At 51.3% G+C, this 69,863-nt stretch overlaps 5 protein-coding genes across 5 annotated transcripts; 2 read left to right on the top strand and 3 right to left on the bottom strand.

The window, feature by feature from the left end:
- Positions 1 to 20,862: 20,862 nt before the first annotated feature.
- On the bottom strand, positions 20,863 to 21,792 carry LOC136787625 (olfactory receptor 14J1-like). Its single transcript, XM_066984937.1, has one exon. The coding sequence runs from the start codon at positions 21,790 to 21,792 to the stop codon at positions 20,863 to 20,865; it is 930 nt and encodes a 309-aa protein (XP_066841038.1).
- Positions 21,793 to 32,805: 11,013 nt separating this feature from the next.
- Positions 32,806 to 34,484, top strand: LOC136787624 (olfactory receptor 14A16-like). Its single transcript, XM_066984936.1, has 2 exons — positions 32,806 to 33,737; positions 34,301 to 34,484. The coding sequence occupies exons 1-2, from the start codon at positions 32,806 to 32,808 to the stop codon at positions 34,482 to 34,484; spliced, it is 1,116 nt and encodes a 371-aa protein (XP_066841037.1).
- Positions 34,485 to 41,759: 7,275 nt separating this feature from the next.
- Positions 41,760 to 42,695, bottom strand: LOC136787623 (olfactory receptor 14C36-like). The gene has a single exon (XM_066984935.1). It carries the CDS (start codon positions 42,693 to 42,695, stop codon positions 41,760 to 41,762), a length of 936 nt encoding a protein of 311 aa, XP_066841036.1.
- Positions 42,696 to 54,615: 11,920 nt separating this feature from the next.
- On the top strand, positions 54,616 to 55,158 carry LOC136787622 (olfactory receptor 14C36-like; the record flags this gene model as incomplete). The annotated part of the gene is made up of 1 exon (XM_066984934.1): positions 54,616 to 55,158. A coding segment is annotated over one exon (543 nt), but the record flags the coding sequence as incomplete, so codon positions are not given.
- A 6,522-nt stretch (positions 55,159 to 61,680) lies between these two features.
- On the bottom strand, positions 61,681 to 63,996 carry LOC136787621 (olfactory receptor 14C36-like; the record flags this gene model as incomplete). Its single annotated transcript, XM_066984933.1, has 3 exons — positions 61,681 to 61,784; positions 62,044 to 62,149; positions 63,478 to 63,996. Coding segments are annotated over 3 exons (729 nt in total), but the record flags the coding sequence as incomplete, so codon positions are not given.
- Between the last annotated feature and the right edge of the window lie 5,867 nt (positions 63,997 to 69,863).

Raw genomic sequence — 69,863 nt, 5'->3', positions numbered from 1 at the left:
TCCCTTCCTGGGTCATCTTTAGCAAACTCAGGCTGAAAAACACCAGTATAGCATGCTTCAATTGGCTGAGCCAGAACCCATCAGCTTGCCCCACTTTGGGGAATCATCCCCTTCCAACTAGGGATATGAAAGTGAAAAATGTGAAATGACCCGTCAGGTCAAAGCACAGAGTAAGGGAAAGTCACACAGATTGTGCTGGAGTGTCAGAAGGCAAAAAGCACTGCACTGTGCCTCAGAGTAATCAAGGAGACCTAATCCAGTTCATCTGTGAGATTAAGCAGAGTGAAGGACATTGAGTTGTGTCCTAACATGAAGAAGGATGTACATCACTGGTGAAGGAACTCTCTTTTTGTGCCATCACCAATGCAAATTACACAAGAACTACATCAAATAAAGGTCAGCTGTCCCACCCTGGCCCTGTCACACCATGGGGCAGCGGAGGGACCTTTTTCACTTTCAGCCTCTTCTTCAGAGAGGCTTTGCCCTCTCCCTGTGCACCACGGGGCAGAGCCTGGCCCTGGACGCTGCGTGAGCGCCGTGCAGGTCGTGGCAGGCTGCGGTGAGGGGACGAATGCCCTGGGCCCCCTTCCTGCTCTGCCCAGGCCAGCAAGGGCCCCGAGCGGCCTCGTGTCCCCTGCCCCTGCAGCTCGGGGCTCCCTTCCCCAGCCCTGGCTCTGCAGCACCAAGCCCTGCTGGGAGCCCTCCCCTGCATGCTGCCACCGCTCCCTGACGCTGCTGGTGCCCTCTGCCGGGCACTGCCCAGCCCAGCCCAGCCCCTGCCCACCTCTCCCCACCTCCCGGACCTCTCCCCAGCCCAGCAGCCCAGGCTGGGCTGGCCCCAGGGCAGTGCCCACCGCAGCCTGCTGCAGGGCTCTGGGCACGGCCAGCACAGCCCCAGCCCCTCGCAAGGCACCGCAGCTGCTGGCACAAAGGCGGCTCTGGGCCTCCCCAGCAGCCCCCGCGCTGGGGCCAGCCACGGCTCAGGAGATGGAGGGCCGTGAAGCTGCAGGAGCCCTGCTCTCCTGCCTGGGACATCCCCAGCACAGAGTGCCTGTGCCCCGCAGGGCCAGCCCCGCTCCCCAGGCCAGCACAAGAGGCCTGGCCCAGGCACAGAGCAGCTCCAGGTTCCTCTCCAGGATGCCATTTGCCATCAGACCCAGCACCACTGGGACGGTACCAGGCCAGTCAAGGCCAGTTACTGTTTTCTGGGGCATAGTCAAGGAAGAAGGCAGCTCCCGGTCCAGCCCTTGGTCCTTCACTGATCACTCTGGGGTTCTGATCCATTGTCAGGCCCAGAAAAGCAAGAGGTCTGTTCAGGAAGCAGCTCCTGGGGTGTATTCCTGAAACCAGGTTTGCAAGAGGCGTGCAGAGACATTGAAGAGATGCCAGTGTAGAGATCAGAGGACTGTCACCAACATACATGAGATCTCAGGGCTTATCCAAATACAAGAAGCACAATGTGGAAGCCAGAAGAGAGCAGCAGTGAAAAGGCCACGTCCTGCTGCTGGCCATGGCCATGGCTCCAGGGAAGCAGCAGCCCCGACCCGAAGGCAGCAGAGAGGCAGAGCCCAGCGGGCAGTGAGGGGCAGCCGCGAGGGCCAGCGGGGCTGCTCCTCCCTGTGGCAGCTGGGCTCTGGGCCCTGAGCCCCTCCTGCGTGCTGGGGCTGCTCCCCCAGCTCCAGGCAAGGGGAGAAACGGAAGCTGAGACCTATGAAGTTCGCAAGGTTTCCTCAGTAGGTGTAGGTACACAGGAAGCCGGCTTCTATAGGTAAATAACTGACAAGTAGGAGACTAAGAATAACATTATTTAATCAAAAGCATATTAATTATATAAAATAATAATACAGGCATTTAGTAACAGAAGAAATCTTGAAAATTTCTGAGAAAAGTTGAGATTTTTAATTGTAGGCATATTATTATAGGTGAATTTGCTGAAGATGTGTGCATTCAAGTAGTGTCCTCACTGAATCCCTTAGTTCCTGGTTCCTCAGGCTGTAGATGAGGGGGTTCACTGCTGGAGGTACCACCGAGTACAGGAAAGACACCAGCAGGTCCAGGGATGGGGAAGAGATGGAGGGGGGCTTCAGGTAGGCAGAAATGCCAGTGCTGACCATCAGGGAGACGATGGCCAGGTGAGGGAGGCACGTGGAAAAGGCTTTGTGCTGGCCCTGCTCAGAGGGCATCCTCAGCACCACCCTGAGGATCTGAATATAAGAAATAACAATGAAAATAGAACAACCAAATAATACAGAAATACTGATTACAAGTGCCCCAACTTCTCTGAGGTAGGCATCTGAGCATGAGAGCTTGAGGATCTGGGGGATTTCACAGAAGAACTGGTCCACAGCATTGCCTTGGCAGAGGGGCAGGGAAAAGGTAGTGGCCGTGTGCAGGACAGCATTGAGAAAGCCACTGCCCCAGGCAGCTGCTGCCATCTGGGCACAAGCTCTGCTGCCCACGAGGCTCCCGTAGTGCAGGGGCTTGCAGATGGCAACGTAGCGGTCGTAGGACATGACGGTGAGAAGGGAATACTCTGCTCCAAGCAAGAAGACAGAAAAGAAGACCTGTGCAGCACACCCTTGATAGGAGATGGCCCTGGTGTCCCAGAGGGCATTGGCCATGGCTTTGGGCAGAGTGGTGGAGATGCAGCCCAGGTCGAGGAGGGCGAGGTTGAAGAGGAAGAAGTACATGGGGGTGTGGAGGCGGTGGTCGCAGGCTACGGCGGTGAGGATGAGGCCGTTGCCCAGGAGGGCAGCCAGGTAGATGCCCAGGAAGAGTGCGAAGTGCAGGAGCTGCAGCTCCCGTGTGTCTGCGAATGCCAGCAGGAGGAACTCGCTCACAGAGCTGCTGTTGGACATCTGCTTTTTTGGGATGTGGTCCTGCACAAAGAGAAAGAATAGTAATAATGTACAACAGATTTACCTGAGGAAAATTTAATTTTCTCATTAAAAAACATCAAGAGGATTGTCCTATTGATGGCAGTTATTTTGAAGTTCCCTTTAATGACTTCCAACTGCTTCTGAGTTTCTCTGCAAGAAGAGTACTCTTCTGTGGGCAATGGAAGACTCAGTCATGCACTACAGCTCAAGGTAACAACATGGTAGGAGCATGGCGTAGTCTCAGATTCACTTCACTCCTGATATAGAAGAGATTTCCCCAGTTTTGCTCCTAGTTCATCACAGAGCAGAAATGTGGATATTTATTTATTTATTTGTTTCTTTGTTTGTTTGATTTGTCCTCTTTGTTGAGCTGCCCCACCACACCTGAGAAGTGTTTCTAAGGCATAAATCCTGGGCGTTCTGCTGCACTCCAAGTGAAACCCTGTAGGTCCTCAGAGTCACAGATACTGCCTTGTTAGAGCAGAGTGCCCTTCAGAGAGGAGAGCCAGTCATTCCACCAGTCCTGGTCTCAGCTGCCCTGTGTTGGCAGGTCTTTGAGCTCCAGGACAATTCTCCTCCTATGTTCCTAGAGTTGTAGAATCCTCTAGAAGCTGTAGAATATCCTGACTTGGAAGCGTTCCACAAGGATCATCAGATCCCACCCCTGAATCTGTACAAGAACACCCAAAAATCAGTCCATACACCTGAGGGTGTTGCCTAAATATTTGTTGAATTCTGTCAGCCTCAGCACTGTGAACACTTCCCTGGGGTAGCTGTTCCAGTGCCTACAGAACCTGGACACTGCTGGGAGCAGAGGAATCCAGGCTCCAAGTGCCCATCTCCAGACCCCTCACCCTGTCCCCGTACTCCCCTTCCCCCAAGCACCCCGAGGGCTCACTGCATGGGCAGGTGAAACCCCCATCCCCAGGCAGCCTGGGAACAAGAGCAGCAGCAGCACGGCCAGGTGGAGAAGCCAGAAGGAATGGCAGCATGCTGCTGCCAGGGGAGGCAAGGCCAGGGAGGGACAGACGGACACTCAGCACACCCTCCTGTGCTGCAGCTCTGCCTGCAGAGGAGGCAGCTCCTGCTCATTGCAAACGATCTGTGCTCACCTCAAGCCTGCAGGCACCTTCCAAAGGCGGGGGGGTATCAGGGCTTTTGTAGCTCCTAAAGATTAGCTAGGATAAAGCCTGAGAGGACCACAATGATGATGTTGGTGCAGTCTGTGGGCTGAGGTGTGGGAAGGGACTTTTTGAAGTTCATTGATGACATATTGGTCCCTCACTGCAATGCTCCACGGGTCTTAATCTCCAATACAATCCTGACCACTCATTACCATGAAACCTGCCTCCCCTCCACTGCAGGATTCTTCAAGCACAGGCTACAGACAAAGTCCTGCCTTTCTGGTAGCCCCTGACTTGGTCTTTCTTTTGAAAATTGCAATCATAAATGCCATTCTCTAAAGCATTTTCTACTCCTTGCTGGAGAAACAGAGAGACAACTATCCCGACAGATGCTGTCAGGCATCGGATGTGCCAGCTGTAGAAGACCCCTCTGGCAACCCCACCTGCATGGGCCTGCAGCCAGAGACTCACGGTGCCAAGAGCCTGCAGATCTGTCCTGCCACACGCTGCCCTCTGTTGCTGCGCTCCTCACTGCCTCCAAGCCCTCTCTCCTTCTCTCCTGTCCCCGTGCCAGCTGCGGTCAGAGCCCCCAGCCCTGCTGCGCTGTGCACAGGAGCTGCTCCTGGGCAGAGCTGTCTCTCTGCACCAGGGCCCTCTTACCACGAGCTCTCTCTGTCCCAGGAGCCCGGCCCAGCTCAGCAGCACAGCACCCGACCATGGCATCGCTTGCTCTGTGCCATTGGGCTCCCTCGAGGTGTCCCCAAGGCCTCAGGGCTGACAACTCCTGAAGGCAGCAGGGTCTCTGCTGGGCTGTGGTGTCTGAAGCAGACCAAAGTCATCGCCGACTGCTCCTCTTTGTAGATGTCAGAGACTGATTTTTACAAGTGTGATTTGTGCTGTTGGACTGTGGTTGTCAAACACATTGTGCTTTAACCCGTCAGGCACCTTAGCACCACACAGATGTTAGTTGACAACCACCTCCAAAAGATAATGGGTTGAAATAAAGGTAGTTTAAATGGACAGAAATTGAAGAGATAGTAATAACTTTAACAATACTACTAATAAATAATAATAATTTTTTTTTTTTATTATTATATGTATAAAGCAAGTGATGCACAATGCAATTGGTCATCACCCACTGACTGATGCCCAACCTTTCCCCAAGCAGGGGTCCCCCTGAACCTGACCAGCCTGCATTATGTTCTCCTCTGCAGGTCCCCTGACCTTACTTTGGTTTAGGGCAATACAAGCTTTCAGAAGGATTAGGACTATTTTCTTCCCTTTCTCAAATACTTCTTGAGCTGTGTTGCCCCATGTGATGACAACATCAATGTACTGGAGGTGTTCAGGAGCTTCCCTGTGTTCCAGGGCAGTCTGGATCAGCCCATGGCAAATGGTAGGGCTGTGTTTCTACCCCTGGCGCAGTCGATTCCAGGTGGACAGGACGCCCCTCCAACTGAAAGCAAAGTGTGGCCTTCACACTGCTGCCAAAGGGATGGAGAAAAATGCATTAGCAGTATTAATTGTGGCAGAGCGCTTGGCTGCCTTTGACTGCAGTTCGTACTGAATGAAGTTCTAGCATGCCCAGCACAGCAGCACTCAGCGGTGGTGTGACTTCAGTCAGGCACAGAAGCCCACCATTCTCTTCCACTCACCATTAGAATTTTGCACTGTCCATATGGGACTACTAAAGGGTGAGCAAGTGTTGCTGATCACCCCTTGGCTCTGCAGTCAATGAACCAGCTCATGCATGGGAAGCAGGGAGTCTCTGTGAGTGCAATACTGCCTCAGGTGCGCTGTTGTGGTAGCGATTGGCACCTGCTGCCCATTGGCCATCAGCACCTGCACAGCAGAAGGGTCCTGTGAGAGAGTGGGCAAGGTAGACAACTGTTTGATGTCCTCCATCTCCAAGGGAGTCATGCCCAAAGTCCATCCAGTAAACGTTTGGATCTTTGAAGGACCCTCTTGTGATTTAGTCTATGTCAAGGTTGCACAGAGCCTCCAGGCCAGTCCCAGTGGGGTGCTTTTGCCACTCCTTCCCAGTTAGGCTCACTTTAGCCTCCAGTACAGTTAACTCTTGGGTTTGATGTGCCAGGCCAATACTCCTCAGAGTCCAATACACGCGATTGTCCCCTTCCTCCTCCTGGATGGAGGCTGGGCCCCTCTAGTCCTGCTCATAGTATTCCTTACTATGTCATTGATTGTCATTGATTGTGGCTCTGTAAGCATAGGCCAAGAGCCAGCACACTGCAGTGGTATGTGTCTCTTTGGAAATGCCAGGGTGATAACACCACTTTTCCAAGCATTTAACCAGATTTTAGGATTCTATGTTTGCTCAGAGGTGAAGTTCCAAAGTACTGGAGGTGCCCTCTGCTCTAGGTGCCTGCCCAGATCCTCCCACACTCCCTGCCACGCCTCACTCTCCTGCCTCTGGACAGATCTCTGGATGGCATGCTTAAGTGGTTGTTTGACATTAAACAAAAGCTGAAACACATCCAGGAGATGTAACAATACGAACATGCTGGATTGACCATTCCAAGGATATTCAAAGCTTTGAAGAGCTATTGTAATTAGCCTGGAGGAGAAGGGGGAGGTGAAGGAGAAAGGGAGAGGGAACCAGTGGGGAAAAGTGTCCTCCCCTTGTCTCCCCCATGGCTTGGTTTCCTGAGGAGAAAAGGTCAAGAGTGTAATTCTTAATAGTTTCTGAGAGATGGCTCCCAAGGTGTGGAGGTAATGGCAATGCTGAGTACAAGTACCAGATTAGTTTCATGACCAGGAATTTTATCATATCATAAGCCAGTGTTACACGATACAAGAAAAGAATAAACTTGAAGGAGCCATCAGAAAAGATAAACAGCATGACAGGGGAGACATACAGGAAGTCATGTGCTATACAACACAGTTCTGAAATTGAGCACAACAGACCTGAGATTTAAAAAGTAATAAAAATAAAAAAATCGACTTTGTGATCAGCAACCATTAAAATCAACTCATGCTTATAATGGCTTTCTTTTAACATGCTGTGGTCAGATCTGTCATTGGCTGAAACTTTGTGCTCCATGTCGGGCACCAAAAAGAGCGTGGTTTAACCCGGCAGGCAGCTCAGCACCACACAGCCATTCCCTCACACACACACCCTGCTACACCCCCAGCGGATGCAGGACAGAATGAGCAGGGGGAAAAAAAAATAAATTAAAAAAAAAAAATCATGGGTTAAATTAAAAAAAAAATCATAGGACAGAAAGGGAAGACAAATAATACGAAGAATGATGATGATGATCATGATGGTGATTGCCTATCCAGCAGCAGTGGTACCCCCTACCCTGGCCAGCCACCCCATACTGATTGTTCAGCATGACGGCTGCGGTATGGAACATCCCTTTGGCCACTTGGGGTCAGCTGTCCTGCTTCTGTCCCCCCCAGCTCCTCAGGCACCCCCAGCCCTCCACTGCTGGGCAACAACTAAGCCATCAGTGTGTGATAATCATTCTTCTCATGCTAAATGCAAAACACAACATCATACCAGCTACTAGGAGGAAAATTAACTTGATTCTAGCCAACTCCAGGACACCCACAGACTAAGGGCATGATATCTCTGTGTGTATATCAAAAGAGAAAAGGTGGTGGTGATTAATTAATTAAGAAAGTACTGGAGCTGAGCACGATGCAGATGGTGTGGAATATGGGGTGGATATTGTCCTCGTTTTGGCTGGGATAGACTCAATTTTCTTCCTATTAGCTGGTATGGTGCAGTGTTTGTATATAGGACGCAGTTCCAGACAAAATAACAGCATGCATGAGAAGCAAGAAGAGAAAAAGTGGAATCGGGCAGCCTTTTATCCCGTACCCTTCTGTGATTCTGTGCTGTAATTCCATTAAACTGGTTACTGCGGTATTGTCCAAACTGTCCTGCAAATTCCTGCTGCTGTTACCTTGTGAGAGTCGGCATAATCAGGGTGAGCCATCTGCCTGCGGACATTAACAGCTGACAGAATGCAGCATCTGTCCAGGGGAACCTTGAGAAACTGCAGGATTTTGCCTACAGAAACCTCTTGACAGTTACAGGGAGAAGAGCCCAGTCCTGCACTGGAGGAGGGGGAACTCCACACATCAGGGCAGACTGGGACCCTTCTGAGTGAGCAGTGCCCAGGAGGAGGAGAGCCTGGGGCACCACGAGTAGTCTCATACGAGCTACTGAGCTAAGAACCCGTATGACAGCATACGGACAAGGGTCTACAGCCAGCAGCGAAAGAGGTGTAGGTCTTGGAGACGCTAGGATGCTCTGGTCATCAGAGGAGCAAGGAGATAGCCAAGGCTGAGAGTCCCAACAGGACCCAGGGCTTTGTGTCCATGGCTCTGGCTGTTGTCTCTGCCACTGAGGCCTAGGAGGAGACAGCTTATCGGTAAAGCACCAGGGCCTCATTGCCTCCTCGCCCCCACCCATGAACCAGGCAGGGCTCGTACCATTCTCCTGCACTTGGCCATGCACATCCCCATCTCCTCCTGCCCCAGGAAGAGCCCTGAGCAGTGTGTGAAGGGAAAGGATCTCCCTTCCCAGGGGCTGGGGGTCAAGGCCAGTTTTCCTACACATCCAGTTTTCCTACACATCAGTGCCACCTTCACACTGCCTTTGTCTCCTTGTCCTCACCGCCTCCAATGCTCTGCTCTAACGAGCTCCAAGGGAGGCTGTGTCAGTGCTGGCCCTCAGGGGGACACTGCAGGAAACTTGCCTCTGACTTGGACTTGTTGAGAGATGTCTTCAATTGTCTCTCAGTGCCTGAGGTTCGTGGGCTCCTCCCCAAAGCCCCCCGAGGGGGGATTCCAATGCCTTGGGCTGGGTGTCTGGTGCTGAGCTGGGCCGGGCTCGTGGGACAGAGAGAGCTCGTGGCAAGAGGGCCCTGGTGCAGAGAGACAGCTGTGCCCAGGAGCAGCTCCTGTGCACAGCGCAGCAGGGCTGGGGGCTCTGACCGCAGGCACCCAGGCAGAAAGGGATTCCAGGCAGCCTGCAGGGTGTGAGCAGAGGAGAGCTCAGTGCAGGAGAAACCTTCACAGCTCTGCCCATGGTAAGTCTCTGGCTGCAGAACAGTGCAGGGGAGGTTCCTGGAAGGGGCTCCTGGGTCCGGGACATCTCTGCCTTGCCAGGAGCTGCCAGGATGTCTCTCGTGGCTTGTGCGGTGTGGAGGAAAAGCGCTGCAGGGCAGCCCTGGGCAGAGGAAGGGGAGGGCAGGGGCTGCCTGCAAAGAGAAGGCACTTTCTGCAGTCTCTGCCTGCATTTTCCTGCTTTAATTCTTGGGCGGGCTCTGTGTTAACAGAGTTGTAGGGATTGCACAGATGATGGAAATTCCTATTGCATTGAACCGAGACAATTGAACTTACTCCCAAATTCCTACCATATGACAAGGAGCACATTCCAAACGCTTCTTGCACTCCAGAGCTCTTTTCCCTCTGCTGGCTGTGCCGGGCAGATGGCACAGGGGTGTGAGGACAGGCTCTACCTCACCGACACCGCAGCCTCGGCACCGCGTTGGGTCCGCCCTGCCTGCCCATGCCTGCTTCTCTGCCTTGCCCAGCGTGGCAGCTGCTGGTGCCTGATTCTGACAGGGAGTGCTGTGCACGGAGGGTGAGGCAGGAGGAGATGCTCCCTGCTCTCTCCGGCCAGGCACGCACGATCCACCTGCTGCTTTTGTCTCCTAGGTATTGAACAGGGAAGATGCACACGGAGTCACACAGCCAAACACCCCTCACTCAACCGAGGGAGCCCCTTCCCAGGAACCTTCCCTCTTGGGACCTCCAATGGAGCAGAGCAGGCTCATTGGGAGTTGCTGGGCAGAGGCAGCTGCAGTGTACAGGACACTCAGCAAGCACAGAGCAGGGCTCCACACACGGAGACAGACAGAGGTCCTCTTGGAAAAAGGGAACATGAGGCTTTAACTGGGAATTAACTGAACTTTTCTCAGAGACTTTACGCATAACACTCTCTCTATATATATTTTTTTTTCTTTCTCATTTGGCAGTGTCCATGACCAAAGCCAGTAAATGGCCAACAGCAGCTCTGTGAGCGAGTTCCTCCTGCTGGCATTCGCAGACACGCGGGAGCTGCAGCTCCTGCACTTCGGGCTCTTCCTGGGCATCTACCTGGCTGCCCTCCTGGGCAACGGCCTCATCCTCACCGCCGTAGCCTGCGACCACCGCCTCCACACCCCCATGTACTTCTTCCTCCTCAACCTCGCCCTCCTCGACTTGGGCTGCATCTCCACCACTCTGCCCAAAGCCATGGCCAATGCCCTCTGGGACACCAGGGCCATCTCCTATCAAGGATGTGTCGCACAGGTCTTCTTTTTTGTCTTCTTCATTGGAACAGAGTATTCCCTTCTCACCGTCATGGCCTACGACCGCTACGTTGCCATCTGCAAGCCCCTGCACTACGGGAGCCTCGTGGGCAGCAGAGCTTGTGCCCAGATGGCAGCAGCTGCCTGGGGCAGTGGCTTTCTCAATGCTGTCCTGCACACAGCCACTACATTTTCCCTGCCCCTCTGCCAAGGCAATGCTGTGGACCAGTTCTTCTGTGAAATCCTCCAGATCCTCAAGCTCTCCTGCTCAGACACCTACCTGAGGGAAGTTGGGGCACTTGTCTTTACTCTTTCTTTAGTATTTTTTTGTTTTCTTTTCATTGTGCTGTCCTATGTGCAGATCTTCAGGGCTGTGCTAAGGATCCCCTCTGAGCAGGGCCGGCACAAAGCCTTTTCCACGTGCCTCCCTCACCTGGCCGTGGTCTCTATGGCTGTTAGCACTGGATTGTTTGCCTACCTGAAGCCTCCCTCCATCACCTCCCAATCCCTGGACCTGGTGCTCTCTTTTCTGTACTCAGTGGTGCCACCAGCACTGAACCCCCTCATCTACAGCATGAGGAACCAGGAGATCAAAGATGCAGTGAGGAAAATATTTCTATACATGCTTCTTCATCATCAATAATGACTGCAGTATTGTAATTATTATCATACCATTTTTGTCATTATACTTATTATCAAAATGTAATATTAGAAATAATCCTAACAGGACTACCTGGTTATTTGGGAAACTGAGAGAATGATTTCCTTAAGTATTTTTATTAATATTTTAACAACATTTTATATTGATAGAAATAATGTTATTCTTATCCTTCTGCATAACAAGTTTTAAAAATATTTTTAACCAGTCATAGAGTCATGGAATCACAGAATGGCCTGGGCTGGAAAGGACCTCAAAGATCATCTAGTTCCAACTCCCCTACCAAAGGCAGTGACACCCCCCAGGAGATCATGGCTGCTCAGGACTTCATCTAACTTGCTCTTGAAGACCTGCAGGGATGGGGCATCCAATACCTCTGTGGAAAAACCTGTTCCAGTGCCTCACTATCCTCTGAGTGAAAAATTTCCTTCTAACCTCTAATAGCAATCTCCCTTCTTTTAATTTAAAACAACTTCCCCTTGTCCTGTAATTATCTACCTGAGTAAGGAGTCCTTCTCCGTCCCTTTTATAAGGCCCCTTTAAGTATTCAAAGTCTGCAATGACATCACCCCAGAGCCTTCTCTTCTCCAGACTGAACAGCCCCAACATTCTCAGCCTTTCTTCATAGGAGAGGTGCTCCAGCCCCTTGATCATCTTTGTGGCCTCCCTCTGGACCCACTCTAACAGCCCACATCCTTCTTGTGCTGGGGGCCCCAGACCTGGATGCAGGATTCCAAGTGGGGCCTCATAAGTGCAGAGCAGAGGGGGACAATCACCTGCCTCTAACTGCTGCCCACCCCTCTCTTGATGCAGCCCAGGATGCACTTGGCCTTCTGGGCTACAAGCGTTCACTGCTGGTTCATGTCAAGCGTCTCATGCAGCAGAACCCCCAAGTCCTTCTCTGCAGGGCTGCTCTCAATGAGTTCTTCTCCCAGCCTATCCCCATGTCTGGGATTTCCCCGGCCCAGGTGCAGCACCTTGCACTTGGACTTGTTGACCCTCCTTAAGTTAACATGGACTCAAATTTCAAGCTTGTCCAGGACCCTTTGGATGGCATCCCTTCCTCTGTTGCATCCACTACACCCCTCAGCTTCGTGTCATCTGCACACTTGCTGAGGGTGCACTCTACCCCACTGTCCCTGTCATTGATAAAGATATAAAACAGTACCGATCTCAGGATAGACCCTGAGGGACACCACTCACCACCAGCCTCCACTTGGACATAGAGCCGTTGACCATCGCTCTCTGGGTGTGACCTTCAAGCCAACTCCTTATCCACTCAATGGTCCACCCATCAAATGTGTATCTCTACAATTTGGTGACCAGATTATCATGGCGGACTGTGACAACACAATTCCAAGTAGATGACATCAGTCGGTCTTCCCTTGTTGTCTGATGTGGTCACTCCATTGTAGAAAGCCATCCAATTGGCCCAAAACAATTTACCCTTTGCTGAAGCCATGCTGGCTGTTTCGGATCACTTTTTTGTCTTCCATGTGCCTTGACATTGATTCCAGAGGATCTTTTCCATGATCTTGCCAGGCACAGAGGTGAGGCTCACCGTTCTGTAGTTCCCTGGGTCTTAATTTCTACCCTTCATCAAAAGTGGAGTGATGTTTCCCTTTTCCCAGTCACCAGGGACTTCACCTGACTACCAGGACTCTTCAAATATGATGGAGAGAGGCTTGGCGACTACATCAGCCAGTTCCCTCAGGACCTGCGGTGCAAGTCATCAGGCCCCATAGACCTGTGCATGTTGAGTTTCATCAGGTGGTCTCGAACCTGCTCTTCACTTCCAGCAGGTGGGACTTTGACCCCAGCCTCCTTCTCTGGGTTCAGGGAAATGAAAGACTTGGGAAGCCTGACTGGCAGGGAAGACTGAGGAGAAGACGTTGCTGAGTCCCTCAGCCTTCTCCATGGCTGTCATTACCAGTTCACCCTTCTCATCCACCAGAGGGGGTACACTCTCCTTGGCCTTCCTTTTCTGAGCAATGTATCTGTAGAATCTCTTCCTTTTATTCTTTGCTTCACTTGATAAGCTCAGTTCCATCCGTGCCTTGGCTTTCCTTACCCCTCCGTGCACATCCAAAACAAAACCATGTGTGAGGGCCTGGAAAAAGGAACCCTGGACCAGAGAAGCCATTCGAGAAACAAAACTTTTAGGTAGGAAGCGCAGTTTTGTGGAGGTGCAGAGCTGATGGGCACATTGTGAGGGATGCTCCTAAAGACCTTGTGCCCTTTTCCCTCCTGACTACAATGCCACTTCCTTCTCAAGACTAGAGTAGCCAGCAGAGGTGAGACAGATATTCTGGGATCATGAATGTCATCAGAAAGCTGATCCCAATAAGATATGGGGAGGTCAGGAGCAGCCTGGACAAGAGAGATGTGAGATTTTGGGGTGGGAAGAAGACCTTGGCCAGCAGGAATTAATGATTTCGTAGAGGTAAGAGTGGTCATGTAATGTTGATGCTGCAGTAACGTTGACTTAAAGCAGTCACGTATGGCCCTTACCTTACTTGAACCAGGAATTTTAATCCCTAAACCTAAATGCTACTCCAACACTCTGAAAGGAATCCATTTTCTCTCTTGTTCGCCCTGATCCCTTTTCTTAACACTAGCATTAAAATGCTCTACTTAAAACTAGACTTCTTGGCAGACCTAAAACACCCCTAAACCACAGAGCTTGTCCATACCTTAACCACAGACCTGACACCACAAGCAGAACACCAAACACTCCCACTAAAACTTTGCTTAATCTTTAACACAGAAAGTGAAAAACAGGTACTGAGGGGGCTAGAGAGAGGTCAGCTCAGCCTCAGGATCTCCTGCCCAAGAAGGAGGAATGTGACTGTGTCTTTGGATACATGCTTATCCAATGTTGATAAAGGGCCAATTACCTTAAGAGAACTCTCAAAAAATATTATGACAATCTTTTGTTTTTCTTCTGTATTATTACTTTCTTACAAGTATGAAAATATATTTATTTAAATATTTTATAGGTATCCCCTAATCTATTGATTATTACATTTACTTTGATCCAATACTATCACGTAGCTGTGTAACCGGGCATCATGGGTACTTAAATACAATAAAAGAATCCAAAAGAATTTCACTGTTTCCAAGTCCTATCTCTTTTCTTCTTCTGGAGGTGGGGGAGCAGCCCCAGCACGCAGGAGGGGCTCAGGGCCCAGAGCCCAGCTGCCACAGGGAGGAGCAGCCCCGCTGGCCCTCGCGGCTGCCCCTCGCTGCCCGCTGGGCTCTGCCTCTCTGCTGCCTTCGGGTCGGGGCTGCTGCTTCCCTGGAGCCATGGCCATGGCCAGCAGCAGGACGTGGCCTTTTCACTGCTGCTCTCTTTTTGGTTCCTCATTGTTTTCTTGTGCTCTTGTATCTGTGTTAGTGTTGAGGTCTCATGTACCTTGGTGACAGTCCTGTTGTCTCTGCAGTGACATCCCTGTGGCTGCAGGCAGCAGCAGGCACTGTGCAGCCCTGGCTCACAACTGGCCTCCCTGCTAGCACCACAGTAACAAGAGGGGCTGCTCAGGGCAAACCCAGAAGCCTGGGCACCTCTTCCAAATGTGCTATCAGGAATAGAGCCAAGGGGTTGCTCCCTGCTCTTCTGTTTTCTGGGCTTCTTCATGGAGGGAAGGACACAGGCTGAAAGTCCCAGGGCGGTCTGTGAGGGACCAAGGGCAGGACTAAGAGCTCCCTTTGTGGCAGTACTTGCTTAAGGAGATGACAACTGATCCTAAACTCATCTGCATGGGACTGTGCCCCCTCAGTGGGGCTGATGGCAGATTCCAGCCTGGAGAGGAATCTGGAGCTGGCAGGAGATGTCAGGGGATCTCTGGGGACAAGGAGCTCAGTGGGTACTGACTAGAACCTCATAAAATGACCGTGCAAGGTAGTGTCTGGTAACAAACAAGGTGAATCTGAGGAGTGCATGGGCTGCTCAGATTGGTCAGGCTGGGTCAGCTGTCACAGCAGGTTCCACTCCCGGCCTCTTGCCCACCTGCAGCCAACTCACTCCTGGGGCAGAGTGAGAAGCAGAGAAAGCCTTGATGCTGTGCAAGCAATGCTCAGGAACAGCGACCACAGCCATGGCTAACCAAAAATTCTCTGGTCACCTATAGAAAACACAGCACCACAGGGCTGCTCTGCAGAGAGTATCTCTGTCCCAGCCAGAGACAGTAGAGGGCCCCACACTGGACAAGAAGGCTCCTTCTGAGATCTGGAAGGAGCCAGGAAGTCCTCATAAACACCAGGACAACTGAGAAAGCCCAAAGGCCCTTCTGAAGGGTCACTGAGTGCCACCTGAGAGGCAGTGCTGTGCAATGGGGAGGGGAAGGAGAACAACTTGTGTGAAGGCTGTGAGAAACGAGGAAATTGAGGGCTTTAGCAGATCCTTAAAGTCCTGCCTGAGTCCCCAGATGGAAAGCAATGTATGTCTGTGGGTGGAGGAGGAGGAGGCGAGTCCCAGGACAGGGGCAGGGCTGAAGGGCCCTGCGCGAAGCTGGGCTGATGGAGAAGTGTCCACCTTGCGTGTGTGCCTCAGCCTGGGAGAAGGGGCCTGCCCGCAGTGCGGGATGGCTGGGCTGTGCTCAGCCAGGCCCCAGGAGCTGACCTTGCTCTCTTCCTCCCCGCCACTCCCCACACGGGGCAGGCCCTCAGGAAACACCCCTGAGCCTGGAGATGCACCAACCTGCTGCGGTGAGGTGCCACTACTACAGGGGAAGAGGGGAGGGTTGGAGAGACACGTGGGGCCTGTGGGAAGAGTGGTGTGGCCTGGGGAAGTGAGGGCCTGGGAAAAGTTACCCTGGATCCATAGGAGCCATTCTGGAAAGAAAACTTGTAGGCAGGAACAGCACATTTCTGGAGGTGCAGAGCTGCTGGGCACGTTGTACAGGGTGCTCTGATGGACTTTTGTGTCCTTTTCATTGGGTCTTAAGTGCCACTTTTCTCAGAAATAGAGTAGCCAGCAGAGGTGTGATGGATACTCTGAGATCATGAAAGCCATCATTAACATGCCCCTAAGAAGATGACTGATATGGGGAGGTCAGGAGAAACCCAGGGCAGGAGAGATGTGAGATTTGGAGGAGGGAACAGGGTCTTGGCCAGCAGAAATTAAGGATTTTGTAGAGGTAAGAAGGTTCAGGTTATGCTGATGCTGCTATAACTGTGACTTAAAATAGTCACACGAAGCCCTTCACCGGCTTCAACCAGTAAACTTAATGACTAAATTTAAATGCTACTCCACACCCTGACAGGAATCCACTACTCTTATGCCTGACCTCAAAGTATGCACTGAAGCCAAAACTCAGCCCATAGCCTCTTTCCCTTACCCTTACTCTCTTGCTTACCTTGATCCCTACCCTTAAAACAAGATTTAAATGCTCTATTTAAGCATAGACTTCTTGGAAGAACTAAACAAAATCCTAAATCACAAGGCTTGTCCATACCCTAACCACACACCTGACACACCAAGCACAACACCAAACCCTCCCACGAAAACTTTTTTAATCTCTAACCCAGAAATATGAGACCTAGTCCCTAATCCCATTCATGAAAATCTAACACATAAAGCCCCTGTCCCTGTGCATTAACCTCCTCACCTTCAGCCCCTCTCCTAACCCTTAACTTAAGGTGCTTGGCCCCTTGGGGCAAGGCAGGAACTGTGACAATTCTCTGCAGCCACATGGCATTCAGAGACGGATGTGAAGGGCCTTGGATCTGATCAGCTTGTGGGCCACAAGGAGGAGATGGGTGGGAATGCTCTGAGGAGCTCAGCTCTACCTCAGGATCTCCTGCCCCAGCAGGAGGAATGTGACTGGGGCAGTGACTGGGAGGTCACTTCTGTCTCTGCAGCTGATAGGGCAGCAGCAGGAACGTGTCACGCAAAGGGACTGTGAGGCCCCTTGTGTCTGGAGGTGGCAGGTCACCCTTGGCTTCTCCCTGGGGTCTGCACTTTGGGGCTGACATCTGCCAGTGGCCCTGCTAGGCCAGCAGAAGGCCCCTGCTTGGCATGCTGCCTGTGGGATCCCCTCTGCCTCCATGCCCAGGAGGACCCAGACAGAAAGAAGGCCCGCACAGGGCTTGTCCTGTCCCTTCTGCTTGAGTCCAGGACTGGACAGCAGGAGGCACAAGGCTTGGCTGTGTCTAGCCAAGAAGCTGCAAGGCCAGCAGCAGGCCCAGGCCTTGGGAGATGCTGGTGAGGTGACTTCTGTCTGCTTGGCTGACAGGCCGCAAGGAGCCTGGTGGGTTGGGATGCCTGCTTCAGGAGTGGTTTCCACCCTGATGGAGCTTTCCTTGGTAGGAGAAAAGAGCAGGAGACAAAAACTGCCACAAGGTGCACCTTGGAAGGGTGGCACTGGCCACAAGGAGGAAGAAATGTCCCTCATAGGGTCGTGGCGTGGTGACAGACGTCACCCAAAGAGAGTCTATGATCACACCAAGGCTTTGTGTTTCAAGGAACAGCTGGTGAGAGTTGAATAGACATTGGTGAAATGATGTAAAGTCCTGAATGAGAGCAAGGTGGTGGACAGAGATGGGTGTCTGCAGACTTCAGGGAAATAGGGAAAAGTGTGGGACAGCATAGGAAAGCCTGCAGAGGAGAAGGCAGAGGGTCCTGTCAAGAAGGGAAGGCCCCAACAGCCCTGACGTTTTTGTCCCTTTGGCTAGAGCTTCTGAGGAGACGAAATATAGTCATTGCAATGGGGCCTCTTTGCTTCCTTGATACCCTGTGCAGGGGTGGGGAGGTGTCCTAATGAAGTTCTTCTCGTGGCATCACACTGCCCACCACATCAGACAGACCCCAAGAAGAGCCCTGAGCCAGACGGGGGGGTGCAGGATCTCCCCTCCCAGGGGCTGGGGTGAGGCCTTGGCCCTTCTGCTTCACCAAAACCAACCAAGACTTTTCTCAGCACAGCGCTTTGCCTGGCTGGAATCATGGCCTCCAATGATCTGCCCTAACAAGTCCCTGGGGAGGCTTTGTTAGGAACAGCCCTCAGTGGGGCCCATTAATACTCCAAGTCACTTCAACTTTTCCTCCTGACTTTACCTTCTCAAGCAGTTGCATCATTCTCCTCTCAGTACCCAAGTTTCACTGACTCAGCACTAAAATACACCATGGAGCTCATTAAAATGCAGAATGTCCTAAGCAGCCATATCTCTCTCACAGTTCTCTTCACGTCTTCAAGACTTGTGTAGGTAATTGGAGAGCTTTCATGGTGTAGTTAAGGAGGAAGATTTCAAAGAGCATCTAATAGAAATCTTTCCTCTTTTTAGAGACTGAATTTTGTTGCATTTCAATTTGGAGCATCATTTTCCCATAGTTATTGGTCTAGGGTTACTCCTTTGAAGCCCTGCTTAGGTAGGAAGAGCAGGGTTTTTCCTATGTAAAACCAACAGGAAATCATGCTGCTATTTTCAAAAAAAAAAAAAGTTCAAGTTCCTCATTTTGTTTCCTCCAGTGATGTTATCCTTCCCATAAGAATGACTGTACATGATATTACACTGATTAATAGGAAATTTAAAATCATAGTGTTAATATTAATCCATACCATACTAATTCAATGAGAAAGAATGAGTTTCTTGCTAAGGAAACCAGACTGCTGAGAGATGGGTGAGCTGGAACTCACTGAAACTCAAAGCAGCAACTGGGTTGGTGAGAGCGGTCTGAATGATCCAAGAGTAAGGGGAGGGCAAGCCAGGAGAACCATGGGAAGTGCATAGGTCCAGACAGGCAGCTGGCAAGGGGACATTCGGCAGGGTCTGTGTAATCACGATGGGTTTCATGCCTGGAAGATGAGGGAGCACACCATGATAGACAAAGTGATGACAAAGCAAGTACAGGTGAACACCAGGATTTCTTCTCCTGTCCTGAATATACATCCTGAAAATTTCTTCATGATAGAAATTATCATTCATGTGAGACATTTAATGGAAGGGATTGAATCATTTGAGCTGATGAGTAATTGCTTTATTAATTGAGTACTAAAGAAATTATTGGGTATTCGGGCAGAATTTTGCTGTCCGACCACAAGCAACCAGGGAAAACCTCCTGTGGTCCCATTCTGTTTGAGGCACTTTCCTGGACCAGCAGATGTCAGAAAAGACCTTCAGGAGACCGGAGCCCTTTGGGAAAATCAGGTGGAGCCAGGTGGAGTTCCCAGGGCACCTCCACTGCCAGCAGTGGTCTTTGTCCCTGTAACTGCAGCCCAGCCCAGCACTGGAAGGGAAGCCCAGCACTAAAGGGAAACCCCTTCAAAGACAAACCCCTTCTTCTGTGGGTTCCTAGGATAGAGCTAGATTTGAAATGGCCGTTGGAAACCCATGATACACTTCCTTATTCCTACGAGACACTTGAACATCCGTTTCCCTTCCTGGGTCATCTCTAGCAAACTCAGGCTGAAAAACACCAGTATAGCACGCTTCAATTGGCTGAGGCAGAACCCATCAGCTTGCCCCACTTTGGGGAATCATCCCCTTCCAACTAGGGATATGAAAGTGAAAAATGTGAAATGACCCGTCAGGTCAAAGCACAGAGTAAGGGAAAGTCACACAGATTGTGCTGGAGTGTCAGAAGGCAAAAAGCACTGCACTGTGCCTCAGAGTAATCAAGGAGACCTAATCCAGTTCATCTGTGAGATAAAGCAGAGTGAAGGACGTTGAGTTGTGTCCTAACATGAAGAAGGATGTACATGACTGGTGAAGGAGCTGTCTTTTTGTGCCATCACCAATGCAAATTACACAGGAACTATATCAAATAAAGGTAAGCTGTCCCACCCTGGCCCTGTCACACCACGGGGCAGCGGAGGGACCTTTTTCAGTTTCAGCCTCTTCTTCAGAGAGGCTTTGCCCTCTCCCTGTGCACCACGGGGCACAGCCTGGCCCTGGACACTCCGTGAGCGCCGTGCAGGTCGTGGCAGGCTGCGGTGAGGGGACGAATGCCCTGGGCCCCCTTCCTGCTCTGCCCAGGCCAGCAAGGGCCCCGAGCGGCCTCCTGTCCCCTGCCCCTGCAGCTCTGGGCTCCCTTCCCCAGCCCTGGCTCTGCAGCACCAAGCCCTGCTGGGAGCCCTCCCCTGCATGCTGCCACCGCTCCCTGACGCTGCTGGTGCCCTCTGCCGGGCACTGCCCAGCCCAGCCCAGCCCCTGCCCACCTCTCCCCACCTCCCGGACCTTGCCTGCTCACCCAGTCTTGGTCCTTTCCTACAGTTCACTGAAGGCCTCTGAGTCCTTTGTGCTGTGACCTCGCTGTGTGTCCTGGCACTGCCGAGCTCCCATCAGCCCGTGCATCCTTTGGCTTAGCTCTACTGTGAAGACCCACTCGCTGCCCACCCAACAAAAGGCACACGGCATCCCAGGTGAACCCTTAGGATATCCTGGTGGCTCCCAGTACCTCCTTGATGCCACCAGCCCTGTCACGTTTCAATCCCAGGAAGCTGCTTCTTGACCAGTCAGGGCCTCCAGGGGCACTGGGCATCCGCCAGTGAGGACTCAGTCCAGCCCTGACTCCCTCACCCCCCACCCCGTGCCCTCCATCCCCTGTGTCCCGGTGGCACCCAAGCACAAGAGTGAGGCCTTGAGCCTGGCATTCCCTGAGCATCTTCTGCACTCCACTTTGGGAAGAAGAGCCCTGAGCACTCAGCAACTTCACTTTTATTGACAAGATGCCACAATGGAGGTCAGGTGTCATTTAGGAATAAACACATTCAGAGAAAGCCTCTGGGTCACACAGAGGGTTGGTCATCTGGAAAAGAAGAATGAAAGCAAATATTTATCTGCAAACAGAATTTTAAAGAATACGTACCTAAAGGTCAAGAATTGCCTGAGATTAACTTGAGTAAAACTAGAAAAGGGAGATAGCCAATTTATTGCTAAATAAATATTACCACTAGAACCAGTTTCTTCAGTGTGGCTTTCAGGTCCTGGTTCCTCATGCTGTAGATGAGGGGGTTCACTGCTGGAGGTACTACTACATATAAAACTGCCAGCAGCAGGTCCAATAATGGTGAGGAGATGGAGGGAGGCTTCAGGTAGGCAAAGGTGGCAGTGCTGACCATCAGGGAGACCACAGACAGGTGAGGGAGGCAAGTGGAAAAGGCTTTGTGCCGGCCCTGCTCAGAGGGCATCCTCAGCACTGCCCTGAAGATCTGCACATAGGACAACACAATGAAAACAAAACAACTAAAGACTAAAGAAACACTAAACACAAGTGCCCCATCTTCTCTGAGGTAGGCATCTGAGCAGGAGAGTTTGAGGATCTGGGGGATTTCACAGAAGAACTGGTCCACAGCATTGCCTTGGCAGAGGGGCAGGGAAAATGTAGTGGCCGTGTGCAGGACAGCATTGAGAAAGCCACTGCCCCAGGCAGCTGCTGCCATCTGGGCACAAGCTCTGCTGCCCACGAGGCTCCCGTAGTGCAGGGGCTTGCAGATGGCAACGTAGCGGTCGTAGGACATGACGGTGAGAACATAAAGTTCTGCTGATATAAAGAAGAGAAAGAAAAAGACCTGAGCAGCACACCCTTGATAGGAGATGGCCCTGGTGTCCCAGAGAACATTGGCCATGGCTTTGGGGAGAGTGGTGGAGATGCAGCCCAGGTCGAGGAGGGCGAGGTTGAGGAGGAAGAAGTACATGGGGGTGTGGAGGCGGTGGTCGCAGGCTACGGCGGTGAGGATGAGGCCGTTGCCCAGGAGGGCAGCCAGGTAGATGCCCAGGAAGAGCCCAAAGTGCAGGAGCTGCAGCTCCCGCGTGTCTGCGAATGTCTGCAGGAGGAACTCAGTGATGGAGCTGCTGTTGGACATCTGCTAATTCTGGTCATGAGGTCCTGTACAAGGAGGACAAAGGCAGTGATAATGTACCACAGGCATATCAGAGGAAAACTCTTTCAATTTTCTCACTTAAATTCACCAAAAATTGCCCTATTCCAGGCAGATATTTTGAAGGTCTCTTTCATTGATTTTGCCTGAGAGTGTCTCTGGGAACAGGGGACTCATCTGTGGGCAATGCAAGAATCAGTCCTGCACTGCAGCCAGAGGTAGTAGCATCGTAGTAACATGGTAGTAACATGTTAGGAACAGGGTAGGAACATGGGGTAGTCTCAGATTCACTTTACTGCTGATATCAAAGAGACTTCCCCAGTTTTGCTCCTAGTTCACCCAACTGCAGAGCAGAGGTGTGGAGATTTAGTTATTTAATTATTTGTTTTGTACTTTTGGTTTTAGCTGCCCCACCACACCTGAGGAGTGATTCTAAGGCAAAAATCCGGGGCGTTCTGCTGCACTCCAAGTAAAACCTTGTGGATCCTCAGAGGCAAAGAGACTGTCCCTTTAGTGCAGAGCGTCCCACACAAACACCCAGTCTGTCCATCAGTGCTGGTCTGAGCTGTGCTGGCATCAGCAGCATATTTGAGCATTTGAGCTGCAGGACAATTGCCTTCAGAGGTTGACCTGAGAAGAACCAGGACACTGCTGAGGGCAGAAGAAGCCAGGCTCAAAGTGCCCATCTCCAGACCCCTCACCCTGTCCCCATACTCCCCTTCCCCCAGGCACCCCGAGAGCTCACTCCATGGGCAGGTGAAACTCCCATCCCCAGGCAGCCTGGGAACAAGAGCAGCAGCAGCACGGCCAGGTGGAGAAGCCAGGAGGAATGTAAGCGTCTACTTCATACTGGAGAAACAGAGATATCCATCCTGTCAGATGCTATCCGCCATGAGATGTGTTGGCTTCAGAAAAACTCTTTGGAAATCCCATTTACATGTTCCTGCTGCCAGAGACTCACAGTGCCAACAGCCTGCAGATCTGTCCTGCCACACGCTGCCCTCTGTTGCTGTGCTCCTCACTGCCTTCAAGCCCTCTCTCCTTCTCTCCTGTCCCCGTGCCAGCTGCGGTCAGAGCCCCCAGCCCTGCTGCGCTGTGCAGAGGAACTGCTCCTGGGCAGAGCTGTCTCTCTGCAGCGCTGCCCGCTTCCACGAGCTCCCCTTGGGCCCAGGAGCCCGGCCCAGCTCAGCAGCACAGCACCCGACCATGACATCGCTTGCTCTGTGCCATTGGGCTCCCTCGAGGTGTCCCCAAGGCCTCAGGGCTGACAGCTCCCGAAGGCAGCAGGGTCTCTCCTGGGCTGTGGTGCTTGGAGCAGACTGACTTCATCACCAACTGCTCCACACTGAAAGTGGGAAAGACTGGTTTTAGAAGTGTGATTTGTACTATTAAAGCTATTTTCTTCCCTTTCTCAAATACTTCTTGAGATGTGTTGCCCCATATGAGGGCGACATCAATGTACTGGAGATGTTCAGAAGCTTCCGGCTCTTCCAGGGCAGTCTGGATCAGCCCATGGCAAACGGTAGGGCTGTGTTTCTACCCCTGGCGCAGTCGATTCCAGGTGGACAGGACGCCCCTCCAACTGAAAGCAAAGTGCGGCCTTCACACTGCTGCCAAAGGGATGGAGAAAAATGCATTAGCAGTATTAATTGTGGCATAGCGCTTGGCTGCCTTTGACTGCAGTTCGTACTGAATGAAGTTCTAGCATGCCCAGCACAGCAGCACTCAGCGGTGGTGTGACTTCAGTCAGGCACAGAAGCCCACCGTTCTCTTCCACTCACCATTAGAATTTTGCACTGTCCATATGGGACTACTGAAGGGTGAGCAAGTGTTGCTGATCACCCCTTGGCTCTGCAGTCAATGAACCAGCTCATGCATGGGAATCAGGGAGTCTCTGTGAGTGCAATACTGCCTCAGGTGCGCTGTTGTGGTAGCGATTGGCACCTGCTGCCCATTGGCCATCAGCACCTGCACAGCAGAAGGGTCCTGTGAGAGAGTGGGCAAGGTAGACAACTGTTTGATGTCCTCCGTCTCCAAGGGAGTCATGCCCAAAGTCCATCCAGTAAACGTTTGGATCTTTGAAGTACCCTCTCCTGATTTAGTCTATGCTAAGGTTGCACAGAGCCTCCAGGCCAGTCCCAATGGGTTGCTTTTGCCACTCCTTCCCAGTTAGGCTCACTTCAGCCTCCAGTACAGTTAACTCTTGGGTTTGATGTGCCAGGCCAATACTCCTCAGAGTCCAATACACGCGATTGTCCCCTTCCTCCTCCTGGATGGAGGCTGGGCCCCTCTAGTCCTGCTCATAGTATTCATTACTCTGTTTGGAGGACTGTCTGCTAGAAACTGGAGCAGTAATTTTCTCAGAAGAACCACTTTTTTGCGAATGCTTTTCCTTGCGCTTCATGTATCCTTGCCTCTAGGGTGGAGGTAGGGCGGATTTTTGCATCCTGTTTTCTCATGGCCTTTCCGGGGTCACACAGTTAAAACCACGGGGTGGCACATAGTACGCACCCACTATATCAACTTTCTTGAGCAGAGGGATGCTTACACCTGATAGCTGAGCTATTGGTTCGTGCAGGTGGGGAGGAAGATGTATCCTCTTGTAGTTCTAGCATCTCGTGAGAAAGTTTCTCTCTAGACGAGATGCAGGCCCATAGGGAAGAAGAGAGACTTTCTTTGTAATGCCAGAGTTGGCTAGTTGGCTAGCCGATTCATCCATGTGGGTTCCTCTTGGTCTTTCCAGGTCATAACTGCCAATGAGTTGGCATATGCTGATGGTGTGCTCTGTACAAACTTCTGCCACATGGCTCGTGTGCACTTGACTTCATCTGGATCTTTGGATAGATGTTCATTTTCTAGGTTTCTACAAATGGCATTCAGCATGGCTAATTCCCTCAGGTACCGGATACCCCTCTGCATGTTGGTCCACTTTCCTGGTTGACATACAAGATCTTCCTTCAAGGGATACCTTTCCTTGACGCCTGACAGGATTAAGTTTCTTGTGCCCTTTTGCAATGGCTTTGTCAATCACCCCTTTCTTACGTGGGGCACCCATCTGCTTGGCTTCCCCGACCTATAATTCCAGGCTATTGGCCCTGTTCTCCCAGCACTGGGGCAGCCAGGTGACAATGTGCTCACCAAGATGATGGCTGAAATCTTTTCCCTTATCTCATAGCTTACCCTGGGAAAGGGATCACGTGGTTTCTGATGTTTAGGTGATTTCTTCTTCTTTGTCCTCCTGCTTCCATGGTGGCCCTTCTTTGGTGAAACCTGCCTTATCTTCTTCTTCCTCCTTTCTTGTCTGGGTAGGAGTTTCTTCACTTTCTAAAGAAAAACTGACTTCCGCACCCATTGTTTTCTCTTTAATAAAGAGGCAACCAATAGTGGCACAGGCTGGTTCTCTGGCCCAGCCATGGGGCCCATTTCAGGGGCTGGAGTGGCTGCAGGGCCCATCACAGGAGTTGTTCTGGCTGCAGGGCCTTTCAGAGGAGTTGGAGTGGCTGCAGTGCATATTGCAGTTTTTGGAGTGGCTCTAGGGCCTGTCACAGGGGTTGGTTTAAATTTAGGCCCATCTCAGGGGGTGTGGTGCTTGAAGCAGACTGAAATCATCAGCGACTGCCCTTCTCTGTACACAGGAGAGATGAATTTTACAAGTGCGATTTGTGCTATTAGAGTGTGGTTGTCAAACATGTTGTCCTTTAACCTGGCAAGTAGCTCAGCACCACACAGCAGTTAGCTCACACCAACCCCCCAAATGCTTATGTGTTGAGATAAGGGCAGTTTAACGGACCGAAAGGGAAGAGAAATAATAATAATAGTAGCTTTTTGATGATGATGATGATGATGATGATGATGATGATGATGATGATATTTATTATTTTTATTATTGTTATGTACAAAGCAAGCTGTGCACAGTGCAATTGCTCATTACTTACTGATGTCCAGCCTGTCCCCAACTGGTAGAACATTGTGGTAACCACCTGCACCTGCTCTTCTTTGACCTTCAACGACTCCACAAACAGAAGGCTCCTCCCAGAGACTGGGCAAGGTAGACAACTCTTTAATATCCTCTGTCTCCAAGGCAGCTATCCCAAAACCCCACCTGTACCCTTTTGGATCTTTGAAGTACCCCCTCGTGGGGAAGTCTGTGTCAAGGTTTCATAGATCAACATTCTTCTTCCTCCTTTCTTTTCTGGGAAGTAGTTCTTTTCCATTCTAAGGAGCCTGATTTTCACACCCATTGTTTTCTCCTGCATATAGAGGCAACGGATACTGGCACAGGTTGGTGCTGTGGCCTAGCAGGACCAGACCTGGGGGGTCTGGTCTAGTCCCCAGACTAGACCTGGGGCCTGTCCCAGGGGCTGGAGCGGCTGCAGGACATGTCAGAGGTGTTGGAGTAGCTGCAGGGCCTGTCACAGGGGTTGCAGTGGCACTGACTGAGGCTCAGTAAGCACAGACCAAGTCCCAGCACATTCCAGTGATTTGTGTCCCTTTGGAATTGCCAAGGTGATAACACCTCCTTTTCAAGCACTTCTACAGTTTTTAAGGATTCTGCAGGTGCTCAGGGAGAAGTTCCAAAGCCCTGGAGGTGCCCACTGCTCTAGGTGCCTGCCCTTATCCTCCCACTCTCCCTGCCTCTCCTAACTCTCCTGCCCTGGGGCAGGTCTCTGGAGGGCATTCTTAAATAGTTGTTTATCCTTAAACAGAAGTTGAAACGCATTCAGGAGACATCACAATAGGAGCATCCCAAGGATATTCTAAGCTTTGTAGAGCTAGTGTAATTAGCCTGGAGGAGAAGGGGGAGGTGAAGGAGAAAGGGGGACTGAATAAGTGGGGAAGTGTCCCTCCCTTTTCTCCCCCTAGATTGGCTCCCTAAAGCAAAAAGGTCAAGAGTGTAATTCTTAATTTTCTGAGTTATGGTTCCTGAGGTATGGAGGTGGTGGCAATGCTCAGTAAAATAACACATTTGTCACATGACCAGACATTTTATAGAATCATAAGCCAGTGTTACACGACATAGCAAAATAACTTTAAACCAGCCCCAGAAATGATAAACAGCACAACGGGAACACATGCAGTAAGTAATGTGCTATACAACACATTTCTGAAAGCAAGCACAACAGACCTGAGCTCCAAAACGTCGACATTGTGATCAGCAACTACTAAACTGGTCTAATGCTTATAAAAATTTAATTTTAGCACTCTCTGGTAAGATCTGTCATTATCTCAACCCTTCGTGCCCCACTCTGGGTGCCAAAAAGACTGCTGTGGCTTAACGCGGCAGTTCGAGTACATGGAATTATTTGAACAGGTCCAGAGGAGGGCCACAGAGATGGTCAAGAGGCTGGAGCATGTCTGCTGTGAAGGCACGCTGAGCGAGCTGGTACTGCTCATCCTGGAGAAGACAAAGCACTGGAGAAACCTTAGAACAACCTTGCAGTACTTAAAGAAGACCTGCAGGAAAGCTTGGGAGACAGTCTTTGTCAGGGAGTGTAGTGATAGGACAAGGAGTAATGACCTTAAACTAAAAGAGGGTAGGTTTAAATGAGATATATGGAAGGGATTCTTTAGAATTCTTCAGAAGGATCTGGATAGGCTGGATTGCTGGGCTGAGATGAATGGGATGAAGTTCAAGAAGGCCAAGTGCAGGGTCCTGCAATTTGGCCGCAATAACTCCATGCAACGCTATAGGCTTGGGGCAGAGTGACTAGAAGACTGTGAAAAGGAAAGGGACCTGGGAATGTTGATTGATGCTCGGCTGAACATGAGCCAGCCGTGTGCCCAGGTGGCCAAGAAGGCCAACGGCAACCTGGCTTGTATAAGAAACAGCGTGGCCAGCAGGAGCAGGGAGGTGATCGTCCCCCTGTACTATGCTCTGGTGAGGCCGCACCTCGAGTACTGTGTTCGGTTTTGGGCCCCTCACTACAAGAAGGACATCGAGGCCCTGGAGTGTGTCCAGAGAAGGGCAACCAAACTGGTGAGGGGTCTGGAGCACAAGTCTTATGAAGAGTGGCTGGGATTGTTTAGTGTGGAGAAGAAGAGGCTCAGGGGAGACTTTATTGCACTCTACAACTACCTGAAGAGATGTTGTGGTGAGGCGAGGGTCAGCCTCTTGTCTCAGATAACTAACGATAGGACTCGAGGAAATGGCCACAGGTTGCGCATGGGGAGATTTAGATTAGATGTCACGAAAGACTTTTTCTTTCAAAGAGTAGTCAGGCACTGGAATGGTCTGCCCAGGGAGGTGGTGGAGTCACCGCCCCTCGCAGTGTTCAAGAAGCACCAGGACAAGGTGCTACGGTATCTGATTTAGTAGCTTAGTGGGTAGTAGTAGTGATAGGATGGTTGGACTAAATGATTCTTTCCAACTTTGTGTTTCTATGATTTCTATGATTCTATGATAGGACAAGGGGAATGGTTTTAAACTTGAAGAGGGTAGATTTAGAGTAGATAGTCAGATGAAATTCTTGACTTGGAGGTGAGGCACTGGCACTGGTGCTGTGGGTCCAGAGGTCACCCAAAGGGAGTTTGGATCAGCCCATGCCCTTGTGTTTGAAGGAACAGCTGGCGAGAGTGGAGAGGCATCAGTGAAATCCTGGCAATACCAGAGTGAGAGCCAGGTGGGGAAGAGAAGTGGCTGTCTGCAGCCTTCAGAGAGGTGTGGGACAGCACAGGAAAGCCTGCAGAGGAGAAGGCAGAGGGCTCTGACAAGAATGGAAGGCCGCAGCAGCACTGACATCTTTGTCTCCGCAGCCATGGCTTATGAGGAGACGTGTTATTCTCATGGCACTGGGACCATGTATTTTCCTTTCAACCATGTGCAAACACTGGGAGGTGTCATACCATTGTCCTTCACATGATCTTATGGGCATCGTCCCCTACCCCACAGACCCCAGGAAGAGCCCTGAGTGAGACATGGGGGTGCAGGATCTGTCCTCCAGTGGCTAGGGTCAGGTCTTGGCCCTTCTGCTTCACCAAAACCAACCAAGACTTTTCTCAGCACAGCGCTTTGCCTGTCTGTAATCACGGCCTCCAGTTAGCTGCCCTAACAATTCCCTGGGGATGCTTTGTTAGTAACAGACTAGAATAGCCATCAGACTGTATAGTGTACTCTATTACTACAGGATAGAGTAACCAACAGAGGTGAGACAGGTACTCTGAGATCATGAAAGGCATCAGAAAGCTGATCCCAGTTAGATGACTGATATGGGGGGGTCAGGAGTAGCCTGGCAAGGAGATATGTGAGATTTGGGGGTGGGAAGAGGAAGGGAAGAGGAGCTCAGAAGCTTCCTTTCTAGAGGTTAGAGGGTTCATGTAATGTTGATGCTGTAACACTGACTTCAAACAGTCTTCTGTGTCCCTTACACTATTTTCAACAGTAACAAAAATCCCTCAACATAAACATTAGTATACCAACCTGACAGGAAACCACTACTCTAGTGCAGAAGTCAAAGTATCACTTAAAGGAAAACTCAGCCCATAGCCCCTTTCCCTTACCTTTCCTTTCTTGCTCACCCTAATCACTGCCCTTAACACTAACATTGAAACGCTCTATTTAAACCCAGACTTTTTGAGAAACCTAAACAAAACCCTTAACCATAGTGCATGCCCATACCCTAACCAGAGACCTGACTCCACAAGCAGAAATCCAAAAACACCCACTAAAACTTTGCTTAATCTCTAACCGAGAAAGTGAAAAACAGGTACCGAGGGGGCTCTGTAGGTCAGCTGCGTCTCCCCTAGGTCAGCTCTGCCTCAGGATCTCCTGCCCCAGCAGGAGGAATGGGACTGGGGCAGTGACTGGGAGGTCACTTCTGTCTCTGCAGCTGATAGGGCAGCAGCAGGAACGTGTCACGCAAAGGGACTGTGAGGTCCCTTGTGTCTGCAGGTGGCAGGTCAGCCTTGGCATCTCCCTGGGATCTGCACTTTGGGGCTGCCATCTGCCAGTGGCCCTGCTAGGCCAGCAGAAGGCCCCTGCTTGGCATGCTGCCTGTGGGATCCCCTCTGCCTCCATCCCCAGGAGGACCCAGACAGAAAGAAGGCCCGCAGAGGGCTTGTCTTGTCCCTTCTGCTTGAGTCCAGGACTGGACAGCAGGAGGCACAAGGCTTGGCTGTGTCTAGCCAAGAAGCTGCAAGGCCAGCAGCAGGCCCAGGCCTTGGACGATGCTGGTGAGGTGACTTCTGTCTGGTGGGCTGACAGTCCGCAAGGAGCCTGATGGGTTGGGATGCCTGCTTCAGGAGTGGTTTCCACCCTGGTGGAGCTTTCTTTGGTAGTAGGAAAGAGCAGGAGAGGAAAAACTGCCACAAAGTGTACCGTGGAAGGTTGGCACTGGCCATGAGGAAGAAGAAAAGTCCAGGGGATCAACTGGCCTTGCTGCTACAGACTAGGGCAAAGAAGGCATTAAGTGTCTCAGCCTTTACCTCCTCTCTTGTCACCAGGTTTCCTCCCACATCCATTAAAGGATGATGAGTCTTCTTAATCCTCCTTTATTAAAGTGTTTATATTAACAATTTTTATTGTCTTTGACGGTAATAGATGGATTGAGCTCCAGCAGGGCTTTGGCCCTTCTGATTTTGACCTGCACAGCCCCATAACGTTCAGGGCACACCACCAGACAATGTGACAGCAAGCATGAGAAGGAAGCACAGAAGAGGTGGAACCTGGCAGCCCTCCATCCCCTGCCCTTCTGTGACTCTGCACTGCAATTCCATTCAGCTGGTTCCTCCTGTATTATCTAAACATCCCTGCAGCTCCTGATGCTGCTTGTCAGAGATAGCACAATCACACGAAGGTTGAACTCTTTGCCTGCAGATGTTAACAGCTGACAGAAAAGAGCATCAGTCCAGGGGAACCTAGAGAAATTTCAGGGTTTTGCCTACAGGAACCCCTTGATATTTACAAGGAGAAGAGCCCAGTCCCGCACAGGAGGAAGAGGAACCCCACACATCAGGGCAGACTGGGACCCTGCCGAGTGAGCAGTGCCCAGGAGGAGGAGGGCCTGGGCACCACGAGGGATGCCATACGAGCAGTGGTGCTGCTCACTACGAACCAGGCCAGCTTCCTACAGAGCTGCCTTATGAGGAGCATGGCCACCAAGAAGATCTGAGTTACCAGACTCAGCTCAGATCAGGTGTGACATCACACGGACAAGGGTTGAGAGCCAGCAGAAAAGGGGTACAGGTCTGGGAGTCCCTAGCACAGTCTGGTGTGGAGAGGAGCAAGGGCTGTGACAAGGCTGAGAGTCCCAACAGGACCCAGGTCTTTGTGTCCATGGCTCTGGCTGTTGTCTCTGCCACTGAGGCCTAGGAGGAGACAGCTTATCGGTAAAGCACCAGGGCCTCATTGCCTCCTCGCCCCCACCCATGAACCAGGCAGGGCTCGTACCATTCTCCTGCACTTGGCCATGCACATCCCCATCTCCTCCTGCCCAAGAAAGAGCCCTGAGCAAGGTGTGACAGGAACAGGTCTCTCTTCCAGGGTTCCAGGGGTCAAGGCCTGACCCTTGTGCTTGATGAAATTCATCCAGCTTGCAAAAGTGACATCAGGGTCACCTTCACACTGCCTTTGTCTCCTTGTCCTCCCTGCCTCCAATGCTCTGCTCTAACGAGCTCCAAGGGAGGCTGTGTCAGGGCTGGCCCTCAGGGGGACACTGCAGGAAACTTGCCTCTGACTCGGACTTGTTGAGAGATGTCTTCAATTGTTCGTGATTCTTCAATTGTTCAATTGTTCAAAGGTTCGTGGGCTCCTGAGCAGAGCCCCCCGAGGGGGGATTCCAATGCCTTGGGCTGGGCGTGTGGTGCTGAGCTGGGCCGGGCTCGTGGGACAGAGAGAGCTCGTGGCAAGAGGGCCCTGGTGCAGAGAGACAGCTCTGCCCATGAGCAGCTCCTGTGCACAGCGCAGCAGGGCTGGGGGCTCTGACCGCAGCTGGCACGGGGAGAGGAGAGAAGGAGAGAGGGCTTGGAGGCAGTTGGCAGTGGGAGGATGCTGAGAGCTGCCTGCAGGAGAAATCTGCACAGCCCTTGACAAGGTACGTCTCTGGCTGCAGGGCCATGCAGCTGCACGTCCTGGAAGGGTCTCCTGCCGGGTCTTGTTCCTGGGAGGGCAGTGGGCAATGCAGTAGGCTTTGGGGGTCCTGCTGGATGGCACTGCGAGGTGAGGAAGTCTGGCAGAAGCCCCTTGGAGTGTCATAACCCAGCTGCCCCTGGTCAGCCAAGATTGGAGTGGCCAATCCTCCTCCAGATACTGCAGGGGATGCAGATGGGATAGTGGAACAGCCCGGACTGCAGATATTCATGTCTGTCTGTGGGGTGTTCTTCTGGGCTGGAGGCTGCTCTCCAGCACGATGCAGCTCTCTCGTGGCATCCTTGTGTTATCCAGGTGCCCCAAGGAGAAGACACCTCCGTGCTAAGGCCATGTCCGTGCTGCTGGATGGCTGCCTGTGGGCAGCTGGAGTGAGGCCTCTGCAGCCCTGGCAAAGAGGGAAAAGCTGAGATCCTGCTCATGCAAGACCAGGTGAGGATCCTGTCCAGCTGCACTTGGTCTGGGGCTTCTCTGCTCTCAGCTTTCAGTAGTTTCTTCTCCTGGGAACACCGAATAGATGGTTCTTCCTAAACATTACAGGCGTAGCTACCAGAAAATGAAGCAAATAAATGTCCCTTCTTCTACACAATCGTTGGGTACTTTCCTTGAAGCAACACTGCAAATCTTCTGGTCTGACCAGTGGACTGAACTTGAGTTTCCCCCATGTTCCTGCTTCCCTCCTGCTGCACAGCAGGAAGGACTCCTCTGGAGCCCACAGCAGCCCCTGCTCCCAGTGCCACTCTCAGCCAGCACCAGCTGCAACTGAAGCAGGAGAGCTGCAAAAAGGTTCTTCTGCACAGAGAGAGGCTTGGGCTGGGGGTGCTCTAAGGCTTGCAGTAGGTTTTCCTCAGAGAAGTCTGTTTTAACTTTTTTCTGCCTTATCCTCTTCAACAGACAGCTGTGTTTAATGTTAGCAAATGCCCAACATCAGCTGTGTGAGCGAGTTCCTCCTGCTGGCATTCGCAGACACGCGGGAGCTGCAGCTCCTGCACTTCGCGCTCTTCCTGGGCATCTACCTGGCTGCCCTCCTGGGCAACGGCCTCATCCTCACCGCCGTAGCCTGCGACCACCACCTCCACACCCCCATGTACTTCTTCCTCCTCAACCTCGCCCTCCTCGACCTGGGCTGCATCTCCACCACTCTCCCCAAAGCCATGGCCAATGCCCTCTGGGACACCAGGGCCATCTCTTATCAAGGGTGTGCTGCACAGGTCTTTTTCTTTGCCTTTTTGATTGGAGCAGAATTTTATGTTCTCACAGTCATGTCCTACGACCGCTACGTTGCCATCTGCAAGCCCCTGCACTACGGGAGCCTCGTGGGCAGCAGAGCTTGTGCCCAGATGGCAGCAGCTGCCTGGGGCAGTGGCTTTCTCAATGCTGTCCTGCACACGGCCACTACATTTTCCCTGCCCCTCTGCCAAGGCAATGCTGTGGACCAGTTCTTCTGTGAAATCCCCCAGATCCTCAAGCTCTCCTGCTCAGGTTCAGACTACCTAAAGGAAGTTGTACTTCTGGTTGTTAGTGCATGTTTAGCATTCGGCTGTTTTGTTTTCATAGTGGTGTCCTATGTGCAGATTTTCAGGGCAGTGCTGAGGATGCCCTCTGAGCAGGGCCGGCACAAAGCCTTTTCCATGTGCCTCCCTCACCTGGCTGTGGTCTCCCTCTTTCTCAGCACTGCCCTGTTTGCCTACCTGAAGCCCCCCTCCATCTCCTCCCCATCCTTGGACCTGCTGGTGGCAGTTTTATATGTGGTAGTACCTCCAGCAGTGAACCCCCTCATCTACAGCATGAGGAACCAGGAGCTGAAAGCCACACTGAAGAAACTGATTCTAGTTGTATTATTTACTTAGTAAGGAACTGTCTATCTCTCCTTTCTAGTTTAACTCTAGTTAATCTCAGGCAAGTTGTGACCCTTAGGTGTAGCATTTGTCCTGGTTTCAGTTAGGACAGAGTTAATTTTCCTCCTAGTATCTGGTAGGGTGCTCTGTTTTGGATTAGGATTAGAAGAGCGCTGATAACATGCTGATGTTTTAATTGTTGCAGAGCAGTGCTTACACCAGGCCAAGGACTTTTCAGCTTTTCGCTCTGTCCTGCCAGCAGGCAGGCTCGGGGTGCAGCAGGCGCTGGGAGGGGACAGACCCAGGACAGCTGACCCCAACTGGCCAAAGGGGTATTCCATACCATCTGACGTCATGCTGAACAATTTATATGGGGGTACTGGCCACGATAGGGTGGCCGGCTGCTTGGGGATAGGCTGGGCATCGGTCAGCGGGTGGTGAGCAATTGCATTGTGCATCACTTGTTTGTACACATTATTTTTATTACTATTATTATTATTATTAATATGCATAGTCGGCACAAAGCCTTTTCCACGTGCCTCCCTCACCTGGCCGTGGTCTCCCTCTTTGTCAGCACTGCCATGTTTGCCTACCTAAAGCCCCCCTCCATCTCTTCCCCAACTCCGGACTTGGTGGTGGCAGTTCTGTACTCGGTGGTGCCTCCAGCACTGAACCCCCTCATCTACAGCATGAGGAACCAGGACCTCAAGGAGGCCATGAAGAAACTCTTTGGATACATGCTTTTTTTGAACCATTAATGTTCACTTGAGTTCCAGGTTTATTTCAGAAACTGGAAAATATTTTTTATTATTTGTCTTTATGAATATTTTCTCCAAGTTGTGGTTTTCATTTAAATAAAGTTATTCTTGACATTCTGCCTGTTATTTTTTCTAACTTACTTTGACCCAATAGTCTCATGTAAAACTGGGCTTCACATGTAGATAAATACAGTAAAGAAGCCAGGAGAAATTCATTGTTATCAGCTGCCGTCTCTTCCCATCTCCTGTGCAGCTGGGGGAGCAGCCCCAGCACGCAGGAGGGGCTCAGGGCCCAGAGCCCAGCTGCCACAGGGAGGAGCAGCCCCGCTGGCCCTCGCGGCTGCCCCTCACTGCCCGCTGGGCTCTGCCTCTCTGCTGCCTTCGGGTCGGGGCTGCTGCTTCCCTGGAGCCATGGCCATGGCCAGCAGCAGGACGTGGCTTTTTCACTGCTGCTCTCTTTTTGGTTCCTCATTGTTTTCTTGTGCTCTTGTATCTGTGTTAGTCTTGAGGTCTCATGTACCTTGGTGACAGTCCTGTTGTCTCTGCAGTGACATCCCTGTCCCTGCAGGCAGCAGCAGGCACTGTGCAGCCCTGGCTCACAGCTGGCCTCCCTGCTAGCACCACAGTAACACGAGAGGCTGCTCAGGGCAAACCCAGAAGCCTGGGCACCTCTTCCAAATGTGCTATCAGGAATAGAGCCAAGGGGTTGCTCCCTGCTCTTCTGTTTTCTGGGCTTCTTCATGGAGCGAAGGACACTGGCTGAAAGTCCCAGGGTGGTCTGTGAAGGGACAAAGTGATGGACCAAGAGCTCAATTTGTGGTGGCACTTCCCCAAGCAGACAACAACTGGTCTTGGACTTATCAGCACGGGACTGTGCCTCCCGCAGTGGGGCTGATGGCCGATGCCAGCCTGGAGAGGAATCTGGAGCTGCCAGGAGATGTCAGGGGATCCCCAGGGACAAGGAGCTCAGTGGGTTGTGAATAGAAAACTTCATAAAATGAGTGACCATCCAAAGAACAGTCTGGTAAAGGAAAAGTCAAATCTGAGGGGACCATGTGCTGAGGGGGATGCACAAACCTCCTCCGGTGAGATGCCACTACTGCAGGGGAAGAGGGGAAGGTTGGAGAGCCACGTGGGACCTGCGGGCAAGAGTAGTGCGTGCAAAGCATTTGGGGATATTTGCAGGGGCAGCGTGAGCATGGGAGACAGCAGTGAATGGAGCCCGCAGAGCGTGAGCCTGTCCCATGTGGACTGACCAGAGCTCAACTGCTCAATCTGCTGTGAGCAGGCAGAGGAGAGCTCTGCAGCCCCAGGGCACGCAGCAGCCCCACCAAAGGAGTCTGGCGAGCGATTCCTTGCAGCCCTGGGCCAACAGCAGTGACCCCATGAGCTGGGTCTGCCTCCCAGCCTGCCCAGCACGGCCCTGCAGAGTGCCCCCGTGCCCTGGGCACCACAGCCCCCTCGCTCTGCAGAGCAGCACCGCCAGCTGGGGCTGGGGCTGGAGCTGGGGCTGGGGCTGAGACTGGGACTGGGGCTGGGGCTGGGGCTGGGAGGGCGCTTCCCCTGAGTGTCTTCTAGGCCAGCTTCAGGCACATGGCTTCGGGATGTGAGTGTGTTCTTTGCTGTGTGCAAGGAGCTGAGAGACCGCCAACAGGCACGGGACTGGAACATTGCCTGCAAGGTCCCTCCTGCCCTAGCACCTCCCAGAACCGGCACGGAACTGGCTCCCATGCATCAGAAGGTCTGGGAGCCCAGCAGCAGTGCCACGGGCTTGAAGGGTCACAACCAGATCACTTCTACCTGGGCAGGTCCTGGGCCAAAAAGAGGGTGTTTTGTAGGTGTGGTATGAGGAGATCAGAGGTGCCTCAGAAATTCCTAATCTGTTCCAAAGTCAATGTCTCTAAAGCAGATTGTGAGTTGAGTTCTTTCTGAAGCAGCTGACAGGTCATCCCTTGAGTCCTGGCTGGGATCAGTGCCTTTAGGCTCACATCTTCCAGGGTCCATGATAGGCCAGCAGAAGGCACCTGCTTTGCACACAGTTTGTGAGATCCTCTCTTCCTAAGTATTAGTAGGCCCTGTAGTGGAAGAGGTCTTGGACAGGGGTCGTCAAGTCAGAGGTGTCAGCTTTTGCCTAAAGTCATCCTTCAGGACTGCTTTCAGGTCTCTACAAAGAAGTGGCCACTGCCTCCAAGATGCCAGGGGTGAACTGAAGCATGCATGAGGGCCTGGGAGAAGTTACCATGGATCCATAGGAGCCATTCTAGATCCAAAAGCTGGAGGCAGGAAGCAAATTTTAGGGTGGTGCAGAGCTGCTGGGCACATTGTGCAGGGTGCTCCTACAGCCTTTGTGTCCTTCTCCGTGCTGGCTTAGGACCTGCTTCTTTCTCAGGAGCAGAGTAGCCAACAGAGGTGAGACAGATACTCTGAGTTCATGAAAGCCATCAGAAAGCTGCCCCTGAGAATATGACTGATATCGGGAAGTGAGGAGAAGCCTGGACAGGAGAGATGTGAGATTTGGAGGAGGGAAGAGGAGCTTGGCCAGCAGAAGCTAATGATTTTGGAGAGGTAAGAATGCCCAGGTAATGTCGATCCCACCATAAAACTGACTTAAAGCAGTCATGTGAGACCCTTGCCTTATTTTAACCAGTAACATTAATACCTAAATCTAAATGCCACTCCACACCCTGTCAGGAATCCACTGCTCTAAATTTTGACCACAATATCCCTTGAGGACAAAATAAGTCCATAACACCTTTTCCCTTACCTTTACTCTCTTGCTCACCCTGATCCCTGCCTTTAACAAGAGCATTAAAATGCTCTATTTAACCCCAGTCTTCTTGCAGACCTGAACAAAATGCTAAAGCAAAGAGCTTGCGCATACCCTAACCACAGACCTGACACCCCAAGCACAACACCAAACCCTCCCACTCAATATTTGCTTAAGCTCTCACATAGAGATGTTCGTCGTAGTGCCTAATGCCATACATGAACAACTAACATCCAAACCTTGAACTCCTGTGTATTGTTTAATCTCTAACCCAGAAATATGAGACCTAGTCCCTAATTCCATTCAAGAAAATCTAACACATAAAGCCCCTGTACCTGTGCATTAACCTCCTCACCTTCAGCCCCTCTCCTAACCCTTAACTTAAGGTGCTTGGCCCCTTGGGGCAGGGCAGGAATTGTGAGACTCCTCTGCAGTCACATGGCATTCAGAGATGAGTGTAAGGGGCCATGGATCTGATCAGCCTGTGGGCCACAAGGAGGAGATGGGTGGGAATGCTCTGATGAGCTCAGCTCTGCCTCAGGATCTCCTGCCCCAGCAGGAGGAATGGGACTGGGGCAGTGACTGGGAGGTCACTTCTGTCTCTGCAGCTGATAGGGCAGCAGCAGGAACGTGTCACGCAAAGGGACTGTGAGGTCCCTTGTGTCTGGAGGTGGCAGGTCAGCCTTGGCTTCTCCCTGGGATGGGCACTTTGGGGCTGACATCTGCCAGTGGCCCTGCTAGGCCAGCAGAAGGCCCCTGCTTGGCATGCTGCCTGTGGGATCCCCTCTGCCTCCATCCCCAGGGGGACCCAGACAGAAAGAAGGCCCGCAGAGGGCTTGTCCTGTCCCTTCTGCTTGAGGCCAGGACTGGGCAGCAGGAGGCACAAGGCTTGGCTGTGTCTAGCCAAGAAGCTGCAAGGCCAGCAGCAGGCCCAGGCCTTGGGAGATGCTGGTGAGGTGACTTCTGTCTGCTTGGCTGACAGGCCGCAAGGAGCCTGGTGGGTTGGGATGCCTGCTTCAGGAGTGGTTTCCACCCTGATGGAGCTTCCTCTGGTAGTAGGAAAGAGCAGGAGAGAAAAAACTGCCAAAAAGTGTCCCTTGGAAGCTTTGCATCGGCTGTGACGAAGAAGAAATGTTCCTCAAATGGTAATGTTGTGGTGTGAGAGGTCACAGAAAGAGTGTCTTTGATCACACCATGGATTTGTGTTTCAAGGAACAGCTGATGAGAGTTGATGAGACATTGGTGAAATGATGGAAATGCTGGGATGAGAGCAAGGTGTTGGACAGAGATGGGTGTCTGCAGACTTCAAGGAAATAAGGCAAAGTGTGGGACAGCATAGGAAAGCCTGCAGAGGAGAAGGCAGAGGGTGCTGGTAAGAATGGAAGGCCCCAACAGCCCTGACGTTTTTGTCCCTTTGGCTAGAGCTTCTGAGGAGACGAGATTTAGTCATTGCAATGGGGCCTCACCTCTTCCTTGATACCTTCTGCAGGGGTGGGGAGGTGTCCTAATGAAGTTCTTCTAGTGGCATCACACTGCCCACCACATCATACAGACCCCAAGAAGAGCCCTGAGCCAAACGTGGGGGTGCAGGATCTGCCCTCACAGTGGCTGGGCTCAGGCCTTGGCCCTTCTGCTTCACCAAAACTAACCAAGACTTTTCTCAGCACAGCGCTTTGCCTGTCTGCAATCATGGCCTCCAATGATCTGCCCTAACAAGTCCCTGGGGAGGCTTTGTTAGTAAGAGCCCTCAGTGGGGCCCATTAATACTCCAAGTCACTTCAACTTTTCCTCCTGACTTTACTTTCACAAGCAATTGCATCATTCTCCTCTCAGTACGCAAGTTTCACTGACAGCACCAAAATACACCACGGAACTCATTAAAACAGAGAAAGTCCTAAGCAGCCATATCTCTGCCACAGTTTTCTTCATGTCTTCAAGACTTGTGCAGGTAATTGGAGAGCTTTCATGGTGTAGTTAAGGAGGAAGATTTCAAGAAGCACCTGAAAAAAATATTTTCTCATCTTAAAGGATGCCTTTAGCTGGATTTCAGTTTGGAGCATTATTCTGTAACTGATATTGATCCAGGGTGTCTCCTTTGGAGACCTGCATAGGGAGGAAAAGCAGACTCTTGAGGTCTGACACTGCATGGAGAACCTTGCTCCTCACCACCCCAGCCCTGACATTTCTCTCTTTGGCGCTTGCATCACTTCTCCTTCCACCAGACTTCGGCCCAGAAGTCTGCAGCTGGATGTTACAGCTCCTTTGCACCAGCTCCCTCCTGCTGTCCTTAGAGACCTGGATGCACACAGGCGCAGAAGGGTTTCTCCTTATTTCAAACCAAACAACAGGAACACATGCAGCAATCTTCCAAAAGCAAAGCAAGCTCCTCATCCTGTATGCCTCCTGTGAGGTTTGTGTTCCCAAAAGGATGACTGGACAAGAAGTCTTTTATACTGATAGACCGGAAATTATAAGTGTTAAGATTAGAATTAATCCATATGATATTAATTCAATGATAAATGATGATGAGCTTTCTAAGGACACAGTTAGACAGACTGCAGATAGATGGGCAAGCTTCAACTCCCTGAAGCTCAAAGCAGCAACTGGGTTGGTGAGGGCGGTCTGAGTGATCCAGGAGGAAGGGGTGGGCAAGTCAGGAGAACCATGGGAAGTGCATAGGTCCAGACAGGCAGCTGGAAAGGGGACATTCAACATGTACTGTTTAATCCAGATGGGTGGATGTACCTGGAAGATGAGGGAGCACACCACGATAGACAAAGCGATGACAATGCAAGTACAAGTGAACACCAGTATTTCTTTTTCTGTGATGAATATACATCCTGAAAATGCCTATTTCTTCATGAGAGAAACTACACTGTGTGACATTTTACAGAAGGGATTGAATCATTTGAGGTAATGAAGTCGTTGCTTTATGACTTAGGTACTGAAGAAAATACTGGGTACTGAGGCAGAGCTTTGCTGTCTGACCATAAGCAACCAGTGCCAAGGTCTTCAGAGTAGTTTACTCACATTTGAAATATTTCCTTGAAATCCCATTTCCTGGTTATGCTTCCAATGAAATCATTAGGCCTCCAGAGGCTCTGCTGCATTTAGAGTAATTCCCTGGAACAGAAGCTGTCTGAAAGGACCTGCAGGAGACCAGAGCCCATTGGTGGATACGGTGGAGACAGGTGATGTTTCCCGGGCACCTCCACTGCCAGCAGTGCTCTTTGTCCCTGTAACTGCAGCCCAGCCCAGCACAGGAAACCTCTTCAAGGCAAATTCCTTCTTCAGTCGTTTCTTGGGACAGACCTAAATTTGAAATGGCCATTGGGATCCCAAGACACTCTCCCTTCTTCCTAGGAGACACCTAAACATCCATTTACCAGTTTTCATCAATGCAAATTACACGAGAACTACGTCAAATAAAGGTAACCTGTCCCACCACGGGGCAGCGGAGGGACCTTTTTCAGTTTCAGCCTCAATTTCAGAGAGGCTTTGCCCTCTCCCTGCGCACCACGGCACAGAGCCTGGCCCTGGATGCTCCGTGAGCAGTCGTGGCAGGCTGCGGTGAGGGGACGAATGCCCTGGGCCCCCTTCCTGCTCTGCCCAGGCCAGCAAGGGCCCCGAGCGGCCTCGTGTCCCCTGCCCCTGCAGCTCTGGGCTCCCTTCCCCAGCCCTGGCTCTGCAGCACCAAGCCCTGCTGGGAGCCCTCCCCTGCATGCTGCCACCGCTCCCTGATGCTGCTGCTGCCCTCTGCCGGGCACTGCCCAGCCCAGCCCAGCCCCTGCCCACCTCTGCCCACCTCCTGGACCTTGCCTGGTCACCCAGTCTTGGCCTTTTCCTACGGTTCACTGAAGGCCTCTGAGACCTTTGTGCTGTGGCCTCGCTGTGTGTCCTGGCATTGCAGAGCTCCCATCAGCCCGTGCATCCTTTGGCTTGGCTTTACTGTGAAGACCCACTCGCTGCCCACCCAACACAAGGCACACGGCATCCCAGGAGAACCCTCAGGGTGTCCTGGTGGCTCCCGATACCTCCCTGATGCCGCCAGCCCTGTCACGTTTCAATCCCAGGAAGCTGCTTCTTGACCAGTCAGGGCCTCCAGGGGCACTGGGAATCCACCAGTGACGACTCAGTCCAGCCCTGACTCCCTCACCCCCCACCCCGTGCCCTCCTGCCCCTGTGTCCAGGTGGCACCCAAGCACAAGAATGAGGCCTTAAGCCTGGCATTTCCTTTAGCGTCTTCTGCTCTCCAGTTTGGGAAGAAGAGCCCTGAGCACCGAGCAACTTCACTTTTATTAACAAGATGCCACAATGGAGGCCAGGTGTAATTTAGGAATAAACATGTTTACAGAAAACCTCTCAGTCAAACAGAGGGTTGGTCATCTGGAAAAGACGAATGAAAGCAAACATTTAACTGAAAACAGAATTGGAAACAATACTACACATAAAGGTCAAAAGTTGCCTGAGATTAACTTGAATAAAAGTAGAAAAGTGAGATAGTCAATTCATTGCCAAGTAAATATTACCACTAGAATCAGTTTCTTCAGTGTGGCTTTCAGGTCCTGGTTCCTCATGCTGTAGATGAGGGGGTTCAGTGCTGGAGGTACTACCACATATAAAACTGCCACCACCAGGTCTAGGGATGGAGAGGAGATGGAGGGGGGCTTCAGGTAGGCAAACATGGCAGTGCTGACAAACAGGGATACAACGGCCATGTGAGGGAGGCACGTGGAAAAGGCTTTGTGCTGGCCCTGCTCAGAGGGCATCCTCAGCACGGCCCTGAAGATCTGCACATAGGACACCACTATGAAGACAAAACAGCCAAAGACTAAAGAAACACTAAGCACAAGTGCCCCAACTTCCCTGAGGTAGGCATCTGAGCAGGAGAGCTTGAGGATCTGAGGGATTTCACAGAAGAACTGGTCCACAGCATTGCCTTGGCAGAGGGGCAGGGAAAATGTGTTGGTCGTGTGCAGGACAGCATTGAGAAAGCCACTGCCCCAGGCAGCTGCTGCCATCTGGGCACAAGCTCTGCTGCCCACGAGGCTCCCATAGTGCAGGGGCTTGCAGATGGCAACGTAGCGGTCGTAGGCCATGATGGTGAGAAGGAAGTACTCTGCTCCAAGTAAGAAAACAAAAAAGAAGACCTGTGCAGCACACCCTTGGTAGGAGATGGCCCTGGTGTCCCAGAGGGCATTGGCCATGGCTTTGGGCAGAGTGGTGGAGATGCAGCCCAGGTCGAGGAGGGCGAGGTTGAGGAGGAAGAAGTACATGGGGGTGTGGAGGCGGTGGTTGCAGGCGACGGCGGTGAGGATGAGGCCGTTGCCCAGGAGGGCAGCCAGGTAGATGCCCAGGAAGAGCCCGAAGTGCAGGAGCTGCAGCTCCCGCGTGTCTGCGAATGCCAGCAGGAGGAACTCGCTCACAGAGCTGCTGTTGGGCATTTCCTCCTTCTGCGCTTGGGGTCCTGTCAAAGGAACAGAAATACAGCAAGAACATACGAGAGTTATCTGAGAAAATCATTCCCATTTCTCAATTAAGGGCCTCAAAGCTCTTGCCCAATTGCACGCAGACAGTTGGCAGATCCCTTTCCTGCATTGGTTTCAGCTGCTCTGTGCTGGCATCTCTTTGCAGGGCAATTGCATTAAGGAGGTTCTCCTGAGAAGAGCTTGAAGACTGCTGAGAGTAGAAGAATCCAGGCTCCAAGTGCCCATCTCCAGACCCCTCACCCTGTCCCCGTACTCCCCTTCCCCCAAGCACCCCGAGGGCTCACTCCATGGGCAGGTGAAACCCCCATCCCCAGGCAGCCTGGGAACAAGAGCAGCAGCAGCACGGCCAGGTGGAGAAGCCAGGAGGAATGGAAGCGTGCTGCTGCCAGGGGAGGCAAGGCCAGGGAGGGACAGACAGACACTCAGCACACCCTCCTGTGCTGCAGCTCTGCCTGCAGAGGAGGCAGCTCCTGCTCATTGCAAATGATCTGTGCTCACCTCAAGCCTGCAGATACCTCCCAAAGGCAGGGCACTGGGCATTGGAGGGTTTGCAGCTCCCAAAAATCAGCTAGGATAAAGCCTGAGAGGACCACAATGATGATGTTGGTGCAGTCTGTGGGCTGAGGTGCGGGAAGGGACTTTATGAAGTTCATTGATGGCATATTGGTCCCTCACTGCAATGCTCTAGGAGTCTCAGTCTCCTGTACAATCCTGACAATCCATTACCATGAAACCTGCCTCCCCTCCACTGCAGGATTCTTTAGGCACCGAGTGCAGAAAAAGGCTTGCCTTTCTGGTATCCCCTGCCTTGGTCTTTCTCTTGAAAAATCCAACCATAAATGCCGTTCTCTACAGCATATTCTACTCATCGCTGGAGAAACAGAGAGACCCATCCTGACAGATGCTATCAGGCATCGGATGTGCCAGCTGTAGAAGACCCCTCTGGCAACCCCACCTGCATGGCCCTGCTGCCAGAGACTCACAGTGCCAAGGGCCTGCAGATCTGTCCTGCCACACGCTGCCCTCTCTTGCTGCGCTCCTCAGTGCCTCCAAGCCCTCTCTCCTTCTCTCCTTTCCCCGTGCCAGCTGTGGTCAGAGCCTCCAGCCCTGCTGCGCTGTGCACAGGAGCTGCTCCTGGGCACAGCTGTCTCTCTGCACCACGGCCCTCTTGCCAGGAGCTCTCTCTGTCCCAGGAGCCCGGCCCAGCTCAGCAGCACAGCACCCGACCATGGCATCGCTTGCTCTGTGCCATTGGGCTCCCTCGAGGTGTCCCCAAGGCCTCAGGGCTTTGAGCTCCCGAAGGCAGCAGGGTCTCTGCTGGGCTGTGGTGTCTGAAGCAGACTGACATCATCGCCTACTGCTCCTCTTTGTAGATGTCAGAGACTGATTTTTACAAGTGTGATTTGTGCTGTTGTGCTGTGGTTGTCAAACACGTTGTGCTTTAACCCGTCAGGCACCTCAGCACCACACAGATGTTAGTTGACACCCACCCTCAAAAGATAATGGGTTGAAATAAAAATAGTTTAAATTACATGTATAAAGCAAGTGATGCACAATGCAATTGCTCATCAGCCACTGACCGATGCCCAACTTTTCCCCAAGCACGGGTCCCCATGAACCTGACCAGCCTGCATTAGGATCTCATGTGCAGGTCCCTTAACCTTACTTTGGTTTAGGGCAATACAAGCTTTCAGAAGGATTAGGACTATTTTCTTCCCTTTCTCAAATACTTCTTGAGCTGTGTTGCCCCATGTGATGACGACATCAATGTACTGGAGGTGTTCAGGAGCTTCCCTGTGTTCCAGGGCAGTCTGGATCAGCCCATGGCAAATGGTAGGGCTGTGTTTCTACCCCTGGCGCAGTCGATTCCAGGTGGACAGGACGCCCCTCCAACTGAAAGCAAAGTGTGGCCTTCACACTGCTGCCAAAGGGATGGAGAAAAATGCATTATCAGTATTAATTGTGGCATAATGCTTGGCTGCCTTTGACTGCGGTTCGTACGGAATGAAGTTCTAGCATGCCCAGCACAGCAGCACTCAGCGGTGGTGTGACTTCATTCAGGCACAGAAGTCCACCGTTCTCTTCCGCTCACCATTAGAATTTTGCACTGTCCATATGGGACTCCTAAAGGGTGAGCAAGTGTTGCTGATCACTCCTTGGCTCTGCAGTCACTGAACCAGCTCATGCATGGGAATCAGGGAGTCTCTGTGAGTGCAATACTGCCTCAGGTGCGCTGTTGTGGTAGCGATTGGCACCTGCTGCCCGTTGGCCATCAGCACCTGCACAGCAGAAGGGTCCTGTGAGAGAGTGGGCAAGGTAGACAACTGTTTGATGTCCTCCATCTCCAAGGGAGTCATGCCTAAAGTCCATCCAGTAAACGTTTGGATTTTTGAAGTACACTCTCCTGAAGTAGTCTATGCCAAGGTTGCACAGAGCCTCCAGGCCAGTCCCAATGGGTTGCTTTTGCCTCTCCTTCCCAGGTAGACTCACTTTAACCTCCAGTACAGTTAACTCTTGGGTTTGATGTGCCAGGCCAATACTCCTCAGAGTCCAATACACCCGATGGTCCCCTTCCTCCCCCTGGATGGAGGCTGGGCCCCTCTAGTCCTGCTCATAGTATTCATTACTCTGTTTGGAGGACTGTCTGCTAGAAACTGGAGCAGTAATTTTCTCAGAAGAACCACTTTTTGTGAATGCTTTTCCTTGCGCTTCATGTATCCCTGCCTCTAGGGTGGAGGTAGGACAGATTTTTGCATCCCGTTTTCCCATGGCCTTTCCATGGTCACACAGTTAAAACCACAGGGTGGCACATAGTATGCACGCACTATATCAACTTTCTTGAGCAGAGGGATACTTACACCTGATAGCTGAGCTATTGGTTCATGCAGGTGGGGAGGAAGATGTATCTCTTGTAGTTCTAGCATCTCGTGAGAAAGTTTCTCTCTAGACGAGATGCAGGCCCATAGGGAAGAAGAGAGACTTTCATTGTAATGCTGTAGTTGGCTACATCCAACTACATCCGACTCATCCATGTGGGTTCCTCTTGGTCTTTCCAGGTCATAACTGCCAATGAGTTGGCATATGGTGATGGTGTGCTCTGTACAAAATTCTGCCACATGGGTCATGGGCACTCGACTTCATCTGGAACTTTGGACAGCTGTTTGTTGTCTAGGTCACTATCAATCAGCTTCAGCACGGCTAATTCCCTCAGGTACTGGATACCCCTCTCCATGTTGGTCCACTTTCCTGGTTGACATACAAGATCTTTCTTGAAGGGAGACCTTTCCTTGACGCCTGACAGGATTAAGTTCCTTGTGTCCTTTTCCAATGGCTTTGTCAATCACTCCTTCTCTAGAGGGGGATCCCCGCTGCTTGGCTTCCCTGCCCTCTAATTCCAGGCTATTGGCCCTGTTCTCCCAGCACGGGGGCAGCCAGGTGACAATGTGCTCACCAAGATGATGGCTGAAATCTTTTCCCTTATCTCATAGCTTACCCTGGGAAAGGGATCACGTGGTTTCTGATGTTTAGGTGATTTCTTCTTCTTTGTCCTCCTGCTTCCATGGTGGCCCTTCTTTGGTGAAACCTGCCTTATCTTCTTCTTCCTCCTTTCTCGTCTGGGTAGGAGTTTCTTTCCTTTCTAAAGAAAAACTGACTTCCACACCCATTGTTTTCTCTTTCATAAAGAGGCAACCAATAGTGGCACAGGCTGGTTCTCTGGCCCAGCCATGGTGCCCATTTCAGGGGCTGGAGTGGCTGCAGGGCCCATCACAGGAGTTGTCCTGGCTGCAGGGCCTTTCAGAGCAGTTGGAGTGGCTGCAGGGCCTATCGCAGTTTTTGAGTGGCTCTAGGGCCTGTCACAGGGGTTGGTTTAAATTTAGGCCCATCTCAGGGGGTGTGGTGCTTGAAGCAGACTGAAATCATCACCGACTGCCCTTCTCTGTACACAGGAGAGATGAATTTTACAAGTGCAATTTGTGCTATTAGAGTGTGGTTGTCAAACATGTTGTCCTTTAACCTGGGAAGTAGCTCAGCACCACACAGCAGTTAGCTCACACCAACCCCCCAAATGCTTATGTGTTTAGATAAGGGCAATTTAATGGACCGAAAGGGAAGAGAAATAATAATAACAGTAGCTTTTATGATGATGATGATGATGATTATGACGATGATTATTATTACTGTTGTTGTTACTGTTGTTGTTATTGTTGTTATGTACAAAGCAAGCTATGCACAGCGTAATTGGTCATTACTTACTGATGTCCAGCCCATCCCCAAATGGTAGAACATTGTGGTAACCACCTGCACCTGCTCTTCTTTGACCTTCAACAGTTCCACAAACGGAAGGCTCCTCCCAGAGACTGGGCAAGGTAGACAACTCTTTAATATCCTCTGTCTCCAAGGCAGCTATCCCAAAACCCCACGTGTACCAGTTTGGAGTACCCTTTGAAGTACCCTCTCGTGGGGAAGTCTATGTCAAGGTTTCATAGATCAACATTCTTCTTCCTCCTTTCTTTTCTGGGTAGTAGTTCTTTTCCATTCTAAGGAGCCTGATTTTCACACCCATTGTTTTCTCCTGCATATAGAGGCAACGGATACTGGCACAGGTTGGTGCTGTGGCCTAGCAAGACCAGACCTGGGGGGTCTGGTCTAGTCCCCAGACTAGACCTGGGGCCTGTCCCAGGGGCTGGAGTGGCTGCAGGACATGTCAGAGGTGTTGGAGTAGCTGCAGGGCCTGTCACAGGGGTTGGAGTGGCACTGACTGAGGCTCAGTAAGCACAGACCAAGTCCCAGCACATTCCAGTGATTTGTGTCCCTTTGGAATTGCCAAGGTGATAACACCTCCTTTTCAAGCACTTCTACAGTTTTTAAGGATTCTGCAGGTGCTCAGGGAGAAGTTCCAAAGCCCTGGAGGTGCCCACTGCTCTAGGTGCCTGCCCTTATCCTCCCACTCTCCCTGCCTCTTCTAACTCTCCTGCCTTGGGGCGGGTCTCTGGATGGCATTCTTAAATATTTTTTTGTCATTAACCAAAAGTTGAAACGCATTCAGGAGACATCACAATAGGAGCATCCCAAGGATATTCTAAGCTTTGTAGAGCTAGTGTAATTAGCCTGGAGGAGAAGGGGGAGGTGAAGGAGAAAGGGGGACTGAATAAGTGGAGAAGTGTCCCTCCCTTTTCTCCCCCTAGGTTGGCTCCCTAAAGCAAAAAGGTCAAGAGTGTAATTCTTAAGTTTCTGAGTGATGGTTCCTGAGGTACGGAGGTGATGGCAATGCTCAGTACAAATAACACATCTGTCACATGACCAGACATTTTATAGGATCATAAGCCAGTGTTACACGACATAGCAAAATAACTTTAAACCAGCCCCAGAAATGATGAACAGCACAATGGGAACACATGTAGTAAGTAATGTGCTATACAACACATTTCTGAAAGCAAGCACAACAGACCTGAGATCCAAAACGTCGACATTGTGATCAGCAACTACTAAACTGGTCTAGTGCTTTTAACAATTTAATTTTAGCACTCTCTGGTAAGATCTGTCATTATCTCAACCCTTCACTCTGGGTGCCAAAAAGACTGCCGTGGCTTAACGCAGCAGTTCGAGTACATGGAATTATTTGAACGAGTCCAGAGGAGGGTTACAGAGATGGCCAAGGGGCTGGAGCACGTCTGCTGTGAAGGCACGCTGAGCGAGCTGGTACTGCTCATCCTGGAGAAGACAAAGCACTGGAGAAACCTTAGAACAACCTTGCAGTACTTAAAGAAGACCTGCAGGAAAGCTGGGGAGACAGTCTTTGTCAGGGAGTGTGGTGATAGGACAAGGAGTAATGACCTTAAACTAAAAGAGGGTAGGTTTAAATTAGATATATGGAAGAAATTCTTTACTCTGAGGATGGTGAGGCACTGGAACAGGTTGCCTGGAAAAGCTGTGAATGTCCCATCCCTGAAAGTGTTCAAGGACAGGTTGGAACGAGTTTTGAGCAACCAGGTCTAGGAGGAGGTGTCCCTGCCCATGACAGGGTGGTTGGAATACGACGATTTGTAAGGTCCCTTCCAACCCAAACCATTCTATGATTCTATGATCCCATGATTTTTTGATTATCTATGACACTGCCATGATTGTCCATGTGAAGCCCATAAAGGCTCTCCTCAGAGATTTTAACCAAGATTTTTGGCTAGTCCAGCTGGCATCCTGTTACAAGTGGTGTCCCCCAGGTGTCGGTACTGGGGCCTATCTTGTTTAATGTCTTTATTGAGGACCTAGATGAGGGGATTGAGTATACCCTCAGTAAGTTTGCAGACAACACCAAGTTGGGAGGTAGTGTCGATCTGCACAAGGATCTGTAGGTGGCCCTTCAGAGGGATCTGGATAGGCTAGATTGCTGGGCTGAGGTGAATGGGATGAAGTTCAACAAGGCCAAATGCAGGGTCTTGCAATTTGGCCGCAATAACTCCATGCAACGCTATAGGCTTGGGGCAGAGTGGCTAGAAGACTGTGAAAAGGAAAGGGACCTGGGAATGTTGATTGATGCTCGGCTGAACATGAGCCAGCCGTGTGCCCAGGTGGCCAAGAAGGCCAACGGCATCCTGGCCTGTAGTAGAAATAGTGCAGCCAGCAGGAGCAGGGAGGTGATCGTCCCCCTGTACTCTGCTCTGGTGAGGCCGCACCTCGAGTACCGTGTTCGGTTTTGGGCCCCTCACTACGAGAAGGACGTCGAGGCCCTGGAGTGTGTCCAGAGAAGGGCAACCAAACTGGTGAGGGGTCTGGAGCACAAGTCTTATGGAGAGTGGCTGGGATTGTTTAGTGTGGAGAAGAAGAGGCTCAGGGGAGACTTTATTGCACTCTACAACTTCCTGAAGAGATGTTGTGGTGAGGCGAGGGTCAGCCTCGTCTCTCAGATAACTAACGATAGGACTCGAGGAAATGGCCACAGGTTGCGCATGGGGAGATTTAGATTAGATATCACGAAAGACATTTTCTTTCAAAGAGTAGTCAGGCACTGGAATGGTCTGCCCAGGGAGGTGGTGGAGTCACCGCCCCTCGCAGTGTTCAAGAAGCACCAGGACAAGGTGCTACGATATCTGATTTAGTAGCTTAGTGGGTAGTAGTAGTGATAGGATGGTTGGACTAAATGATTCTTTCCAACTTTGTGTTTCTATGATTTCTATGATTCTATGATAGGACAAGGGGAATGGTTTTAAACTTGAAGAGGGTAGATTTAGAGTAGATAGTCAGATGAAATTCTTGACTTGGAGGTGAGGCACTGGCACTGGTGCTGTGGGTCCAGAGGTCACCCAGAGGGAGTTTGGATCAGCCCATGCCCTTGTGTTTGAAGGAACAGCTGGCGAGAGTGGAGAGGCATCAGTGAAATCCTGGCAATAGCAGAGTGAGAGCCAGGTGGGGAAGAGAAGTGGCTGTCTGCAGCCTTCAGAGAGGTGTGGGACAGCACAGGAAAGCCTGCAGAGGAGAAGGCAGAGGGCTCTGACAAGAATGGAAGGCCGCAGCAGCACTGACATCTTTGTCTCCGCAGCCATGGCTTATGAGGAGACATGTTATACTCATGGCACTGGGACCACATATTCTCCTTTCAACCATGTGCAAACACTGGGAGGTGTCATACCATTGTCCTTCACATGATATTATGGGCATCGTCCCCTACCCCACAGACCCCAGGAAGAGCCCTGAGTGAGACATGGGGGTGCTAGATTTGTCCTCCAGTGGCTAGGGTCAGGCCTTGGCCCTTCTGCTTCACCAAAACCAACCAAGACTTTTCTCAGCACAGCGCTTTGCCTGGCTGGAATCACGGCCTCCAGTTAGCTGCCCTAACAAGTCCCTGAGGAGGCTTTGTTAGTAACAGACTATAATAGCCAACAGAGTGTATAGTGTACTCTAATACTACAGGATAGAGTAACCAACAGAGGTGAGACAGGTACTCTGAGATCATGAAAGGCATCAGAAAGCTGATCCCAGTTAGATGACTGATATGGGGGGGTCAGGAGTAGCCTGGCCAGGAGAGATGTGAGGTTTGGGAGAGGGAAGAGGAAGGGAAGAGGAGCTCAGAAGCTTACTTTCTAGAGGTTAGAGGGTTCAAGTAATGTTGATGCTTCTGTAACACTGGCTTCAAACAGTCTTCTGTGTCCCTTAGACTATTTTTAAAGGTTAAAATAATCCCTCAACATAAACATTAATCCACCACCCTGACAGGAATCCACTACTGTAATGCAGAACCCAAAGTATCACTTTTAGGAAAACTCAGCCCATAGCCCTTTCCCTTACCTTTACTCTCTTGCTCACGCTAATCACTGCCCTTAACACTAACATTAAAATGTTCTATTTAACCCAGGACTTCCTGACAAACCTAAACAAAACCCTTAACCATAGTGCATGCCCATACCCTAACCAGAGACCTGACTCCACAAGCAGAACACCAAAAAATCCCACTAAATCTTTGCTTAATCTCGAAGCCAGAAAGGTAAAATTTAGTCCCCAGGGGACTAGAGAGAGGTCAGCTCTGCCTCAGGATCTCCTGCCCCAGTAGGAGGAATGGGACTGGGGCAGTGACTGGGAGGTCACTTCTGTCTCTGCAGCTGATAGGGCAGCAGCAGGAACGTGTCACGCAAAGGGACTGTGAGGTGCCTTGTGTCTGGAGGTGGCAGCTCACCCTTGGCTTCTCCCTGGGATGGGCACTTTGGGGCTGACATCTGCCAGTGGCCCTGCTAGGCCAGCAGAAGGCCCCTGCTTGGCATGCTGCCTGTGGGATCCCCTCTGCCTCCATCCCCAGGGGGACCCAGACAGAAAGAAGGCCCGCACAGGGGTTGTCCTGTCCCTTCTGCTTGAGTCCAGGACTGGGCAGCAGGAGGCACAAGGCTTGGCTGTGTCTAGCCAAGAAGCTGCAAGGCCAGCAGCAGGCCCAGGCCTTGGGAGATGCTGCTGAGGTGACTTCTGTCTGCTTGGCTGACAGGCCGCAAGGAGTCTGGTGGGTTGGGATGCCTCCTTCAGGAGGGGTTTCCACCCTGATGGAGCTTTCTTTGGTAGTAGTAAAGAGCAGGAGAGAAAAAACTGCCACAAAGTTCACCTTGGAAGGTTGGCACTGGCCATGAGGAAGAAGAAAAGTCCAGGGGATCAACTGGCTTTGCTGCTACAGAATAGGGCAAAGAACGCATTAAGTGTCTCAGCCTTTACCTCCTCTCTTGTCACCAGGTTTCCTCTCACATCCATTAAAGGATGATGAGTCTTCTTAATCCTCCTTTATTAAAGTGTTTATATAAACAGTGTTTATTTTCTTTGACGATAATAGATGGATTGAGCTCCAGCAGGGCTCTGGACCTTCTAATTTTGACCTGCACAGCCCCATAACGTTCAGGGCACACCACCAGACAATGTGACAGCATGCATGAGAAGGAAGCACAGAAGAGGTGGAACCTGGCAGCCCTCCATCCCCTGCCCTTCTGTGACTCTGCGCTGCAATTCCATTCAGCTGGTTCCTCCTGTATTATGCAAACATTCCTACAGCTCCTGATGCTGCTTGTCAGAGATAGCACAATCACAGGAAGTTTGAACTGTTTGCCTGCAGATGTTAACAGCTGACAGAAAAGAGCATCAGTCCAAGGGAACCTAGAGAAATTTCAGGGCTTTGCCTACAGGAACCCCTTGATATTTACAAGGAGAAGAGCCCAGTCCCACACAGGAGGAAGAGGAACCCCACACATCAGGGCAGACTGGGACCCTGCTGAGTGAGCAGTGCCCAGCAGGAGGAGGGCCTGGGCACCACGAGGGATGCCATACGAGCAGTGGTGCTGCTCACCAGGAACCAGGCCACCTTCCTACAGAGCTGCCTTACGAGGAGCATGGCCACCAAGAAGATCTGAGTTATCAGACTCAGCTCAGATCCAGTGTGACACCACATGGACAAGGGCTTGGAGCCAGCAAGGAAAGATGTGCAGGTGTAGGAGTCCCTAGGACACTCTGGTGTGGAGAGGAGCAAAGGCTGTGGCAAGGCTGAGAGTCCCAACAGGACCCAGGGCTTTGTGTCCATGGCTCTGGCTGTTGTCTCTGCCACTGAGGCCGAGGAGGAGACAGCTTCTCGGTAAAGCACCAGGGCCTCATTGCCTCCTGGCCCCCACCCATGAACCAGGCAGGGCTCGTACCATTCTCCAGCACTTGGCCATGCACATCCCCATCTCCTCCTGCCCCACGAAGAGCCCTGAGCAGTGTGTGAAGGGAAAGGATCTCCCTTCCCAGGGTCTCGGGGTCAAGGCCTGGCCCTTGTGCTTGGTGAAACACATCCAGTTTTCCTACACATCAGGGTCACCTTCACATTGCCTTTGTCTCCTTGTCCTCACTGCCTCCAATGCTCTGCTCTAACGAGCTCCAAGGGAGGCTGTGTCAGGGCTGGCCCTCAGGGGGACACTGCAGGAAACTTGCCTCTGACTTGGACTTGTTGAGAGATGTCTTCAATTGTCTCTCAGTGCCTGAGGTTCGTGGGCTCCTCACCAAAGCCCCCCGAGGGGGGATTCCAATGCCTTGGTCTGGGCGTGTGGTGCTGAGCTGGGCCGGGCTCGTGGGACAGAGAGAGCTCGTGGCAAGAGGGCCCTGGTGCAGAGAGACAGCTGTGCCCAGGAGCAGCTCCTGTGCACAGCGCAGCAGGGCTGGGGGCTCTGACTGCAGCTGGCACGGGGACAGGAGAGAAGGAGAGAGGGCTTGGAGGCAGTTGGCAGTGGGAGGATGCTGAGAGCTGCCTGCAGGAGAAATCTGCACAGCCCTTGACAAGGTACGTCTCTGGCTGCAGGGCCATGCAGCTGCACGTCCTGGAAGGGTCTCCTGCTGGGTCTTGTTGCTGGGAGGGCAGTGGGCAATGCAGTAGGCTTTGGGAGTCCTGCTGGATGGCACTGCGAGGTGAGGAAGTCTGGCCGAAGCCCCTCGGAGTGCCCTAAGCCAGGTGCCCCTGGTCAGCCCAGAACACCCTGCCCTGGCTGGCCAGGCCGGGCTCTCTGCCAGCTGCCCCTGAGCTCCTGCAGCCATGGAGGTGCCCCTTGGCAGGGCCCTGTTGATGGCAGAGTGCTGCAGGGACGCGCTGAGCACAGCCGCATGGGATGGGGTCTGTGAGCACGGGCAGGGGGAAAGAAGAGGTGGGCGCAGAGCAGCAGCTTGCGGCAGCTCTCAGAGAGGTGACACAGGGCAGCTGCGAACAGGCTGGTGGGCAGAGCTCCTCTGCTCAGTCTTCAGAGTTTCCCCCATGTTCCTGCTTCCCTCCTGCTGCACAGCAGGAAGGACTCCTCTGAAGCCCACAGCAGCCCCTGCTCCCAGGGCCACTCTCAGCCAGCACCAGCCACAGCTCAAGCAGGAGAGCTGCAGAAAGGTTCTCCTGCAAAGAGAGAGGCTCTTGCTAGGGGTGCTGTAAGATTGCAACAGGTTTTCCTCTGAAAAGTCTGTTCTAACTTTTTTCTGTCTTATCCTCTCCAACAGACAGCTGAGTCCAGAGTTAGCAAATGGCCAACAGCAGCTCTGTGAGTGAGTTCCTCCTGCTGACATTCGCAGACACGCGCGAGCTGCAGCTCCTGCACTTCGGGCTCTTCCTGGGCATCTACCTGGCTGCCCTCCTGGGCAACGGCCTCATCCTCACCGCCGTAGCCTGCGACCGCCGCCTCCACACCCCCATGTACTTCTTCCTCCTCAACCTCGCCCTCCTCGACTTGGGATCCATCTCCACCACTCTGCCCAAAGCCATGGCCAATGCCCTCTGGGACACCACGGCCATCTCCTATCAAGGGTGTGGTGCACAGGTCTTCTTTTGTTTGTCTTCTTGGTTGGAGCAGAATTTTATGTTCTCATCATCATGTCCTATGACCGCTACCTTGCCATCTGCAAGCCCCTGCACTACGGGAGCCTCGTGGGCAGCAGAGCTTGTGCCCAGATGGCAGCAGCTGCCTGGGGCAGTGGCTTTCTCAATGCTGTCCTGCACACGGCCACTACATTTTCCCTGCCCCTCTGCCAAGGCAATGTTGTGGACCAGTTCTTCTGTGAAATCCCCCAGATCCTCAAGCTCTCCTGCTCAGATGCCTACCTCAGGGAAGTTGGGGCACTTGTGTGTAGTGTTTCTTTATTTTTTGGTTGTTTCGTTTTCATAGCGGTGTCCTATGTGCAGATCTTCAGGGCTGTGCTGAGGATCCCCTCTGAGCAGGGCCGGCACAAAGCCTTTTCCACGTGCCTCCCTCACCTGGCCGTGGTCTCCCTGTCTATCAGCACTGCCGTGTTTGCCTACCTGAAGCCCCCCTGCATCTCCTCCCCATCCCTGGACCCGCTGGTGGCAGTTCTGTACTCAGTGGTGCCTCCAGCTGTGAACCCCCTCATCTACAGCATGAGGAACCAGGAGCTCAAGCATGCCCTGGTGAAACTGATGACTAGGTGTGTGTAATGATCAGTGCGTTGCCCCTCTCATGTTGCATGTAACACATTATGTCAATTATTACAGAAACAATAAATCTTCTGTAATTTTTTTTTTTGGTTGTTGTTGTTAATTAGTGTTACAGGATTTTCTTAGTTATAGTTTGGCTCATGTTGCCCAATAAAACGTCGTTATTTTTCCCTTTTCTATTTCTGTCTGTATGTGTCTTGTTGAGTATAGCTCAGAGATTCTGTATATGAGGAGCCCGGCTGTCTACGAATTTAAATAAAAGAAAGGAGCCTGCACTGCCTTCCTTGTGTGACGTCCTTCCTGTGAGAGCTGCTCTGGCTCTGCAGGGGCAGTGCCATGTGCAGGGCTGCAGAGGAAAAGAGTCCCATCCCAGCAGCACGGGCAGGGAGCACCAGCGCTTGGGGCATGCCGAGCTGCTCTCTTGCCACTGCCCCCCTCTGGTGCTGAGCCCTGCTGGTGGGGTCAGGCCCGGCTGCTCCTGTAGCTTGGTGCCAGTGCTGCTGTGGGGCTGTGCTGGGACTGCAGGCAGGGACAGGCAGTGGGCACGGCAGTGGCACAGCCGGCCTCCAGAGAAACATTTCAGTACTCAGAAAGAATCTCCTCAGGGCACTGCTTGAAGGCTGATGTCTTCTTAATAAACTGTGGTCAAGAACATTTCCAAGGAATAGACAACAAAGAGGATATTTGCCTTTCGTGTTCCTCCATTAGCTCAGTGTGCTGAAATCAGCGTCACAGCACAGTCTTGTAGGGACTGAAGGCTCGGCAAGGACTCATCTGCTGTTGGTTGCACCTGGCAGGCAGGGAAAAACCACAGAGCCGTTAGCTCACTGCCACCACGTGAATCGAAAACAGAAGAAGTACAAGAACTCATAAGTTGAGGTAAAGTCAGTCTCATAACAAAACAAACAAACAACATCAAAAAAGAATAAAATTTAAAAAAATAAAAAATAAAAATATGAAAATAATAAAAACAATAAAAACAATAAATAAAGATAAAGATAAAGATAAAGATAGATAAAGATAAAGATAAAGATAAATAAAAATAAAAATAAAAATAAAAATAAAAATAAAAATAAAAATAAAAATAAAAATAAAAATAAAAATAAAAATAAAAATAAAATAAAAATAAAAATAAAAATAAAAATAAATAAAAATAAAAATAAAAAGTGCTCCCTGTTTGTCACCACTGCCATGTTTTCCTACCTGAAGCCCCCCTCCATCTCTTCCCCGTCCCTGGACCTGGTGGTTTCATTTCTGTACTTGGCAGTACCTCGAGCAGTGAACCCTCTTATCTACAGCAGGAGGAACCAGGTCATGAAAGCCACACTGAAGAAAATGATTCTAGTGGTAATATTTACTTAGCAATGAATTGGCTATCTCCCTTTTCTAGTTTAACTCGAGTTAATCTCAGGCAATTTGTGACCTTTAGGTACGTATTCTTTAAAATTCTGTTTGCAGATAAATATTTGCTTTCATTTCTCTTTTCCAGATGACCAACCCTCTGTGTGACCCAGAGGCTTTCTCTGAATGTGTTTATTCCTAAATGACACCTGGCCTCTGTTGTGGCATCTTTTTAATAAAAGTGAAGTTGCTCAGTGCTCAGGGCTCTTCTTCCCAAACTGGAGTGCAGAAGACGCTCAGGGAATGCCAGGCTCAAGGCCTCACTCTTGTGCTTGGGTGCCACCGGGACACAGGGGCATGGGGGCACAGGGTGCTGGGTGAGGGAGTCAGGGCTGGACTGAGCCGTCACTGGTGGATGCCCAGTGCCCCTGGAGGCCCTGACCTGTCAAGAAGCAGCTTCCTGGGATTGAAACACGACGGGGCTGGCGGTATCAGGGAGGTATCTGGAGCCACCAGGATACCCTAAGGGTTTTCCTGGGATGACGTGTGCCTTGTGTTGGGTGGGCAGCGAGTGGGTCTTCACAGTAAAGCTAAGCCAAAGGATGCACGGGCTGATGGGAGCTCTGCAATGCCAGGACACACAGCGAGGCCACAGCACAAAGGTCTCAGAGGCCTTTCAGTGATCACTAGGAAAGGGCCGAAAGTGGGTGAACGGGCAAGGTCCGGGAGGTGGGGAGAGGTGGGCAGGGGCTGGGCTGGGCTGGGCAGTGCCCAGCAGAGGGCAGCAGCAGCGTCAGGGAGCGGTGGCAGCATGCAGGGGAGGGCTCCCAGCAGGGCTTGGTGCTGCAGAGCCAGGGCTGGGGAAGGGAGCCCCGAGCTGCAGGGGCAGGGGACACGAGGCTGCTCGGGGCCCTTGCTGGCCTGGGCAGAGCAGGAAGGGGGCCCAGGGCACTCGTCCCCTCACCGCAGCCTGCCACGACCTGCAAGGCGGTTGTGGAGCATCCAGGGCCAGGCTCTACGCCGTGGTGCTCAGGGAGAGGGCAAAGCCTCTCTGAAAAAGAGGCTGAAACTTGAAAAGGTCCCTCCGCTGCCCCGTGGTGTGACAGGGCCAGGGTGGGACAGGTTACCTTTATTTGATGTAGTTCTTGTGTAATTTGCATTGGGGATGGCACAAAAAGACAGCTCCTTCACCAGTGATGTACATCCTTCTTCATGTTAGGACACAACTCAACGTCCTTCACTCTGCTTTATCTCACAGATGAACTGGATTAGGTCTCCTTGATTACTCTGAGGCACAGTGCAATGCTTTTTGCCTTCTGACACTCCAGCACAATATGTGTGACTTTCCCTTACTCTGCGCATTGACCTGACGGGTCATGTCACATTTTTCATTTTCAAAATCCTAGTTGGACGGGGACCATTTCGAAAGTGGGACAAGCTGATGCGTTCTGGCTCAGCCATTTGAAGCGTGCTATACTTGAGTTTTTCATCTTGATTTTGTAAAGATGACCCAGAAAGGTAAATGCATGTTCAAGTGTCTCGTAGGAATAAGGGAAAGTATCTCAGGTTTCACATGGCCATTTCAAATCTAGGTCAATCCCAGGAACCCAGTGGAGAAGGGATTTGTCTTTGAAGGGGTTTCCTGTGCTGGGCTGGGCTGCAGTTACAGGGACAAAGACCACTGCTGGCAGTGGAGGTGCCCTGGGAACTCCACCTGGCTCCACTGGATTTTCCCGAAGGGCTCCGGTCTCCTGCAGGTCTTTTCTGACATCTGCCAGCTCAGGGAAGTGCCTCAAACGCAACGGGGCCACAGGAGGTTTTCCCTGGTTGCTTATGGTCAGACAGCAAAGTCCTGCCTGAATACCCAGTAATTTTTTTAGTACTTAACTAAAAAAGCAACTACTCATCAGCTCAAATGATTCAATCCCTTCCTTTAAATGTCTCACGTGAAGTGTAATTTCTATCATGAAGAAATGTGAATTTCCATTTTCTATATTAATCGCAGGAGAAGGAATACATGTGTTCACCTGTACTTGCATTGTCATCGCTTTGTCTATCATGGTGTGCTCCCTCATCTTCCAGGCAAAAAACCCATCTTGATTACACAGAACATGCTGCATATCCCCTTTCCAGCTGCCTGTCTTGCCCCATGCGCTTCCCATGGTTCTCCTGCTTTGCCCTCCCCTTACTCTTGGATCATTCAGACCGCTCTCACCAACCCAGTTGCTGCTTTGAGTCTCAGTGAGTTCTAGCTCGCCCATCTCTCAGCAGTCTGTCTAATGGTTTCCTTAGCAAAAAACTCATCGTTTCTCATTGAATTAGCATGATATGGATTAATATTAACACTATGATTTTTAATTTCCTATTAAACAGTGTAAAATATATCATGTACAGTCATTCTTATGGGAAGGATAACATCATTGGAGGCGACAAAATGAGGAACTTGAACTTTTCTTTTTTATTTTTTTGAAAATTGCAGCATGGTTTCCTGTTGTTTGTTTTTAAATTGGAAAAACCCTGCTCTTCCTACCTAAGCAGGGCTTCAAAGGAGTAACCCTAGACCAGTATCTATAGGAAACTGATGCTCTAAACTGAAATGCAACAAAATTCAGCCTTTAAAATGAGGAAAGATTTCTTTTAGATGCCCTTTGAAATCTTCCTCCTTAACTACACCATGAAAGCTCTCCAATTAGCTGCACAAGTCTCGAAGACTTGAAGAAAATCATGGGAGAGATATGTCTGCAAAGGACATTCTGCATTTTAATGAGTTCCATGGTGTATTTTGGTGCTCGGTCTATGAAGCTCAGGTACTGAGAGGAGAATGATGCAACTGCTTGAGAAGGTAAAGTCAGGAGGAAAAGTTGAAGTGACTTGGAGTATTAATGGGCCCCACTGAGGGCTGTCACTAACAAAGCCTCCCCAGGGACTTGTTAGGGCAGATAATTGGAGGCCATGATTGCAGACAGGCAAAGCGCTGTGCTGAGAAAAGTCTTGGTTGGTTTTGGTGAAGCAGAAGGGCCAAGGCCTGACCCCAGCCCCTGGGAGGGGAGATCCTGCACCCCCCCGTCTGGCTCAGGGCTCTTCTTGGGGTCTGTATGATGTGGTGGGCAGTGTGATGCCACGACAAGAACTTCATTAGGACACCTCCCCACCCCTGCACAGGGTATCAAGGAAGCAGTGAGGCCCCATTGCAATGACTCTATCTCATCTCCTCAGAAGCTCTAGCGAAATGGACAAAAACGTCAGGGCTGTTGGGGCCTTCCATTCCTGCCAGCACCCTCTGCCTTCTCCTCTGCAGGCTTTCCTATGTTGTCCCACTCTTTGTCCTATTTCCTTGAAGTCTGCAAACACCCATCTCTGTCCATCACCTTGCTCTCATTCAGGACTTTCCATCATCTCACCCATGTCTCGTCAACTCTCATCAGCTGTTCCTTGAAACACAAAGCCTGGGTCTGATCATAGACTCTCTTTCGGTGACCTCTGTCACCACTGCAAGACCCTTTGAGGGACACTTCTTCCTCTTCATGGCCAGTGCCAACCTTCCAAGGTGCACTTTGTGGCAGTTTTTTCTCTCCTGCTCTTTCCTACTACCAAGAAAAGCTCCATCAGAGTGGCAACCACTCCTGAAGCAGGCATCCCAACCCATCAGGCTCCTTGCGGCCTGTCAGCCAAGCAAACAGAAGTCACCTCCCCAGCATTTTCCAAGGCCTGGGCCTGCTGCTGGCCTTGCAGCTTCTTGGCTAGACACAGCCAAGCCTTGTGCCTCCTGCTGTCCAGTCCTGGCCTCAAGCAGAAGGGACAGGACAAGCCCTCTGCGGGCCTTCTTTCTGTCTGGGTCCTCCTGGGGATGGAGGCAGAGGGGATCCCACAGGCAGCATGCCAAGCAGGGGCCTTCTGCTGGCCTAGCAGGGCCACTGGCAGATGGCAGCCCCAAAGTGCACATCCCAGGGAGAAGCCAAGGGTGACCTGCCACCTCCAGACACAAGGGACCTCACAGTCCCTTTGCGTGACACGTTCCTGCTGCTGCCCTATCAGCTGCAGAGACAGAAGTGACCTCCCAGTCACTGCCCCAGTCACATTCCTCCTGCTGGGGCAGGAGATCTGAGCTCTCTCTAGACCCCTCGGTACCTGTTTTTTCTTTCTGGGGTAGACATTAAGCAAAGTTTTAGTGGGAGTGTTTGCTGATCTGCTTGTGGTGTCAGTTCTGTGTTTAAAGTATGGACAAGCTCTATGCTTTAGGTTTTTGTTTAGGTCTCCCAAAAAGTCTAGGTTTAAATAGAACATTTTAATGCTAGTGTTAAGGGAAGGCATTAGGATTAGCAAGAGAGAAAACTGATTCCTGTCAGAGTGTTGGAGTAGCATTTAGGTTTAGGGATTAAAATTCCTGGTTCAAGTAAAATAAGGGCCATACGTGACTGTTTTAAGCCAGTGTTACCGCAGCATCAACATTATATGACCCCTCTTACCTCTGCGAAATCATTAATTTCTGCTGGCCAAGCTCTTCTTCCCACCCCAAAATCTCACATCTCTCTTGTCCAGGCTGCTCCTGACCTCCCCATATCTTATTGGGGTCAGCTTTCTGATGACATTCTTGATCCCAGAGTATCTGTCTCACCTCTGTTGGCTACTCTAGTCTTGAGACAGAAGTGGGTGGCATTGTTGTCAGGAGGGAAAGGGCACAAAGGTCTTTAGGAACATCCTCCACAACGTGCCCATCGGCTCTGCACCTCCACAAAACTGCGCTTCCTACCTACAAGTTTTGTTTCCAGAATGGCTTCGATGGTCCAGGGTTCCTTTTTCCCAGGCCCTTAGGCATGGATTTGTTTTGGATGTGCAGGGATGGGATAAGAAAATCCAAGGCACGGATGGAACAGAGCTTATCAAGTGAAGAAAAGAATAACAGGAAGCGATTCTACAGATACATGGCTCAGAAAAGAAAGGCCAAGGAGAGTGTACCCCCTCTGATGGATGAGAAGGGTGAACTGGTAATGACAGACATGGAGAAGGCTGAGGGACTCAGCAATGTCTTTGCCTCAGTTTTCACTGTCAGTCAGGCTTCCCAAGCCTTTCATTTCCCTGAACCCAGAGATGGAGACTGGGGGTCAAAGTCCCACCCACTGTAAGTGAAGAGCAGGTTTGGGAACACCTTGTGAAACTAAACACGTACAAGTCTATGGGGCCTTATGACATGCACCCCAGGTCCTGAGGGAACTGGCTGATGTAGTTGCCAAGCCTCTCTCCATCATATCTGAAGAGTCCTGGCAGTCGGGTGAAGTCCCTGGTGACTGGAAAAAAGGGAAACATCACTCCCCTTTTGATGAACGGTAGAAAGGAGGACCCAGGGATCTACAGAATGGTGAACCTCACCTCTGTGTCTGGCAAGACCATGGAAAAGATCCTCCTGGAATCAGTGTCAGGCACATGCAAGACAAAGAAGTGATCCGAGACACCCAGCATGGCTTCACCAAAAAGTAAATCGTGCCATATCGAATTGGTGGCTTTCTACAATGGAGTGACCACATCAGATGATAAAGGAAGACTGACCAATGTCATCTACTGAGACTTCTGTAAGACCTTTGACACGGTCCCACATGACATCCTGGTCTCCAAATTGGAGAGATACGCATTTGATGGGTGCACCATTCAGTGGCTAAGGTCAAAACCACAGAGTGGCAATCAATGGATCTATATCCAAGTGGAGGGTCGTGACAAGTGCTTTACCTCAGGGGTCTGTCCTGGGACCAGTACTGTTTAATGTCTTCATCAATAACATAGACAGCGACATTGAGTGCAGATGACACCAAGCTGAGTGGTGGATACTATAGATACTATAGTGATATACTAGTGATACTATAGAAGGAAGGGATGGCATCCAAGGGGTCCTGGACAGGCTTGAGCACTGGGCCCATGTGATCCTTATGACGTTTAGGAAGTCCAAGTGCAAGGTGCTGCACCTGGGCCGGGGAAATCCCAGACATGGGGATAGGCTGGGAGAAGAACTCATTGAGAGCAGCCCTGCAGAGAAGGACTTGGGGGTTCTGCTGCATGAAAAGCTCAACATGAGCCAGCAGTGAGTACTTGTAGCCCAGAAGGCCAACTGCATCCTGGGCTGCATCAAGAGAGGAGTGGCCAGCAGCTGGAGGCAGGTGATTGTCCCCTTCTGCTCTGCCCTTGTGAGACCCCACTTGGAGTCCTGCATCCAGGTCTGGGGCCCCCAGCACAAGAAGGCTGTGGGCTGTTAGAGTGGGTCCAAAGGGAGGCCACGAAGATGATCAAGGGGCTGGAGCACCTCTCCTATGAAGAAAGGCTGAGAGAGCTGGGGCTGTTCAGCCTGGAGAAGAGAAGGCTCCGGGGTGATGTCATTGCAGATTTTCAATACTTAGAGTGGTCTTATAAAGTGGATGCAGAAGGACTCTTTACTCAGGTAGACAGTGATAGGACAAGGGGAAGTGGTTTTAAATTAAAAGGGGAGATTCCTATTAGAGGTTAGAAAGAAAGTTTTCACTCAGAGGATAGTGGGGCACTGGAACAGGTTTTCCACAGAGGTATTGGATGCCCCATCCCTGCAGGTCTTCAAGAGCAAGGTAGATGAAGTCTTGAGCAACCACAATCTCTTGGGAGGTGTCACTGCCCATGGTAGGGGGATTGGAACTACATGATCTTTGAGGTCCTTTCCAGCCCAGGCCATTCTGTGATTCCATGATTCTATGACCGGATGAAAATAATTTTATAACTCGTTATGTAGAAGGATAAGAATAACATTATTTCTATCAGTATAAAATGTTGTTAAAATATTAATAAAAATAGACTTAACGAAATCATTCTCTCATTTTCCCAAATAAACAGGTAGTCCTGTTAGGATTATTTCTAATATTATATTTTGAAAATAAGTATAATGACAAAAATGATATGATAATAATCACAATAATGAAGTCATTATTGATGATGAAGAAGCATGTATAGAAATATTTTCCTCACTGCATCTTTGAGCTCCTTGTTCCTCACGCTGTAGATGAGGGGGTTCACTGCTGGAGGCACCACTGAGTACAGAAATGACGCCACCAGGTCCAGGGATGGGGAGGAGATGGAGGGAGGCTTCAGGTAGGCAAACAAGCCAGTGCTAACAGTCATAGAGACCACGGCCAGGTGAGGGAGGCACGTGGAAAAGGCTTTGTGCCGGCCCTGCTCAGAGGGGATCCTTAGCACAGCCCTGAAGATCTGCACATAGGACAGCACAATGAAAACAAAACAGCCAAACGCTAAAGAAACACTACACAAAAGTGCCCCAAGTTCCCTGAGGTAGGCATCTGAGCAGGAGAGCTTGAGGATCTGGGGGATTTCACAGAAGAACTGGTCGACAGCATTGCCTTGGCAGAGGGGCAGGGAAAAGGTAGTGGCCGTGTGCAGGACAGCATTGAGAAAGCCACTGCCCCAGGCAGCTGCTGCCATCTGGGCACAAGCTCTGCTGCCCACGAGGCTCCCGTAGTGCAGGGGCTTGCAGATGGCAACGTAGCGGTCATAGGACATGACTGTGAGAACATAAAATTCTGACAAAATCAAGAAGACAAACAGAAAGACCTGTGCAGCACATCCTTGATAGGAGATGGCCCTGGTGTCCCAGAGGGCATTGGCCATGGCTTTGGGCAGAGTGGTGGAGATGCAGCCCAGGTCGAGGAGGGCGAGGTTGAGGAGGAAGAAGTACATGGGGGTGTGGAGGCGGTGGTCGCAGGCTACGGCGGTGAGGATGAGGCCGTTGCCCAGGAGGGCAGCCAGGTAGATGCCCAGGAGGAGCCCGAAGTGCAGGAGCTGCAGCTCCCGCGTGTCTGCGAATGCCAGCAGGAGGAACTCAGTGAAGGAGCTTCTGTTGAGCATCTGCTGTTTAGAGGCATTGGGTTCTGCTCAAAGAATAGAAAGACATTAATAATGTACAACCGACTTAGCAGAGGAAAACTCATTCCATTTCTCATTTAAATCTCCCCAAAGGATTCTCCACCTCCAGGCAGGCATATGGCAGGTCCCTTTCCTGAGTTCTACTTGGTCCTGCCTTAGGGTGTCCCTGGGAGCAAGAGACTTTGTTGTGGGCAATGGAAGAGTCAGTCCTGTCCTACAGCCAGACATAAAGAGGAATTTGGTGTCATCTCAGCTTTACTTTACTCCTAATGCCAAAGACTTTTGCCCCAGTTTGGCTCACATTCAAACCAACTGCTGAGGAGTGCTGTTGGGATTTTTATTTTTATTTTGTATTTTTTATTCTAGCTCCCCAAGACACCTGAAGGCTGCTTCTAAGTCCGAGTTAAGGCCCGAAGTCCATCAGTCCTGCTATCAGCTGCCCTCTGCGGGCATTTCTTTGATCTACAAGACAGTTGCACTCAGAAGAGCATCTCAAAAAAAACATGGACGCTGCTGAGAGCAGAGGAAACCAGGCTCCAAGTGCCCATCTCCAGACCCCTCACCCTGTCCCCGTACTCCCCTTCCCCCAAGCACCCCGAGGGCTCACTCCATGGGCACGTGAAACCCCCATCCCCAGGCAGCCTGGGAACAAGAGCAGCAGCAGCACGGCCAGGTGGAGAAGCCAGGAGGAATGGCAGCGTGCTGCTGCCAGGGGAGGCAAGGCCAGGGAGGGACAGACGGACACTCAGCACACCCTCCTGTGCTGCAGCTCTGCCTGCAGAGGAGGAAGCTCCTGCTGGGGACAGCGGGGGCTTGAGGGCAGAGGCTGTGCTGGTGGCAGAGGAGAGCAGGGGGTGTCCCAGGGAAGGCGCCTGCCCTGCAGGGGATGGCAGGGGGGTGCCTGAGCTCTCCCTCACACAGCATTTCTGGCAGCAGCTTCCTCCCACCGCCTGCCCATGTCCCTGCTGCCTACCCATGTCCCTGCTGGGAGCCGCTTCTGTGTCCCCCCGTCTCCTCCCTGTCCATGCTCACAGACCCATCCCACAAGCTGTTTACTCAGATTCACTCAGATTCCCCTCCACTGCAGGAATCTGAAAGTACAGAATTCAAAAAAAGCTCAGATAAACTGATGCTCAGTCTTCCTCTTGAAATGCCCCCTTATAAATGACATTCTCTACAGCATCTTCTACACTTTTCTGGAAAAACAGAGATACAACTATCCCGACAGATGCTGTCAGGCATCGGATTTGCCAGCTGTAGAAGACCCCTCTGGCAACCCCACCTGCATGGCCCTGCTGCCAGAGACTCACGGTGCCAAGAGCCTGCAGATCTGTCCTGCCACACGCTGCCCTCTGTTGCTGCGCTCCTCACTGCCTCCAAGCCCTCTCTCCTTCTCTCCTCTCCCCGTGCCAGCTGCGGTCAGAGCCCCCAGCCCTGCTGCGCTGTGCACAGGAGCTGCTCCTGGGCACAGCTGTCTCTCTGCACCACGGCCCTCTTGCCACGAGCTCTCTCTGTCCCACGAGCCCGGCCCAGCTCAGCACCAGACGCCCAGCCCAAGGCATTGGAATCCCCCCTTGGGGGGCTTTGGTGAGGAGCCCACGAACCTCAGGCACTGAGAGACAATTGAAGACATCTCTCAACAAGTCCAAGTCAGAGGCAAGTTTCCTGCAGTGTCCCCCTGAGGGCCAGCACTGACACAGCCTCCCTTGGAGCTCGTTAGAGCAGAGCATTGGAGGCAGGGAGGACAAGGAGACAAAGGCACTGTGAAGGTGACCCTGATGTGTAGGAAAACTGGATGTGTGTCAGCAAGCACAAGGGCCAGGCCTTGAACCCCAGCCCCTGGGAAGGGAGATCCTTTCCCTTCACACACTGCTCAGGGCTCTTCGTGGGGCAGGAGGAGATGGGGATGTGCATGGCCAAGTGCAGGAGAATGGTACGAGCCCTGCCTGGTTCATGGGTGGGGGCGAGGAGGTAATGAGGCCCTGGTGCTTTACCGATAAGCTGTCTCCTCCTAGGCCTCAGTGGCAGAGACAACAGCCAGAGCCATGGACACAAAGCCCTGGGTCCTGTTGGGACTTTCAGCCTTGTCACAGCCCTCTATCCTGTCTACACCAGACTGTCCTAGGGACTCCCAGACTTGCACATCTTTTCCTGCTGGCTCTAAGCCCTTGTCCCTGTGGTGTCTCAGCGGATCTGAGCTGAGTCTGATAACTCAGATCTTCTTGGTGGCCATGCTCCTCGTAAGGCAGCTCTGTAGGGAGCTGGCCTGGTTCCTGGTGAGCAGCACCACTGCTCGTATGGCATCCCTCGTGGTGCCCAGGCCCTCCTCCTCCTGGGCACTGCTCACTCAGCAGGGTCCCAGTCTGCCCTGATGTGTGGGGTTGCTCTTCGTCTGCTGCAGGACTGGGCTCTTCTCCTTGTAAAGGTCAAGAAGTTCCTTTAGGCCAAATCCTGCAGTTTCTCAAGGTTCTCCTGGACAGATGCTCCATTCTGTCAGCTGTTAATATCTGCAGGCAGATGGCTCACCCTGATTATGCCGTCCCTCACAAGGTAACAGCAGCAGGAATTTGCAGGACAGTTTGGACAATACGGCAGCAACCAGTTGAATGGTATTACAGCACAGAATCATTTAAGGGTACGGGATAGAAGGCTGCCCAATTCGACTTTTTCTCTTCTTCCTTCTCATGCATGCTGTTATTTTGTCTGGAGCTGTGCCCTGTATACAAACACTGCACCATACCAGCTAATAGGAAGAAAATAAAGTCTATCCCAGCCACAACGAGGACAATATCCACCCCATATTCCACACCATCTGCATCGTGCTCAGCTCCAGTACTTTCTAATTAACCTCCAGCACCTTTTCTCTTTTGATATACACACAGAGATATCATGCCCTTCGTCTGTGGGTGTCCTGGAGTTGGCTAGAATCAAGTTAATTTTCCTCCTAGTAGCTGGTATGATGCTGTGTTTTGCATTTAGCATGAGAAGAATGATGATCACACACTGATGGCTTAGTTGCTGCCCAGCAGTGGAGGGCTGGGGGTGCCTGAGGAGCTGGGGGGGACAGAAGCAGGACGGCTGACCCCAAGTGGCCAAAGGGATGTTCCATACCGCAGCCGTCATGCTGAACCATCAATATGGGGTGGCTGGCCAGGGTAGGGGGTACCACTGCTGCGGGACAGGCAATCACCATCACGATCATCATCACCATTGTTTGTATTATTTGTCTTCCCTCTATGCCCTATTGAACTGTCTTTGTGTTGTGTGCATTTTCTTTTTTTTCCCCCTCCTCATTGTCTCCTGCATCCGCTGGGGGTGTAGCAGGGTGTGTGTGTGAGGGAATGGCTGTGTGGTGCTGAGCTGCCTGCCGGGTTAAACCATGCTCTTTTTGGTGTCCGACATGGAGCACAAAGTTTGAGCCAACGACAGCTCTCACCACAGCATGTTAAATAAATAATAATAATAATAATAATAATAAAATAATAGGAAGCTATTACAATCATTAGATGATTTTAATATTTGCTGATAAAAAAGTTTATTTATTATTATTTTTTTAACCTCAGGTCTGTTGTGCTCAATTTCAGAACTGTGTTGTATAGCACATGACTTCCTGTATGTCTCCCCTGTCATGCTGTTTATCTTTTCTGATGGCTGCTTCAGGTTTATTCTTTTGTTGTATCGTGTAACACTGGCTTGTGATATGATAAAATTCCTGGTCATGAAACTAATCTGGTACTTGTACTCAGCATTGCCATTACCTCCGTACCTTGGGAGCCATCTCTCAGAAACTATTAAGAATTACACTCTTGACCTTTTCTCCTCAGGAAACCAAGCCATGGGGGAGACAAGGGGAGGACACTTTTCCTCACTGGTTCACTCTCCCTTTCTCCTTCACCTCCCCCTTCTCCTCCAGGCTAGTTACAATAGCTCTTCAAAGCTCTGAATATCCTTGGGATGGTCAAACCAGCATGTTCCTATTGTTATGTCTCCTGAATGTGTTTCAGCTTTTGTTTAATGTCAGACAACCACTTAAGCATGCCATCCAGAGATGTGTCCAGAGGCAGGAGAGTGAGGAGTGGCAGGGAGTGTGGGAGGATCCGGGCAGGCACCTAGAGCAGTGGGCACCTCCACTGCTTTGGAACTTCACCTCTGAGCAAGTGCAGAGTCCTAAAGAAAAATGTGAAAACTGTGTGTCATCACCCTGGTAATTGCAAAGAGACACAAATCACTGCAGTGTGCTGGGCTCTGCCCCGTGCTTAACAAGCCACAGTCAACACCTCCCCAATCCCTGTGACTTTTCCTGCAGGCACACGCCAGCCCCTGTGGCAGGCCCAGCAGCCACTCCAACCCTTGTGAAGGGCCCAGCAGACACTCCAAACCCTGCAGCAGGCCCTGCAGGCGCTCCAGCTCCTGAGATGGACCCAAAGTTAAACCAACCCCTGTGACAGGCCCTAGAGCCACTCCCAAACCTGCGATAGACTCTGCAGCCACTCCAACTCCTCTGAAAGGCCCTGCAGCCAGAACAACTCCTGTGATGGGCCCTGCACCCACTCCAGCCCCTGAAATGGGCCCCATGGCTGGGCCAAAGAACCAGCCTGTGCCACTATTGGTTGCCTCTTTATGAAAGAGAAAACAATGGGTGTGGAAGTCAGTTTTTCTTTAGAAAGGAAAGAAACTCCTACCCAGACAAGAAAGGAGGAAGAAGATAAAGCAGGTTTCTCCACAGTTGGGCCATCGTGGAAGCAGGATGACAAAGAAGAAGAGATTATCTAAACATCAGAAACCAAGTGATCCCTTTCCCAGGGTAAGCTATGAGATAAGGGAAAAGATTTCAGCCATCATCTTTGTGAGCACATTGTCACCTGGCTGCCCCAGTGCTGGGAGAACAGGGCCAATAGCCTGGAATTAGAGGGCAGGGAAGCCAAGCAGCGGGGATCCCCCTCTAGAGAAGGAGTGATTGACAAAGCCATTGGAAAAGGACACAAGGAACTTAATCCTGTCATGCATCAAGGAAAAGTATCCCTTGAAGGAAGATCTTGTATGTCAACCAGGAAAGTGGACCAACATGCAGAGGGGTATCCAGTATCTGAGGGAACTAGCCATGCTGAATGCGATTTGTAGAAACCTAGAAAATGAACAGCTATCCAAAGATCCAGGTGATGTCAAGTGCACACGACCCATGTGGCAGAAGTTTGTACAGAGCACACCATCAGCATATGCCAACTCATTGGCAGTTATGACTTGGAAAGACCAAGAGGAACCCGCAGTAGATGAACTGGGTAGCCAACTCTGGCAGTATGAAGGAAGTCTCTCGTCTTCCCTATGAGCCTGTGTCTCGTCTAGAGAGAAACTTTCTCAAGAGGTCCAAGAACTACAAGAGAATACATTTTCCTCTGCACCTGCACGAACCAATAGCTCAGCTATCAGAAGTAAGCATCCCTCTGCTTGAGAAAGGTGATCTACTGGGTGCAGAC

This window comes from Anser cygnoides, chromosome 30 (assembly GCF_040182565.1).
Source record: "Anser cygnoides isolate HZ-2024a breed goose chromosome 30, Taihu_goose_T2T_genome, whole genome shotgun sequence".
Classification (NCBI taxonomy): domain Eukaryota; kingdom Metazoa; phylum Chordata; class Aves; order Anseriformes; family Anatidae; genus Anser; species Anser cygnoides.
Note: the sequence above shows the minus strand (reverse complement) of the source record. Positions and strands in the feature narration are given on the sequence as shown.

What these genes read in the sequence shown, in the direction of transcription:
- LOC136787625 (XM_066984937.1), bottom strand. Translation starts at nt 21,792, where the DNA reads ATGTCCAACAGCAGCTCCATCACTGAGTTCCTCCTGCAGACATTCGCA.
- LOC136787624 (XM_066984936.1), top strand. Translation starts at nt 32,806, where the DNA reads ATGCCCAACATCAGCTGTGTGAGCGAGTTCCTCCTGCTGGCATTCGCA. An exon ending in CTAGTTGTATTATTTACTTA is followed by an intron (nt 33,738 to 34,300) that starts GTAAGGAACTGT and finishes CCTCTTTGTCAG; the next exon opens with CACTGCCATGTTTGCCTACC.
- LOC136787623 (XM_066984935.1), bottom strand. Translation starts at nt 42,695, where the DNA reads ATGCCCAACAGCAGCTCTGTGAGCGAGTTCCTCCTGCTGGCATTCGCA.